Source organism: Melospiza melodia, unplaced genomic scaffold (assembly GCF_035770615.1).
Source record: "Melospiza melodia melodia isolate bMelMel2 unplaced genomic scaffold, bMelMel2.pri scaffold_18, whole genome shotgun sequence".
NCBI classification, from domain to species: domain Eukaryota; kingdom Metazoa; phylum Chordata; class Aves; order Passeriformes; family Passerellidae; genus Melospiza; species Melospiza melodia.
In genome coordinates, this window is record NW_026948525.1 from 18,574,353 (window position 1) to 18,645,667 (window position 71,315).

Consider the following 71,315-nt stretch of genomic DNA (forward strand, 5'->3'; position numbering starts at 1 on the left):
GGGTGTATTGTGTGTCCCGTTCTTCCTTCTTGATTGGCTGGAATTGTGCAACTGCACTTTCTTCCTCCTCTAGAAGTACCACGAATGGGCCAAAGCTGGCGAGTGGGCCATGCTCCTGAGGCAGTGCAGTCTGGAGCTGATGGATGGAGAATTGCCCTTCTGCACTTCCAAACCAGAGCAAAAAGCTGTAGGTGGGACTTAGTTTCTCTTTGAAATCCCTGAAAGTTTCAAAAGGAATGTGCAGCTCATTCGCAGGGTTAGGAGGAAGGTCATCTTCTAAGGGATTTGGGCTTTGACAGAGTTTCCATTCCCAGTCCTGCTTGGAGCTGGAAGGGCACAAAGCAATTTCCTCTTGCTTTGACCACAATTTCAAATACCAATGTTGGAAACAAAGCCCAGAATCTTTTAAGAGGTTGCTGAGGTCAGTAAGATGGATCCATGCCATCAGCACATTTTCAATGGAAATAACTGAGTTCTCTTTTTCAAAAGATCATTCACTTCTTAATGCAAAGAACGTAACTTTGCATTTATGTTTTGGTTTTTTCACTAACATTATGTAGTGTTTTTTCACTAAAACTTGGATTTTATTCTTATCTTTTACAATTAACCTATTTTTTTCCTTTTTCCTTTTTTTCTCCTTTCAATAGAAAACATATCCTACAGAAGGAATGTCCTTTGCTCCTGGTTCCTGTATGGAGCAGCTCCCTTCCTGCTGGCTGAGCTACTCAGGCAGAGCCCGGCAGCTCCTGGCTCTGCAGGGCTGAGGCTTTTCCCCAGCTGGGCACAGACTGATGGAGCAGCACTGCTGAACACGGGCACACAGAGGCACCAGCAGCAGCTGCCTTTGGCCACCTGAGGCTCCAAGGCCCAAACTCTGAGCAGCCAGGGCTGGAAGAGACTGGCAGGATCTGATCCCTGACTCTGGGCAGACAGGACTGCACAAATGACCCCACAGCAGCAGCAGCAGCAGCAGCAGCACATGGAGCTGACTTTGAGCACAGCCCCTGCCCCTCTTCCCTCCTGTGTGCAGCGGTGTCACAGCAGCCTGAGGCACCTGGGAGCCCCCAGTGCCAGCAGGGACTGGAGATGGCAGCCCTGGGCTCCTGGAGGCTGTGCAGGGAACGGAGCTGGGAACTCCCTGTGCATGGGGAGCTTCCAGATGGAAAAGGCTGCTGTGCCCAGGAAGCTCCAAGGGCACAGAAAGGAGGCTCTGGAGCACTGGATCTGTGCCAGTGCCACAGTCCTGGGCAGCAGCCAGCAATCTCTGGGGGAACAGAGGGCACAGCAAGAGGGACAGAACCAGGCAAGGGCAGAGACTGGAGAGAGCCAGGCCTGGGAGCAGGAGCAGCTGCTCCATTACACTCTTGGAGAAAGCTCTTGGCTGGTTCGAAGTGCTGAAAGGTGTGAAGGGCAGAGAGGAGGCCACAGCAAACAATGCTCCTGTTTGCACAGCCTCCCCTCTCCGTGTCCCAGAAGGAATTGCATGGACTATGTTCTTCTCTCCAAGTCATCTCGTTCAGCATGAGCAGCTCAGCACCAGGAGCTGAAGGAGCTGAAGCCTCAGGCCACAGGAGCTGGGCAAGAGGGAACTTTTGGAGCAAAGGAATGCTGCTAAAATAGCCCCAGCGGAATGCAGTGGATATAATCATGGAATCACAGAATCCTTTCTGTTGGAAAAGCCCTCTGAGCTCACCTAGTGCAGCCAGTCACCCAGCAGTGCCAAGCCCAGCACTAAACCACATCCCTGAAGTGCCAAGGCCTGGACACCAGCCCTGAGTGAGGCCTGGACAGCAGTCCCTGAGCCAAAGGTGGCCTCTGGATGAACCTTCCCAGCAAAGGTTATCTTTGTATCTGCTCCCTGATGAAATATGCATGGTCATTAGCCCTGTGATAGATGTAGCCACTCAGTAGTGAAACATGTCTTGACCTTTGTGTATTTAGAAGCCAGACAAGGCCATGAAATCTGACATCTGGCCTTGTCTGGGGCCTGAAGGATCAAAGTCAGCTCCCTTGGTTCCTCCTTGAGCCCTGGCCAGGCTTTGGGAGGGACCCAAGAGGAGGATGAAAGCAGATGTTGCCACACTAGCAGTGCTGTCAGTTTGTTCATTCAGCACTGTCAGAACTGGGCCCTCTCCCAGCGGGGTTGGAGCCTCACCTGGGGCTGGAGGCACCTGCAGGAATTCCCAGTGCCCAGGAGTGGCTCTGCAGCCCTTGGCTGTGACAGCTTCCCCAGCTGCTATGTGGGTCTGGGGGATGGTAAAGGCTGAGGGTAAATGCTGCTGGATCTTTCTTAATCACTGCTGCAATCTTTGGTGGGGATGGTTGGGTGCATTGCTGAGCTGCTCCTTTTGTGATTCTTTGCTGCTCTGAACTGCAGGAAATGACACTGATTCCTTCAGCTGGAGTCTGTGTCTTTGGTGCTGACTTTGCCCACTGGTAAAACAAAACTGGCACAGTCTGGCCAGATCCCAACAAAATGTCACTTGTTCAATGTCAATGTGAGGAATCAGTCCCATCAGAAATTCCCAGCTGGGAAACCCTTCCCTGGAGTTCCCTGGCTCTTGAGTGGGCTGAGGTCAGAGCCCCGTGTGAGCAGTGGGGCAGTCGGGTAAAAGAAGCTGCACCCCTGGATGGCTTCAAATGCATCCAAAAATTGCAAATGGAAAAGGAAAAGACCTTGTGGGTTTAGGCAGACAAAGATGAATTTGTTGTGAGTACATAGGAAACAGCACCTTCAGAAGGAACAATGATTGTTGGAATGCTCCCACATGGAGCAACAGAAGAAGGTTCTAATCTTGAGCTCAGATGCATTTGTGCAAGTGAAATATTAATATAATAAATAACTACATATATATTTATAGGATAATAAGACCTTAATATATACATTTATATTTTATATATGTCCATATCTATCTATATCTATATTTCTCTATCACTATCTACATATAAAATTATCATAATGTGAAGTAGTGCTGACAATGCTAATTTGGTAGCTTTGGCTGCTCAGGGATGTAACACTAAATACCCTACAGAACAGGATTGGCCAGGACCTTAATGTCAGTGGCCAACTTCGTGAGATTGTATACAATGAAAAAGGAGGAAGGGAGGAAATTGGCTATTTTTACAGGGTTTGCTGATACTGTGATGCAGAGTGCTTTGTCTGTTCCTGTGAAAAATACAGTGATTAAGCCTGCAGGGTTTTTCATGTACCAGACTATGCACAAGCTGCAGGACTGGTTGAACAGGTTTTTAAAAGAGCAGTGTAAAAAATGAGGAGATGGAACCTTTCCCCATGGAGAACCCATCTCTCAGATGTGCTCCATGCCCTTCACAATGGCCCACTGGGGAAATGGAAACCCCCTGGCTGTGCATGGCTGCCCCCAATTTGCAAATCCAACCATGGGCAGTGAGACTTGGGCTGCCTGGGAAATTGTTCTGGCTGTGATGGCCCCTGGCAGGGCCAGCCCAGAGGCTGCAGGGCTGGGCCTTCATGCATTGGAATTAATGAGGAGAAATTCAAAGCAAATGAGAGCTATCAATACCGAAACAGGAATTCAGATTCCTCCAGGACACTTTGCTTTGGTAACTGCTCCCTTGGAGCTTGGCCTTGCAAAGTGTTCCTGTCATGGCAGGAGGAATCGATGCAGAATATCCAGGAGAAATTGCAGTAATTCTGTAAACAATAGTGACCAGGATTGGATTATTCAACCCCATGACAGGGTAGCACAATTACTGATCTTGCAATTTTAAGAACGATTTTGAAAAAGGGAGATCCACCTCCAGTCACCACCATTTGTGGAGATAAAGGGTTTGGATCCAGCAGCCCTAATAATGGAGCCAGAGTGTGGGTCCAGAGGCCAAATGGCCCTCCCGAGGCAGCTGAAGGAACAGCTCCTAAGAAAGACAACTCTGAGTCCTGAAACCTGGGCAGGAACAATGGGAATGTGTCCCTGCAGCCAGGGATTCTGTGTGAGAACAAGGAGATTTGACAGGAGATTGTTTTACACATCCTGCCAGACCAAATCTCCCTGTTTGCCCCAAAGGCCCCTGTGGAAAATGCTCTGATCCATGGGGCTCCATGTGAAGGCTGCTGTGACACTGAGGGACTTGCACAGGAATTCCATCCAGGAGCCTGGGTGCCCCTCAGGGATTGGGACCCGACCCCTTCCAGCCAGAGGGGAAAGGGCCCCCCAAGCCTTGTCAGCCACAGACAGCATGGTAAAGCTGAACAGCAAAGAGCCTGGAGGCATTATTCTGGAATTAAAAAGGTGCCAGCTCCATGGACAACAGAATTCTTGTTCCTAACTCAAATGAGATTGAAAAAAAAGAATGAGGAACGGTGTCACTAAAGTACTACTGATGTCTGTAAGGTGTACCTTGATAGTCAGCCAGAATCTTTGTCTGCCACAAACACCTCTGATGTTTCACCAAGGGATTGGTCATCAAAATGTAATGATGAGTTATGATGGGTTGCTGAGCTTATCCTTTTGTAATTCTTTGCAGCTGTGCATGATATAAATTACAATTCCTTCAGTTGATGTCTGTCTCTTTGGTAGTGACCCTGCCCACTGGGGACACAAGGCCCCCTCTTGCCTAAGTGTTCCCTGGGAAGGCAAAAGCCCTCACTCCAAAATTCCCCCCTTCCTCCTTGTTTTCCCCCTTCACACCCTGAGCATGATGTGCTCTGGTCTGGGCTATGCCCGGGGTCAGTTGGGGTCCCCTGTCCTGGCTGTGTCCCCTGCCCAGCTCCCCCACAGCCCCAGCCCCTCCCCAGCGTGGCTGACGAGGGGCAGGACAGGCCTTGGCTGTGCTGCAGCTCAGCAAGAACAAAACCATCTCTGCGTGCTCAGCCCTGTGCTCAGCACCTGGCCCAGCAGTGTCTCAGTGCCAGGGGCTGTGCCCTCAGTCCCTGCCAGGGGTTTCCATGGCAACTGCCAGGCCAGGTGACCCAGGTGTCCCCCCCAGTGCCGGTTGCCATGGAAACAGTGCCCAGCCCTGCCCCTTTCTGTCAGGCTGACCTGGCCTTTGGCCCTGGCAGTGCCGGTGCCTGCTGGTTCCTGGTGCCTGAGCGGCCAGCGTGGCACAGGGCAGGTGGCCATGGCAGAGCCCCCAGCAAGGGATCCCCTCTGGCTCTGGGCACTGACACCAGCGCTGAGCAAGGGCCCAGGGCAGCTTTCCAGGGCCACCAACCATCACAACAGGTCCGGGCATTGGTTGCCATGGCACCAAACCAAGGAACGGGTCCCTGTGGCCATTGCCATGGCACCTGGTCGCACAAACGAGTGTCACCGCAATTGTACCTGGAACAGCCCTGGAACCACTTTGTCCCAGGGTTGCCATGGAGCTGAGGGCAACAACAGGCAAGGGCCCTGGGGGAGATGGGAAGGAGCAGCAGAGCAGGGGCTGATCCATCCCCAGTGCGCTGCACAGCCCAGGGCAGCGTCCCAGAGCGTCCTCATGGAGCTGCCAACAACATCCCCCCTCTGCAGCCCTGGCCTCTCCCCAGCTCACACAGGTGCCCCATCCTTGCAGGCAGAGACACGGCAGCACTGGCTCAGCACCCCCTGTTTGCATTGCACAGAGCAGGGGGAGCACCCCCATGCTGTTGGTGTGGGGACATGAACCTGAGGGAGCACAAATGCCATCAGCCCTGGGGCCAGTAAGGGCTGGGGCATGGCAGGGAAACCACCCAGGTTTGTCCTAACCTCTGCAGTCAGGCAGAAAGTTTGTTCCCATCAGCTGGGAGTGCCCTGTGAGTGCCATCCTGTGGGTGCCCTGGAATGGCACTCAAGGTGATCTGTTCCATAACCTTGCTGGGCACCCAGGTCAGGCTGCCAGGCCTGGAGTTTTCCAGCTCCTCCTTCCAGCCCTTCTTGGGGATGGGCTCACACTGGCACCTCCAGTCCTCTGGGAGCTCCCTGCTGAGCCAGCACTGATGGTAAATGATGGAGCGCAGCCTGGGGAGTTCATCTACAGCTCCCTCATTGCCCTAGGATGGATCCTGTCTGATCCCATTCACCTGTGAGCATCTGAGTGGCTCAGCAGGTCACCCACTGCTTCCTCCTGGATTCCAGGGGCTGTTCTGCTCCCTGTGCCCATCTACCAGCTCAGGAGAACACTTCTCCTGAGAATATCCTTTCCTAATATTGAAAATTGAAACAAACTAGGGGTAAAGTAGCTCAGCCTTTTCCTTATCTTTTGTTACTATATTCTCTACTGCAACCAATAAAGAGTAGAGGTTCTTCTACTCCTCCTTTTTGCTGTTATTTTTTTATAAAAACATTCTTATTCTTTTTGCAGAACCCTCCAGGTTAAGTTTTAATAGAATTTTCAACTCTCAGCTTTTCTTTCTGTATGACCCAGCAACATCCTTAAAGACTTCCTGAGTTGCTGGTCCTTTTTCCACCCCTGAGTCTCCAGAAAAGCTCCATGGGCAGCCAGGCCAGTCATTTTCCTCACTAGCTCATCTTTTGCTGCACTGGGACAGGCTGCTTTTTCCCCCTTATGATGACTTTCTTGAAATGTGTCCGTCCTTCCAGGACCCCTTTGCTTTTACGGGCTGTTTCCCTTAAAGCAATCAGTACCTGATTAGGTATTCCCCAAATCTGCAGCCTAAACAGGCCAAAGTCTGCCCTTCCTATTTCCAGTGCAGAAGTTTTGCTGCTGCCCCTCCCTCTTTCACAGAACATTGAACACTTCATTATTTCATGGTCACTGTGCCCCAGGCAGCCTCTGAGCCCCACATCTGCCACCAGCCCTTCTCTGTTTGTGAATAGCAGCAGACAGAGCTTTTTTTTGGCAGTGGGAGTGTTACCAAAAATTTAATAAAACAGAAAATTCCTTAACCCCAATGTAGCATAAAGAAGCAGCATTCTTTATTCAGCTGGATGCACATGAGAGAGCTCCTCCCAAAGCTGTGCATGCTGAGTACAGGAAAGTTTCTGTTTATATTCTGTATTTTGCATACATATTCATTGATTGTCCTGGACTAAAAATACATATAATAATCATTTCCCCAAAATAATTAATATATTTCCCCTCCCCTTTACCCGGGCATTCTCCTGTCCTGGGGGTCTCCCTGGTGGTCCCTGGTGGTCATAGACCCCAATGTTCCTGTGGGCCTGGCTGAGCTGGCAGGACACTGAGGCTGCTGAACTTCCAGTTCCCCTTCTCACACAATGGACACTGTGTGGTTTCCACAGGCCTGGGGTTGTGGAGAACAAGCTCCAGGTGTGAGCTCACCTGGTGTAGGCAATTTATCATCTGGTACCAATTGGTCACAGAGTGGGCTATGACATCACAGAGTGGGTTATGTGAGGTCATCAAGCAGCCATGGCATCATAGTCTGCCTCTGTGACATCAGAGATCCAGCTGTGACATCACAGGGCAGAGGTCTGACATCACAGTGCAGACTATGGCATCATAGACTCTGGTGTGACATCAGAGACCAGTTGTGTGACATTGGAGAATGGGCTGTGACATCCCAGCAGGCTGTGTCAGGCCACTGGGTTGGTCACTCTCCCCCAGCTCCCCCTCACAGTTTCTCCCAACAACTCCAATGCTGTTCATGCCCAGCAGGGTCCTTGTCCCCCAGGATCCCCCTGGGCCACCTAGAGCCACAGCCTCCACCAAAGGATGTCCCACAGGATCCACCCCAGAGCCTGACACGGGGACAAGGGGCCAGGGCTGTGTGACCAGGACATCAAGGACGGGGATTATCCAGATCACTGTGACCTGGGGTTGGGTTCCCCAGGGAAGGAAAGAAGTCTGGCAGCTGGAGCAGGGTCTGGGAAGGGCCTCCAAGGTGGGGCTGGAGCTCTTGCGCTTTGAACAGAGGCTGAGGGAGCTGGCCTTGTCCAGCCTGGAGCAGGGAAGGCTGAGGGGCTCCTCATCCCAGCCTGGCAGTGCGAGCAAGGAGGGGATGGAGAACACAGAGCCAGGCTCTTCACCGGGGACTGGGGGGAGACAAAAGCCAATGGGTGGAAGGGGAAAGAGGGGAGATCAGCCAGGGCATGAGCAGATGAAATGAGTCAGGCTGCTTTCAGCATTTCTTCAACACCAAGAGCAGCCTGACCCGCTTCTCCATCCACCACTGATAGATTTGCAAATCAGGAATTGTTTGAGCTGTTCTGTCCTCAGTCCAGGACAAGAGTCCTGATACAAGAACTTAATTGTGTTTATATCTATCACAGAACCACATTAGTCAAAAATTAATTTTAGTATGCAAATCAGTTGTGAACAGTGGACTCATCAGACACAGCTGGGACATTGCACATAGCTCAGCGAAGAGTTTGTAATTGTGTGATTGTTATTTTAATGGTGTAATTTTTATTAAGTTATATCCTGTTCAACTGTGGTCTGTTGGCTAGGTCCAGTGTGGGCTGGAGGGAGCTCAGATTTGCACAAGGCTGCTCTGAGTGCCAGCCTTGGGTGGGGAAAATGGTGGGGTGTATTACTGCGCCTGAGTGGGTCGCTGCTGGTGAGAGAGAGATGGTGAATTTTGTTTCTTGATCAGAAGGCTGATTTATTGAGATATCATATATAATACATTATTACTATACTGAAAAGAATAAAGAGAGAGGTTTGCAGAGCTGCTAGGCTAGGCTAGGAATCGATAGAAAAAAATCTATAACAAAGTTGTGGCCCAAGGACTCAGTCCCCGGCCTTGCACTTTGTGATTGGCACTTAATTATAAACAAGAAGCATGAGCCAATCAAGGTGCCCCTGTTACACTCCACAGCAGCTGATAATAATTGTTTACCTTGTCTTCTGAGGCCTTTGCCCTCCAGAAGACGCAGAAATCTGAAAGAAAGGATTTCTGTGAAGAAATATCTGTGACATCTCACCTTTCTAAATTGTATAAATTAAAAGAAAAATGCTGATGTGGAATGAACAGGAAATTTCTTCACCTGTAAAATATAGAATACTCACAAATCACTAAAACAATCCTACAATCTAAGAAAATTGCAAGAAACAATGCAAAGAGAATTCAAGTCCATGCAGCTGAGTTTCAGGAACAGTCCAAGTGCTGAAGTTGTTTCCTTTGGAATATCTGAGAGTCCTTTTTGGTCCTGAAAACAAACTTCTGCAAAAGAGTTCCATCAATAGTTATCAAAAAACCATTGACAGTCATAAGACAATTTAAAACAATTTCAAACAATTTGAACAATCTTGGAATGTCCTTTTCTGGCCCTTCAATGCTTCAGTGCTTCAGAGCTGCTGCCCGCTATTTTCAATCTTTTTTATTTAATTTTAAAATTTTTTTTTTTATTTTTTTTTTTTTGATCGAAAAGCAAAAGAGCAGCAGCCAAGCAGAGCAGTGCCAGAGAAGGAAAGGCCCTGGGGGCCCTGGCCCATGCTGGACCAGAAACCCCAAAACTGGCTCACAAAGGGGGACCAGGACTGGTAGGACAAACCAGAATCCCCAAAAACATAAGGAGGCCACGCAGTGGGCCCAGCCCAGGAACTATCTGAGCCCAACGACCCAGGCCAAACCGAGTAGTGACATGCTTCCTTTCCCCAAAACCACTGAGGCATGCCAGCAGCAGGGAAATAGAAGCAGCCCCAAAAATCCTCATCTTTGATCTAGGAATGTTTGTTCCCCACAGCAAGCAAGCCATGATTGCTTCCCGCTGTGCCCCCTGCCTCTGCAATGCAAATGCATCAGGTGTGTCTCCCATCTGCCTCACGGCACCACCCCCACCGGGCTGGGGACCAAAGGCAGAACTTTCGGCAGAACCCACCTGCCCCTCGCCACTAGGGCACAAGAGGGGCAGCAGAGATGGCAGCCCCCATGGGACAGCAACCGACCAAACACTCCCCAACCCGCCAAGAATGCTGACCTTGAACGCAGACAGGCAGGCTGCCCCCAGAGTCAGCTGGCAGGCAGCCCCCGCTCCACAGAAGGAGAGACCCCCTGCTGGGGCAGCTGCTAGAGTAGCCAGTCCGGGATGATCCGAGTTCGAACAAGCCGCCGGTGCCATGGCAGTTTCTGACGCCGACCCGGAGGGCAGAGCCTCCGACAACGGCAGAGCCGCTGGAGCGGCCAGTCCGAGCAGCGAGGGGGAAGCCGGAACTGGGGAGGGAATCACGCTGAGCGTGGGATCCGCCGCGGGCTGCCCCAAGGGTCCCGCGGGTTCAGCGCCGTTTCCAACACTGTCCTGAACAGGGACTGTCTCGGCTTGAGGCGATGAGGAGTCCGATGGAGGCAGCGGAGGGGCCGAAGGGGCCTCCTCCTCCCCTGAGCCAGAAGCTGGAGACGCATCCTTGTTGCCTAGCAACAGCTCAGGGACCAGAAGTGCTGTCTCTTCTGCAGTGTCAGATGCAGGCTCTGACAGGGGTGGGGAGGCTGGTGAAGCCGTAGGTGGGACCGCCTGGAGAGTCGGAGACGGGATCGCCTGGAGTGATGGCTCTGGCAGGGGCGTGGAGGAAGCCTCAGAGACCGGTGCCACCCCCATGTGTGAAGGAGGCGGAGTCTGAGAGGCCAGCTGTGGCTTGAGCGGCGCCGCCTCCTCCCATCCCCCCCGAAGAGAGAGAAGGGGGGGAAGGAGAAAGTTGCCTCTGCGCAGGCTCCGGAGAAAGAGTAAAAAAAACTTCTTCGTACGGCGAAGTTTCAGCCCCCCCCGCCACAAAGCAGTGGGGGCTGGGAAGCAGAATGTCCTCCCCCACCGGGTCTTCTCCCAGGGACGGTGGAAACGGGGTCTGTCCATAACAGTTAGAAATCCATTGAAAGATAGCTGCTCTGCGTTTCAGAACTGGGAAAAGCTTTACAAATGCTGGGTAGATAGAAGGAAGGACACGTCCCGGGCTCCAGACGAACTGGAAAATGGAGTCCATGCACTCCCAGACAAAAACATCCAAAGCGTACAGGACATCAGTAAAAAACCCAAAAAGCTTTGCCCATCTAAAGAACTCATAGAGATCTGTTTTTGACAGAAAAAACCCATCTTCTCTACACCAATGTTGCCAGAGGGCAATGAGACTCTCCTCTGAAGGAGTAAATTGAATCTCTTCTGGCAAGGCATGTGTCTGCCATATGAAAAGCCACAACCTACGACGGGCTGGTTCATCAGGGATAGAAAAATGTACAGTACCTTCTGAAAGAGTCCAGCTTGCTCTGGTCAGCTCCACAGGTCTGCTGCTCTTTTCTATCATCTTTCCTGAAGGTTTTCCAGAAGAAGGTTCTCTTTGTTGTCAGCCTTGGCTGTGAACTCTGTCCAAATCAGGATCTTCAGTTCTTCAGCTCCTGGCCTGAATCCACTTCTGTGGTTGCTTCAAAGCAACCATCAAATGCTACACATACAGGATTTTTACCCAGTGCAGCAATTTTGCTCCTCTGGTCTTATCAAATTAATTTCTGCTCTGACACGAGGGGTCACCAGATATTACTGTGCGTGAGTGGGTCACTGCTGGTGAGAGAGAGACGGTGAATCTTGTTTCTTGATCAGAAGGCTGAATTTATTGATATATTATATATAATACATTATGACTATACTAATAGGAATAAAGAGAGAGGTTTGCAGAGCTGCTAGGCTAGGCTAAGAATAGCTAGAAAAGAAATCTATAACAAAGTTGTGCCCAAGGACTCAGTCCCCGGCTCGCACTTTGTGTTTGGCCCTTAATTATAAACAAGAAGCATGAGCCAATCAAGAAACCCCTGTTGCATTCCACAGCATCTGATAATAATTGTTTACATTCTCTTCTGAGGCCTCTGGCCTCCAGAAGACGCAGAAATCTGAAAGAAAGGATTTCTGTGAAGAAATGTCTGCGACAAGGGGGGAAAAGTGTGAGCACAAACCCGAGGAAGCGAGATGCCAGGAAATATGTTCACCCTCACAAAGAGCTAATTAGCAAAGCAAGGCTCTGCTTGCCACTGCTTACTCACACCAAGACAAAATAGGGGGTTTTGGGTTGCTGTCACCTTTCCTGGTACAAAGATGTTCTCTGTGAACTGATATAAAGGCACCTACCATCAACCACGGCAGCTTTCCATGGAAGCAGAGAGAAAATAATTATTTTCTGAGCAACCACCACCCTACTTACCCAAAAATGGCAGCTAAAACCCCATTTTTTAACATTAAGGAGATAAAAAAGGAAAAAGAGATGATAAGAAAACCAGCCTGAGAACAGACAACAAATCAGGCAACCACCAGGATACTGCTGGCTCCTGGCACAAGCGATGATTAATTCCAACCTGGATATAAAACAAGCCTGCACTAGTCCTCTGCTGTCTGGTATTGTCCCAGGATTATGGTAATTAAGCAATTTGTATTACCTGATACTGATAAGAAAAATAAAGCCCCGTTTATGACACCGTATCCCCTAGATTTTACATGGTAGTTACTGAGGCATTCTTGTTACCTGGTGAACATAATATTCGAGATCATAAAGCGCCGCGACTTTCTCATCCAGCATGGAGGCAGAGCTGTTGAATTTGCTGATTAATTTAACCATAATTTCATAATCTGTTTCTATCTTCATGTTCAGCTTTTCAAACTCCTCCTTTAGTTGCTCTATGGGCCGGAACTTCTTCCTCACCTCTTTCTCTCGGGCCTTGGAAACAAAAGGAGGAAAAACCAGATGTGAGATAACAAGATAGGAGATGAAGAGAGACAAGACAGACACAGAAAGGAATGCCAGCCCCAAAATTCACAAAGGGAACCTGGTTGTCTGTGTCAATGGATTTATTGCTCTACATCAGAGGTGCAGGGGCAGGGTCCTTCTGAGAAGCCCAGGAACCCAGTTAGCTGTGATATACCCACAATATGAGTGAACAGTAGAGCTCTGTGCACCACTTCTACATCTCTACAGCATTTGTGCACTATTTCTACATGCCATTTCCATCCAATTCAACATCAACCCCACAGGCAGCAGTACTGCTGTTCTCTGCTTGCCTGCAAGTGGATCTTCTCAAAACCTGGCTGCAAAAAGCCCTGAGGCACCTCCCTGATCTTACAGCTGAACCTCTCTGGAACTGGACATGAGGCTGGAGAGCTCCAGAGGTCCCATCCAGCCCAAAGTGCCCAGTGACTCCAACGAGTTCTCAGACACAGACAAAGATGCTTTTGCCTTTCCAAGCGTTGAGCAAATTCCTGGAAGGGTCTATCTCCTAGGGAGAGGTGTGAGGATAGAAGCTGTCAGAAAGGGAGGCAGAAGGAGCAGTGATAAGCTGGGGGCAGCTGACGTGCTGTGTCATGGCGCTTGGCCAGCACACAGCCTGTCCTGAGCTCATCTCCCTCGCAGTAACAGCACCCCAAGGGCTGCCCTGAGCAGAGAGCTGACACAAAACATGTGATGAGGAGGAAAGGCTCTGTCAGAGATCTCAAAGAGCCCCAGAGGTGCAGGAACATCAGCACTGGTGGCACTGGGGACAGAGCCTGCTGCTGCAGGGGACAGAAGCAGCAGAGAGGCCATGCTGGAGCTGGGCTGCCCCAAGGACAGGAGAAAGGCAGAAAGCCCCCTTTGGAAGGCATTTGTCACAAATGCCAAGATGTGTTTGTATGCGGAGTGAGCCTCACCTGGAGGGTTTGCACTGTCCTGCTCCCCATGAGGGATCAGAGAGGGCTGGAGGAAAACCAAGTGAGCAATGGAGGTGAAAGCTGTGTCAATGGAATGATAAATTGCCAGAGGTACCACACCCAACCCATTCCTCCCCGAGCTGCCTCTGGCGGAGCACAGAGAGGCTCGGTGTAACTCCGTTTCCTCTGATACTGAGCTTTCAGGGAAGGATTTGCTCTCTGCAGGAGTGACTGCAAATGGAATACTTTAGGTCCATTAGATGTAGCTGCTTTTAGCCCAGTTGCTGGGACAAAAGCTATTTTAACAGGGGGTTTTAAAATATGGCTTATTTTCACCTAATAGAGTATCACTAATTTTTGCATTTCAATGATCCTCATTTCCAGCAGCCCTTTTCAGCAGCCCTGCAATCAATCAGCAATGCTGCTATGGAAATAATCTCCAGCAAATGAAATCATGCCGTGCTGCCACATAAGGGAAGAAAAAGCCTTTCTGTGACACCAGAACTTTAGAGCCTTGACTCCTCTTTCAGTTTTTGTTTGAGTAAGCCAAGACCAAGACAGCAGGAGGAGCGAGGGTTAAAGAAATACTGCTGAGGGGGAGAAGGGAAAGAGGCTCTGATGCACCTGATGAGTCACACATCTTCCCACCTATTTACTTCGGGTTGTGGGTTGTTTTGTAACTAAATGGACAACTTGGAGCTTGTGTAAGGAAACGTCAGCCCCTGCTTCACCATGGCCACTTGAGTTTTGCTATCCAGAGCACAAGGTTGGAAACCCAAAGCAAGGAGAGTAAAAGGAAATACCCTCTGTAAATACCGTCAGCTGCAATCCAGTTCCTTTTGGGGTCTGCAGACATTTTTGTGAATTGAGCTGCAGTGAAACAGATAAATTACATTGTTCAGAGCAGCTGTGGCTGCCCCTGGATCCCTGGAAATGTCGAAGGCCAGCTTGAATGGGGCTTGGAGCAACCTGATATAGTGGAAGGTGTCCCTGCCCATGGCAGGGGTGGGACTGGATCAGCTTTAAAGGTCCTATCCAACCCAGACCACTCACAGAATCTTTGAGTCGTACAGAAAAGTCGGGGAACAATATAACTAATAGGTTAATAAAGGTATTTCAGGTCCATATTCACCACAAAATTAGTTTGCACAGTGTTTTCCAAGCAATCATTTTAACCATTGTGTTTCAGCAGAGTGTAACAGGGTGTTTTCAGATCCCTGCAATGTGCATTGCTTTAGAAATGGGAAACTCACCTTCCTTTCTGCCTTCTCACTTTCCTTCATTTTAGCCAAGGCCTTTTTAAGCTCCTCAGATGTGAATGAATTTGCATCGAGATCAATCTTGCCCAGCCTTGCAGAAAAGACAAAACAAACAAGAACATGTAATGAGTGAAAAACGGCCTCAATTCTATTTTCACTGTGACATTCTAGCAATGGCTAATGGCAGGAGGAAAGGAATGAAAAAACCTACTATACTCAAGAAAAGATTAGTCAAAGGGCTGGATTCTGTGTCAGGCTCACAGACAACTCCCCCTGAAAATAAAGGGCTCTGCTGACCCAAATTCTCAGATTCCACCACAATAAAAACATCTGATGAATTGATACCTCAGAATTTTGTGTTGCAATTGAGGAACAACCCCAGCGCCACTATATAACTGCAGAGGGCCTACAAGCTTCAACTTGCAGATTTCAGCTTATGAACATTGTACAAAGAGTCATTGGAGACCTCAGTACCTTTCTAGTAAGGGAAGAGACTACAGAGAAGTGGGAGAGGACTCTTGGTCTGGAACTTTAGTGATGGGACAAGGAGAAATGGGATCAAAGTGCAAGAGATAGAAGAGATTTGATGATGGAAAGAAGTTCTTTACTCTCAGGGTGCTTGTCCCTGACACAGGGACCAGTGCAGAGAGGCTGTGGAGAGGCCCCATTCCCAGCAACGTCCAAGGCCAGGTGAGACAGGGGCCGCAGCAACCTGCTCTGCTGGGAGCTTGCTCAGCTTGGAACCAGAGGATATTCAGGGTCCCTTCCAAGCTAAACAATTCAAGGATTTGATCATTCTGCCATCCCCATCTCCAACTGAATAGCAGCCCCGAAACTTCAGTGACATCACAGCTCCCAGAGGGTTCCAGGTGGAACGTCCAGGACCTGGAAACGAGCACAGCAGACAGTTCACCAGCTGCCAAGGGTCAGTTGCTGCTCACCCTGCACTCTGACCCTCAGCGCTGAGCTGCTGCTGCTGCCTGGGCTTTTTCTGCCGCCTGCTCCGGAGCGCCAATCCCAGCACAATGTGCTCTTCTGTGCCAATGGGGGTACAGTGCCATTCCAGGCAGGGGGCACCCAGCTTGGGCAGGCTGCAGCCATGTGGCAATGGATGGTGTGGGACAGGAAGCCCACTGGGAGATTGTGCTGCCCCTTGCAGACTGACAGAGACACTGTGGAGGACATGGAAGTGGACCTGGGCCTGGATGAGGAAGAGATGATGGAGGTGGACTCCTCCTCTACTTCCATGTCCTCCACTGTTGAGGACATGGAAGTAGACGAGGAGGAAAACATCGAAGAGATGGAGGTGGACGAGGAGGATAACACAGAGGAGATGGAAGTTAACATAAAGGATGAGGAGGAGCCCATGGTCCTTGGATGAAGATGCAGCCCCACAGGTAAGACAGGCAGATGCTTCCCACGCCCTGCCCACACACACACTGGGTCCCCTGACGCCAGGCTGGGGCTGGGCTGGATGGCCCCGCTCAGGGACACGGTGCCCACAGGGGGCCTGGATTGTGCTGCCACAAGCACCAGCCCCGGCCTGCCCTGCCCTTGCCTGGGGCCACGCCAGCCCTGCTAGCCCCGGCCCAGCCCCTGGGGCCAACCTGCCAGCCCTGCTGGGCCCAGTGCTGCCGGCTGAGTCCAGCTCTGCTGCTTCCTTTCTTCCAGGACTGATACACATGATGGCACAGATGCCACGCCTTTGTAAATACGTTTGAAGTTTAGAAGTTCCTTGTAAATATGTTTACTACGTGCGAAGTTTTTTGTAAATACGTTTTCAAGAATGTTAGCCCATCGGATCCCTTGTAAATATGTTCTGTACATTGTTGTTGTTGCTGTTATAACAATTGTTATGACACATGTTCTGTAAATCTGAGATTTGCCGATCTTCGGCAAATAAATACTGTTTCTTTTTAAAACCTGACTTCTCTTGGCCATTCCTTTGGGCACAGGCAGCCTTTGCCTGTGGGTTCCACTTGTGGGTTCCACTTGTTCCGCGTTCCCGGGGCTGGAGGTCCCTGGGGGTGTTGGCACGGCCACACCGGGGCTGGGGGTCCCTGTGCACAGGGGCTCCCACTGACACCACTCCTGGCACTGGGCACTGCTGCTCTTCCTGGCCTGGGGCACAGCGCTGTCCCCAAGAGCTCAGCTCTCACCAACTCTCACACAGGAAGCTCTCACAGCACTGGCCCCTGCAGCCATGCCACCAAAGCAGGCAGCAAACCTTCAGCCACCCTTCCTGCTGCAGCCACAGGCACTTCTGCGCCCAGAACTGCCAGCAGGCCACAGCCATCCAAAATACACCTGCACGCTCTCAAGGCCACCACAGCCTTGAAAACTGGGCCACCTGCACCTGGGCTGCTGCAGGGGCTGATCCCTAAGCCTTGCAGCCTCCAAAGACCCTGGGCTCTGCTTCCCAGCCTGTTCTGCACTGCCCTGAGCCCGCATTGTTCCAGAGACAAAAGCCAAGCCAGGGCATCCTCATCCTGCTCGCATTCCTGCTGCTGCCAGCGGCCACTGGCCCTGGGCCCCACTCGGGTGACAGCTGCATGGACAGGGCAGCCTGTGCTGCTTTGGGCCTTTGGGCCCTGCAGCTGGTGCTGCTGCTGCTGCTGCAGCTGCTGCTGCTGCTGCTGCTGCTGCTGCTGCTGCTGCTGGGGGCCATGGGCCCAACAGGGCCCCCAGCTCAGCCCCTGCCCGGGCAGCTCCTCACAAAGCCCCACACTCCCCGAGCATCCCCAGAAAAGCTGCCAGCGGGAAACCCCACGGGCTTCAGGAAAGAAATTCCCCATAGTGACTAAACCAAGGGGTCCAAGGGGAAAGTCAGCACAAGCTGATGTTTACATCAACTTGACAAAGATGCCTGCCGAGCAGGTGAGATCTCCAGAGCCTCTGGCAGTGCTTGCTCTGCACGTGAGCCTGTGGGACACAGCACCGGGCTCAGGCCAGCCCTCAGCCCCTCACAGATGATCCCAAGGAGCAGGCTTAGAAAGCAGTTTCACACCACTTCCTGCACATATTTCAAAGGACTACATGTCATTCAAGGAAGCCACCTTGCACATTTAGTTTTGGTGTCGTGGCATGAGAAGCCATGACGTTGTCTCTGAATGTGCGCTCAGGGCACTTCCACTGCCATCCCATAGGGAACACAAATGATAGGCCTCAGCTTTCAGCACTTCTGAGCTCCTGACCCAGCAAGGAAGTCTGAGGTAAATGCAGGAACTGAGTGCACCAGGGGACCTGGCCTCTAATAAAAGGCATAAATTACTCAGGCCACTCAAACCAATGCCTTGCATGTCTGTACATTTTTTGTCCTTCTCTCATCCTTCACGTTACTTTCCCCAAAACCTACCATTGGACGAATGGTCAAGGCATGCACCATTAGGGCATCCTTACACCGTGGTGCCAGCCTATATAAGGCTAACAGTCAGGGTGTGGTAGAGGTGCTAGTAGGCTCCCAAGTTTTTCAACAACAAACTTGAAAAAGATCCGTGCATTATATGTGGAGTGATGGGGCATTTTCAACAGATTTGTTAAAATAAAGGCTATCATCAGGGACCTTCTAACTCTCACAGGCACTGTCCTCACTGCCCCCTCGTCCACACGCTTTCCAACACCAGCTAAACCACTGGCCTGCGGGAAACCCCACACAGACACAGAAAGGCCCCGCACGATGACACCAAACGCGAGGCCGTTCCGCCCCACTCTCCCCAACACCGTGGAGAACCAGCACAGTGACCTTCTCAGATCCAGCGGGACAGCTCGATCGCTGCAGAAAACTCGACAGAAGACAGCTCTGCCCTGGAACCCAAAGGCAGCTGCTAAGAGCCTTTTCAATTCCCATCCACAATATTTATGTTCACCATATTCCAACAGGCAAATACAGGCCTGAGGAACATCCCAGAGACATTTTGATTTTAACCAACACCAGGGAAGGGATGGAGACACTCACTATACTACCTGAGGTACTCGCCTTGACGTCTTTGCAGGAGATAACTGTCCAGGGTCTATGCTTACTCCCTCCCCTTTTCATTCCAAAAGGAACAGTTACAGCCAGAGCCAACCTCCTACGGGGCATGATCCCCACACCAACTGATCCAATGGTGTTGTGGGCACAGATTACAGGCCCAAATAGACCCATTCTAAAGTGTGCTTTGTTATGTAAGGGGAGAAATAGATGTCTCTTGGGACTATTAGATACAGGAGCTGACATCATCATAATTTCCCGCTCTGATTGGCTAAAGAATCGCCCCTGGTTCCAGCTGCTGGGGTAATTTTAACCATCAGGAGAGCCACTACCAGCTTCTGGAGTCAAGGTACCATCTGCAGGGAAGGTCCTGAGGGCACAGTTGCTACAGTAAAATCATTCGTCTCCTGGGCACCAATAACACTTTGGAGAAGGGACCTCTTGTCCCAATGGAGGAGAAGGCTAGAGATCTGTCATGGTTTGATGCTCGCACAATGCCAGTGCCCCCATGAAAATACACTCTCCCTTGTTTCTGCTGTTAGATGTGATCAGTAATAAGTAAAGGAGGGTCCCACTTAGAAATAAAGAAAACTTTATTAACTAAACTACAACTATAAGTAAAAAGAAACACACAGGGAAAATGAAGACCTGCCAAAAACTTTTCCTCCTCCTCCCACCAAATCTCCAGTACATCTATCCCCAAATCACCAACTCTTGGTCCAGCACCCCTGTTGAGATAATCAATACTCAGTTCATCAAGAGGAGTGGAGTCCTTCTTGTGCCATAGGCTTCCCCAGCAAACACCATTGAAACCTCGTGTGTTCCCACATCACTCGTGGCACCGCCCAGAGAACATCTGCCATCGTGACCTCTTCCTTCCATCTCCAGTGCTCTCACCACTGCACATGGACCAGAGCTGCTTCTAGGGTCATCTTTTCAGGATGATTTGTCCCGTTCCAAAAAGAGCACAGTCTCACTTTTGGGACACCTGTCTCCCCCAAATTCCACCTCCTGGGGCCGAGGGGTACCAACAATGTACCCTCTTGGCTCTTAGCCATTGTCTCCCCCTGGATGCAGTCTCTTTGTCACAGGAAACATGTTTCTGTCCAGGGCTATAACAAGAAGAGCCCAGCTAAGGCCACTTCATCATCTCTTCCCACCTAAGATTCTTCTCTCCCAACGTCTTTCACTTGCCCAGACCTTCATCACACTTGCCCATTTCCTTCTTAATCTTCCACTCTATCCCTCTTCTAGGGAAGGTTACTTTTCTGTAAAGGTTTTATTGTACCAAAAGGGGTTAAAAACTCAGGCTCTGCCTGCCTGGAGACTCCCACAAGCGGCCGGACACCTTCTCGCTGCACCCCCTTTTGTCCGCAAGCCGGGCTGTTCTGCCAGGACATGATATTAAATTTCAAGGCAGTCCAGGCTCTCTCTCTCTCTGTCTCCTGGGGGGGTCTGCCCGATGCCTCCTGGTGCTTCTCTCTCTTTAACCCCTCCACACTCAGGGCCAGGCCTACCTCTCCCGGCCGCATGGCTTTTACCCTCCCCCGGCCCAGCCAGCAGCTGGGACAGGGGAGAGATCCAAACTCTTTCCCACCAGAAACCCAAAAGAGTTTCCCCCGGGGCGTGCTCTGCTTTTGAACCCCTGTGTTCTCAGAAGCGTGACAATGTCCCCAGCAGCCAAACCAGGTGCCAATATTAAAATCTGAAAACCTATTGGTGTGACGACAGCATCCCAGAAAACTTACTTCCTCTCAAACCACGGAAAGATCCTATCAACTCCTCAGGATTTCTAGACGGTGCAACTGAGCAGCACGCCACACTTTAGTCAACCTGGAAGATCAAAGACCCCATATGGGTGGATCAGTGGCCCCTCCCAGGCAGAAAGTAAAAGGCCCTGAAGACCCTCATGCAGCAGCAGCTCTCTGTGGGCCACGTTGTACCATCTACTAGCCCCTGCAATGCACCTGTGTTTGACATACAAAAGCCTGGCAAAGACAAGAAGCGGCTCCTGCAGGACCTCAGGAAAATCAATGAGGTCATTGAGGACATGGGCGCCCTCCAGTCCAGCCTGCCCTCAGCCTCCATGTTACCTCGAGTTTGGCAGATGGTTGTTACAGATCTAAATGACTGCTTTTTTGAATTCTCCTTGCACCCAATGAAAGCCCCTTGTTTGCCTTTTCTGTCCCCAAATCGACAGCACCTTTACAGAGGTACCAGTGGACTGTAATGCAGTAAAGAATGAAGCAGAGCCCAACTATTTGTCAACGGCTTGGAGCCCAAATTCCCTCACCCTTGCGGAAAAAACATACTAACATTATTATTTTTATTACATGGGTGATACATTAGTTTGTGCAGAAGCTCAAATCATTTTGGATGTTGCAGTACAAGATGTCATCACAGCAGTAGAGCAGAAAGGTTTTGAGATTGCAGTAAATAAAGTCCCAAAGACAGCCCACTGGAAGCAACTCGGCCTAAAAAGCACAGAGAGAACCATCACACCCCAAACACTGCACATCAAGGACATCCCAAAGACTCTGCCAGAACCCCAAATGCTCTGTGGAAGCATCAGTTGGGTACATTCACTGCTGGGAATCACCACAGAAGATCTCATGCCGCTGTTCCTGCTCCTTAAAGGCAGTGAAGGACTCGATTCCCGTGATCACTGACACCACAGGCAGAAGCAGCTGTACAAAAGGTATCCTGGGTGATTCAAACCAAACAGGCACACAGATACCACACTACTTTTCTCCCTGGCAATCCTTGGTGTAAGTCCAAAATTCCATATATTTTTGTTTCAGTGGGACTCAACTATCTCAGATCCCCTGATAATAATTGATTGGGTTTTCAGAGCACACTAACCTACTAAAATGATAACAACCCCACAGAAAATTATTGCACAACTAATCAGGAAAGGTAGGAAACATCAGTGCTCCCTATCAGGAACAGACCTTGTGAATATATACTTACTTCTCACTCAAGAGCACCTCAATTGCCTACTTCAAAAATCTGAACCACTGCAATATGGCTTAGATAGTTTTTGAACAGGCTGGGATCAGCCACCAATTCTACCATCAAAACATTCCTGCGCTGCTCAGGATGTTCAAAATTACCTGAGACCCAGCAAGATCCATTTTAGCCACCTGCCCAAATTGTCAGAACATGGCCCTGCTTCTGTCAGAGCTGAAGTCAATCCAAGAGGACTAGAGAGTCTCCACATCTGGCAATCAGACATCACACACTAAGCCCCTTTCGGCAGATTAAGTACATCCACGTCTCAATCGATGTCTTTTCCAGTGAGATTTTTGCCTCTGCCGATGATGGTGAAAAATCAAAGACGCTATAAAACATTAATTTTTAAGTTTTTCCACCTTAGCATATCCACAGAAAATTAAAACTGATGATGCTCTTGCTTATGCCTCACACTGATTCCAACAAGTTTCTGACCATTGCGGTATAAAACATATCACAGGCATACCACACTCCACCACAGGACAGTCCATAGCCGAGAGGGCCAACTGATCCATCAAAAGGATCCTTGATCAACTGAGAGGGGGAGTCCAGATATTATCTCCCATTGAGACATTGGCCAAGGCCTTTTACGTACTCAACTTTTTGAACAACTCATTTATGGAGAAAACTCCCTTAGTCATAAGGCATCCTACTAATTCAGCTGCAGCCAAATTAAAAGAACAGCCACCTGTGTTGACCAAAGAACCTGAATCTAAACAATTTATGGGCCCTTTCCCATTGATTACTTGAGAAAGAGAAGATGCCCTTGTCTCTACAGCAACACTCCTAAGATGGATCCCAGCAAAATACATTAAAACTGTTTCTGCGAACCGCGAGGCAAATACCAGAGCCACCATCAGAAGAACAGAATGGAAGCCTAAGAGAGACAGCAGCATCCCGAGAAAGAACAAGGAGAAGGACAGAAGAAGATCTCCTAAGCAGCGTTGAACACACACACCAAGACCAAGATAGCTCAGACACCACTAACCAGGTTCTATGTCTTAACATTTGTAAAAATTATATTTAAGCATTGACATATGGTTCTTCTAATAAGCTGTGTTCACACCCTTGCCTTATAGAAGAGAAAGTTTAGTGGGACCACAAATTAAGTTCCACCTTCTAATCTCTTCATCTGTCTACTTTTAGTACACCCAAACCTCCAGATATTAAATTACCAAAGTCAGAGGATGCTGCCGTTGGTTGCTGCTGCAGCAGGAATCTGGATGCTCCTCACTGAGCCACATGCCTTCAGCTGGGCGCTTCCACAGACGAGCCACAAATTCTTGTCTATGTACAAGCCTGTCAGGCATTTGAGGGCATGTGTTTTTTCTACCTGCTGTCACATAGGGAGTCAGCATACCAGGGCATCCAGCTGCTGAAAGATCAAGGAAACAAGATGCAGATAGAAGGCAACAACGACTGGTTCAGTGGACTTTGCAACCACTGGGGGATGAAAGGCTGGCTTTCATCTTTGCTTAAGACTGTTGTGTGGGTGTTGTTTTTCTTATTCATTGTGTTGGTTATTTTATCCTTTTTTGCTAAAGGCCTGCAAAACTCTATGGCAGAAGACTTCTTTATAGACAACAAAAAGGGGGGAGTAGTGAGGGCCCAGGGGCCTACCACTGGAACTCTAATACCTCAGGGCAAAGTGACCAAGGAAAAAGAGAGACACTGCTCTGAATGCAACGGTCTCACCCATGGGCATTTTCAGGTTCATGGCGTTTTATTGGTAACACCCGGTTCAACTGCTGTATTTTCCTTATATGTATTCCCCCTAGAATGTCCTCACCTCTGCTGTAAAGTTTTAGTCCTGGCTTTTTCCACTGTCCCCTGCTTTTTCCCCCAATTTTCCCTCTGAGTGCCAAGCCCCATTTTGTCTCCGTTCCTGGACGCTCTTCAGTGCAATCCACTCAGGTGTTTCCAGTTCCACACAAAGATCCCTCTCTCGCCTCGTTCACCAGCAGTTTAAGCAAGCACGCTCCCAGCTCTACGTGTGCAGGTCACACACAGAGGTTGCTGTGGGCAGGCTGCAATGCAGGAAGTGAGTGCAACAGAGAACCTGGCCTCTAATAAAAGGCACGAATCCGGCAACCCACCAAAAAAAAGACTTGCAAGTCTCTACTTTTTCCTTATCCTCTCAGTCCTCATGCCACTTTCCCCATCATTTCTGACTGGGAACATGGCTTCTCTCTCTCCTGTCTGCAGGTCCAGCCACACATACGACCCTGCAGGAACAGCCTGACCCACAGGGAAGTGGAAGACCACACTATGTGAGGAAATTTAGTGACAGGACAAGGAGGAATGGGATCAAACTGCAAGAGGTAGAGGAGATTTGATGATGGGAAGAAGTTCTTTACTCTCAGGGTGCTTGTCTCTGACACAGGGGCCAGTGCAGAGAGGCTGTGGATGCCCCATCCCCAGCAACGTCCAAGCCCAGGTGGGACAGGGGCCGCAGCAACCTGCTCTGCTGGGAGCTTGATCAGCTTGGAACCAGATCATCTTGAGGGTCCCTTCCAGGCCAAACCATTCAAGGATTTGATCATTCTGCAGTCCCCATCTCCCTCTGCACAGCACCCCTGAAACTTCAGTGACATCACAGCTCCCAGAGGGTTCCAGGTGGAACGTCCAGGACCTGGAAACGAGCACAGCAGACAGTTCACCGGCTGCCAAGGGTCAGTTGCTGCTCACCCTGCACTCTGACCCTCAGCGCTGAGCTGCTGCTGCTGCCTGGGCTTTTTCTGCCGCCTGCTCCGGAGCGTCAATCCCAGCACAATGTGCTCTTCTGTGCCAATGGAGGTACAGTGCCATGCCAGGCAGGGGGCACCCGGCTTGGGCAGGCTGCAGCCATGTGGGAATGGATGGTGTGGAACAGGAAGCCCACTGGGAGATTGTGCTGCCCCTTGCAGACTGACAGAGACACTGTGGAGGACATGGAAGTGGACCTGGGCCTGGATGAGGAAGAGATGATGGAGGTGGACTCCTCCTCTACTTCCATGTCCTCCCCTGTTGAGGACATGGAAGTAGACGAGGAGGACAACATCGAAGAGATGGAGGTGGATGAGGAGGATAACACAGAGGAGATGGAAGTTGACATAAAGGATGAGGAGGAGCCCATGGTCCTTGGATGAAGATGCAGCCCCACAGGTAACACAGGCAGATGCTTCCCACGCCCTGCCCACACACACACTGGGTCCCCTGACGCCAGGTTGGGGCTGGGCTGGATGGCCCCGCTCAGGGACACAATGCCCGCAGGGGGCCTGGATTGTGCTGCCACAAGCACCAGCCCACGGCCTGCCCTGTGCTTGCCTGGGGCCACGCCAGCCCTGCCAGCCCCGGCCCAGCCCCTGGGGCCCCGCTGCCAGCCCTGCTGGGCCCAGTGCTGCCGGCTGAGTCCAGCTCTGCTGCTTCCTTTTTTCCAGGACTGATACACATGATGGCACAGATGCCACACCTTTGTAAATACGTTTGAAACTTTTGAAGATTTCTGTAAATACGTTTGAAAGTTTAGAAGATTTCTGCAAATACGTTCCTTCCATTTGAAGTTCTCTGTAAATACGTTTTGAAGATTGTTAACCCATCGGATCCCATGTAAATATGTTCTGTACATTGTTGGTGTTGTTGTTGTTATAACAATTGTTACAATGACACATGTTGTGTAAATCCGAGATTTGCCGATCTTTGGCAAATAAATACTGTTTCTTTTTAAAACCTGACTTCTCTTGGCCATTCCTTTGGGCACAGGCAGCCTTTGCACACTTGTGGGTTCCACGTGTTCCGCGTTCCCAGGGCTGGAGGTCCCTGGGGGTGTTGGCACGGCCACACCGGGGCTGGGGGTCCCTGTGCACAGGGGCTCCCACTGACACCACTCCTGGCACTGGGCACTGCTGCTCCTCCTGGCCTGGGGCACAGCGCTGTCCCCAAGAGCTCAGCTCTCACCAGCTCTCACACAGGGAGCTCTCACAGCACTGGCCCCTGCAGCCATGCCACCAAAGCAGGCAGCAAACCTTCAGCCACCCTTCCTGCTGCAGCCACAGGCACTCCTGGGCCAAGAGCTGACAGCAGGCCACAGCCATGCAAAATCCACCTGCACGCTCTCAAGGCCACCACAGCTTTGAAAACTGGGCCACCTGCACCTGGGCTGCTGCAGGGGCTGATCTTTAAGCCTTGCAGCCTTCAAAGGCCCTGGGCTCTGCTTCCCAGCCTGCTCTGCACTGCCCTGAGCCCGCATTGTTCCAGAGACAAAAGCCAAGCCAGGGCATCCTCACCCTGCCCGCATTCCTGCTGCTGCCAGCGGCCACTGGCCCTGGTCCCCACTCGGGTGACAGCTGCAAGGACAGGGCAGCCTGTGCTGCTTTGGGCCTTTGGGCCCTGCAGCTGGTGCTGCTGCTGCTGCTGCTGCTGCCGCCGCTGCTGCTGCTGCTGGGGGCCATGGGCCCAACAGGTCCCCAAGATCAGCCCCTGCCCGGGCAGCTGCCCCCAAAGCCCCACACTCCCCGAGCATCCCCAGCACAGCTGTCAGCGGGAAACCCCACGGGCTTCAGGAAAGAAATTCCCCATAGTGACTAAACCAAGGGGTCCAAGGGGAAAGTCAGCAGCAGCTGATGTTTACAGCACCTTGACAATGGTGGCTGCAGAGCAGGTGAGATCTCCAGGGCCTCTGGCAGTGCCTGCTCTGCACGTGAGCCTGTGCGGCTGCTCCCAGTGGGACACAGCACCAGGCTCAGGCCAGCCCTCAGCCCCTCACAGATGATCCCATGGAGCAGGCTCAGAAAGTAGTTTCAGACCACTGCCTGCAGATATTTCAAAGGACTACATGTCATTCAAGGAAGCCACCTTGCACATTTAGTATTGGTGTCGTGGCATGTGAAGCCATCAAGGTGCTTCTCAATCTGCACTCAGGGCACTTCCACTGCCATCCCAAGGGGAGCACAAAGGACAGGCCTCAGCTTTCAGCACTTCTGAGCTCCTTACTAGCAATGATATCTCAGGAGGACGCAGGGTTTGCAGGCCCAGGGGCCTGTTACTGGAACTATAATACCTCACGACAAAAATGACAAATTAAAGTGAAGTGAGACAGCCCTCAAAATACAATGTTTTATCAGTTTTATCAAGGCTTGCTGAATGCACCGTTGGCACCCTCCAGCAGCATGAGGGATGAGGGCTGGCTCAGCTGCTGAAGCTCAGGGGACATTTTGAAACCTCTGCATCCAGAGCCACCAGAGCAATCAATGGGGAGACAGCCGCCTGCAGTGCAGCATCCTTGGGTGATTTTTTAGTCCTCTGGGTGGGCCACCCTTTACATCATGGGCAGCTCTGGGTAACAAATTATCCAAAGATGAGAGGGATACATAATTTCGAGTTAGGGAGGTTCTCCTTTTAGAGGGGAAGACTGTTGCTAAGGGAAGTTGGAAGTTGTTTGTTCATTGGCTCTTTAAAGAGTTCCCAGTCATTTTCGTGTGTTCTGTTCATCTTATAGCATTCTGGGACTGAGTTAGGGAAAGTCTCTATTTTTAGAAAACTCAGGGTGTTAGAAGAGTTGCAAAATTTTCCCCACTTTTTCATATGATTTATAGAGTTTTCTGAAAGGTTCAAAGTTCTAATATTCAACCCAGACTCTTTTCTGCCCCTGGAATTCCTGACCCCACTGATACCAAGATAAGGATGAGAGACGGAAACTGCTGTAAAGCACATACAAGCCACCTGCTGTCTGACATCTTCCCTCCTTCTCTACCCCCTGCCCAGGTCTGTACTGATCACACAGGCCTGGATTCTACCCTAACCCATTCTCCAGTACCTCTCCTCCCTGGATCCCCCTCAGATAGCTCACAAAATGGAGTCCCTCCTTTGGAAGGGGTTGTCAATGTCAAACTCCCTCCCACCCCCAGCTCTCTCATCGGGTCTTCCCCCTGTTTGGGTCCTACCCCTGCATCAGGAACCACCCCTGCATTGGGATCCAGCGCTTCCTCGCCTACTCCCGCTGCCCTATCCCCTCCAACTCAGCCCCGTTGCGGATCCCACACTGTCAGAGCCGGAAGTGTGAGGGGCGGTAACCGGAAGGCCGCCATCTTGGCTACCAAAGGCCCACAAAACCGGGCCTGGCCAGGCACCCCAAGGCCCCGCTCCTCTGCCAGAGACCAAGTTCCCTCTTCTGGAGAGGAGAGGGAAGGTTCATCTCACCTTCAGCATGAGCCTGAGGATTCTTGGCAGAGGATGGAGAAGCTGGCAGCTGAAGAGGGGGACTGGGAATTGGTAGCTAAAATACAAGCAGCACCGGTGCAGTACCAGAGGGGGGCTAACCCCCAATGGGAAGCTGTCACACACGGGAGATGAAAGACCGTTATAAAGCAGCGAAAGACCATGGGACGGGCTCACTGTATTTTAATAATTTCTTAAATGGAGTCATTGCTTCACATGTAATGGGGCTCACAATCTGCACCATTTTATGCACATCCTACTTTCTCCACTGAATTTGTTCTGTGAGAAGGAATGGGGAAAAATCTAATACAACAACTATTAAAACACTATGCTAGGGAAGACAGGCGGGCACACCTAACACTAGTCCATCTAGCCAGGGAGGAATATTTCATTAAACCTGCGAATCACGCAAGACACCTTCCTGAGCTGTGTTAGAAGAGATAAAAGTGCTGCAAACACAGCTCTCATGCAGACACCCAATGGAGCAACACCTACTCTAGATTTCACAGACAATCTGCAGGGACCTGGGAATACTTTATAAATTTTAGTGACCGCCTTACACAAGCAATAGAGAAGCAAGTTGAACATCTAAAATTCAGGAAGGTACTACTTCCTACCCTTGCTGAAACAAATCTTAACAACACCTGAAAAGACATATTACCCTCTCTACCCCTCACCCCAAAACCTACCATCGCACAAATGGTCGAGGCATGCACACTTAGGGCATCCTTACACTGTGATGCCAGCCTACATAAGGCTACCAGTGAGGGTAGAGGGTAGAGGGTAGTAGAGGTGCTAGTAGCCTCCCAAGCTATACCCTGACATACACATGAAAAAGGACCTTGCTTTAAATCTGGGGAGATGGGGAGATGAGGCATTTTTGACAGAATCGTAAAAATACAGGGTGTTAGCAGGGACCTTCTAGCTGTCACAGCCACTGTCCTCACTGCCCCCCTCGTCCACACGCTTTCCAACACCAGCTAAACCACTGGCCTGCAGGAAACCCCACACAGATGCAGAAAGGCCCTGCGCAATGACACCAAATGCGAGGCTGTTCTGCCCTACTCTACCCATTATCGTGGAGAACCAGCACAGGGCCCTTCTCAGATCCAGCAGGACAGCTCGATCGCTGCAGAAAACTCGACAGAAGACAGCTCTGCCCTGGAACCCAAAGGCAGCTGCTAAGAGCCTTTTCAATTCCAATCCACGATATTTATGCTCACCATATTCCCATAAGCAAATACAGGCCTGAAGAACGGCCCAGAGACATTTTGATTTAAACCAACACCGGGGAAGGGATGGAGACACTCACTGTACTACCTGAGATACTCGCCTTGACGTCTTTGCAGGAGATAACTGTCCAGGCTTTATGCTTATTACCCGCACTTTTCATTCCAAAAGGAACAGTTATAGCCAGAGCCTACCTCCCACGGGACATGAACACCACACCAGCTGATCCAATGGTGATGTGGGCACAGATTATGGGCAGAAATAGATCCATTCTAAAGTGTGCTTTGTCATGTAAAGGGAGAAAGAGATGTCTTTCAGGACTATTAGATACAGGAGCTGGCATCACCATAATTTCCCTCTCTGATTGGCAAAAAGAATGGCCACTGGTTCCAGCTTCTGAATTGATTATTGGCATTGGGAGAGCCACTACCAGCTTCTGGAGTCAAGGTACCATGTGCATGGAAGGTCCTGACGGCACAGTGGTACAGTAAGATCATTCGTCACCTGGGCACCAATAACAATTAGAGAAAAGACCTCTTGTCTCAAAGGGGGACAAGGCTAGAGATCATATCAACACCTCAAGATTTCTAGATGGGGCAATCGAGCAGCACGCCACACTTCAGTTAACCTGGAAGACCAACGACCCCATATGGGTGGATCAGAGGGTACTCCCAGGCAGAAAGTTAAAGGCCCTGCAGTCCCTTGTGCAGCAGCAGCTGTCTGTGGGCCACGTTGTACCATCTACTAGCCCCTGCAATGCGCCTGTGTTTGACATAAAAAAGCCTGGCAAAGACAAGAGGCGGCTCCTGCAGGACCTCAGGAAAATCAATGAGGTCATTGAGGACATGGGTGCCCTCCAGTCCAGCCTGCCCTCAGCCTCCAAGTTACATCAATTTTGGCAGATGGTTGTTATACATCTAAATGACTGCTCATTTGACTTCTGCTTGCACCCCAATGAAAGCCCCTTGTTTGCCTTTTCCGTCCCCAAATCGACAAGCACCTTAACAGAGGAACCCACGGACTGCGTTGCCTCAAAGAAATGGAAAAGAGCCCAACTACTTGTCAATGCCTTGCAGCTTAAATTCCCTCGCCCAGGTGGAAAAGATGTCCTAATGCTATCATTTTTCATTATATGGACCATAAATTAGTTTGTGCAGAAGCTCAAATAATTTTGGACATTGCAGTACAAGATGTCATCACGGCAGTAGAGCAGAAAGGTTTTGAGATTGCAGTAAATAAAGTCCAAAAGACAGCCCACTGGAAGCAACTCGGCCTAAAAAGCACAGAGAGAACCATCACACCCCAAACACTGCACATCAAGGACATCCCAAAGACTCTGCAAGAACTCCACCAACTCTGTGGAAGCATCAGTTGGGTCAGTTCACTGCTGGGAATCACCACAGAAGAACTCATGCCACTGTTCCTGCTCCTTAAAGGCAGTGAAGGATTCGATTCCCGTGATCACTGACACCACAGGCAGAAGCAGCTGTACAAAAGTATCCAGGGTGATTCAAACTAAACAGGCACACAGATACCACACTACATTTCCTTTCTCCCTGGCAATCCTTGGTGTAAGTCCAAAATTCCATATATTTTTGTTTCAGTGGGACTCAACTATCTCAGATCCTCTGATAATAATTGAATGTGTTTTCAGATCTCACCAACCTACTAAAATGATAACAACCCCACAGAAAATTATTGCACAACTAATCAGGAAAGGTAGAAAACATCAGTGCTCCCTTGCAGGAAGAGACCTTGTGAATATATACTTACTTCTCACTCAGGAGCACCTCAATTGCCTACTTCAAACATCTGAACCACTGCAATACGCCTTAGACAGTCTTTAAACAGGCAAAGATGAGCCACCAATTCTACCATCAAAACATTTCTGTGCTGCACAGGATGTTCAAAATTACCCGAGACCTGGCAAGATCCATTGTAGCCACCTGCCCAAATTGTCAGAACATGGCCTTGCTTCTGTCAGAGCTGAAGTCAATCCAAGAGGACTAGAGAGTCTCCACATCTGGCAATCAGACATCACACACTCAGCCTCTTTTGCCAGATGAAAATACATCCATGTCTCAATCAAAACCTTTTCCAGTGGGATTTTTGCCTCTGCCAATGCTGGTGAAAAATCAAAAGATGATGCTATAAAACTTTACTTTTTTGTTTTTTCCACCTTAGCAGTTCCACAGGAAATTAAAACTGATAATGCTCCTGCTTATACCTCACACTGATTCCAACAAGTTTCTCACCACTGGGGTATAAAACATGTCACAGGCATGCCACACTCCACCACAGGACAGTCCATAGCTGAGAGGGCCAACTGATCCATCAAAAGGATCCTTGATCAACTGATCTGGGGAGTGCAGATATTATCTTCCATTGAGAGACTGGCCAAGGCCTTTTACATATTCAACTTTTTGAACAACTCATTTATGGAGCCAACTCCCCCCATCATCATGCATTTTACTAATTCAACTGCAGCCCAATTAAAAGAACAGCCACCTGTGTTGATCAAAGACCCTGAATCTAAACAATTTATGGGCCCTTTTCCATTATTTACTTGGGGAAGAGAAGTTGCCCTTGTCTCTACAGCAACATTCCTGAGTTGGAATCCCAGCAAAATACATAAAAACTCTTTCTGGAAACGGTGAGGCAAACACCAGAGCCACCATCAGAAGTACAGAATGAAAGCCTAAGAGAGACAGTGGCTGCCTGGAAAAGAAGAAGGAGAAGGACAGAAGAAGATCTTCTAAGCAGCGTTGACCACACACACCAAAACCAAGATAGCTCAGACACCACTAACCAGGATATATGAATTAACCTTTGTAAAAATTATATTTAAGCATTGATATATGATTCTTCTAATAAGCTGTGTTCATACCCTTGGCTTACAGAAGAGAAAGTTTAGTGGGAACACAACTTAAGTTTCATCTTCTAATCTATTTATCTGTTTACTTTTAGGCAATCCAAGCCTCCAGAAAATAAATCAGCTAAAGTCAGAGGATGCAGCCGTTTGTAGTCGCTGCAGCAGGAATCTGGATGCTCCTTACTGAGCCACATGCCTTCAACTGGGCGCTTCCACAGACAAGCCACAATGGCCATGGCTGTCAGGCATTTGAAGGCAGGTGTTTTTTCTACCTGCTGTCACATAGGGAGTCAGTACACCAAGGCATCCAGCTGCTAAAAGATCAAGGAAACAAGATCCAGATAGAAGGCAACAACGACTGGTTCACTGGATTTTGCAAACACAGGGGGGTGCAAGGCTGGCTTTCACCTTTAGTTAAGACTGTTGTGTGGGCTTTGTTTCTTGTATTCATTGGGTTGGTTATTTTATCCTTTTTTGCTTAATACCTCCAAAAGCCTATGGCAGAAGCCTTCTTTATAGACAACAAAAAGGGGGAGATGTGAGGGCCCAGGGGCTTACCACTGAAACTGTAATACCTAAGGGCAAAGTGACCAAGGTAAAAAAAGTCGCCGCTCTGAATGCAATGGTGTCGCCCATGGGCATTTGCAGGCTCATGGTGATGCAGCATGTTTTGCTGGCATCACCCAGTTCAACTGCTGCATTTTCCTTATATGTTCTCCCTCAGAACGTTCCAACTCTCTTGTATCAATTTGGTCCTGGCTTACTGTAATGATCCTGCGCTGTTCACCCCCACATTGTGTGCCCAGCCCCATTTTGTCTCCATTCCAGGACCCTCTTCAGCACAATCCAGACTATGTCAATTTCCACACAACGATCCCTCTCTTGCCTCATCCATCACCCATCCAAGCAAGCCGACTCCCACCACTGCGAGTGCAGGTCCCTCACAGACGTTGCTGTGGGCAGGCTGATACACAGGAACTGAGTGCAACAGGGACCAGGCCTCTAATAAAGGGCATGAATCCCACAGCCCATGCAACCCAAATCCCTGCATGTCTTTTCTTTTACCTTATTCTCTCAGTTCTCAAGCCACATTCTGCATTTTTTCTGACTGAGAACTTGGCTTCTCTCTCTCCTGTCTGCAGGTTAGGCCAAACGTGTGACCCTGCAGGAACAGCCTGACCCACAGGGAAGTGGGAGAGGACTCTTGGTCAGGAAATGTAGTGACAGGACAAGGGGGAATGGGATCAAACTCCAAGAGGTAGAAGAGATTTGATGATGGGAAGAAGTTCTTTACTCTCAGGGTGCTTGTCTCTGACACAGGGGCCAGTGCAGAGAGGCTGTGGATGCCCCATCCCCAGCAACGTCCAAGCCCAGGTGGGACAGAGGCCGCAGCAACCTGCTCTGCTGGGAGCTTGCTCAGCTTGGAACCACATCACCTTAAGGGTCCCTTCCAAGCCAAACCATTCAAGGATTTGATCATTCTGCAGTCCCCATCTCCCTCTGCACAGCACCCCTGAAACTTCAGTGACATCACAGCCCCCAGAGGGTTCCAGGTGGAACGTCCAGGACCTGGAAACGAGCACAGCAGACACTGCAACGGCTGCCAAGGGTCAGTTGCTGCTCACCCTGCACTCTGACCCTCAGCGCTGAGCTGCTGCTGCTGCCTGGGCTTTCCCTGCCGCCTGCTCCGGAGCGCCCATCCCAGCACAATGTGCTCTGCTGTGCCAATGGAGGTACAGTGCCATTCCAGGCAGGGAGCACCCAGCTTGGGCAGGCTGCAGCCATGTGGCAATGGATGGTGTGGGACAGGAAGCCCACTGGGAGATTGTGCTGCCCCTTGCAGACTGACAGAGACACTGTGGAGGACATGGAAGTGGACCTGGGCCTGGATGAGGAAGAGATGATGGAGGTGGACTCCTCCTCTACTTCCATGTCCTCCACTGTTGAGGACATGGAAGTAGACGAGGAGGACAACATCGAAGAGATGGAGGTGGATGAGGAGGATAACACAGAGGAGATGGAAGTTGACATAAAGGATGAGGAGGAGCCCATGGTCCTTGGATGAAGATGCAGCCCCCCAGGTAAGACAGGCAGATGCTTCCCACGCCCTTCCCACACACACACTGGGTCCCCTGACGCCAGGCTGGGGCTGGGCTGGATGGCCCCGCTCAGGAACACGGTGCCCGCAGGGGGCCTGGATTGTGCTGCCACAAGCACCAGCCCACGGCCTGCCCTGCCCTTGCCTGGGGCCACGCCAGCCCTGCTAGGCCCGGCCCAGCGCCTGGGGCCCAGTTGCCAGCCCTGCTGGGCCCAGTGCTGCCGGCTGAGTCCAGCTCTGCTGCTTCCTTTCTTCCAGGACTGATACACATGATGGCACAGATGCCACGCCTTTGTAAATACGTTTGAAACTTTTGAAGATTTCTGTAAATACGTTTGAAAGTTTAGAAGATTTCTGCAAATACGTTCCTTCCGTTTGAAGTTCTCTGTAAATACGTTTTGAAGATTGTTAGCCCATCGGATCCCGTGTAAATATGTTCTGTACATTGTTGGTGTTGTTGTTGTTATAACAATGGTTATAATGACACATGTTGTGTAAATCCGAGATTTGCCGATCTTTGGCAAATAAATACTGTTTCTTTTTAAAACCTGACTTCTCTTGGCCATTCCTTTGGGCACAGGCAGCCTTTGCACACTTGTGGGTTCCACTTGTTCCGCGTTCCCGGGGCTGGAGGTCCCTGGGGGTGTTGGCACGGCCACACCGGGGCTGGGGGTCCCTGTGCACAGGGGCTCCCACTGACACCACTCCTACCACTGGGCACTGCTGCTCTTCCTGGCCTGGGGCACAGCGCTGTCCCCAAGAGCTCAGCTCTCACCAACTCTCACACAGGGAGCTCTCACAGCACTGGCCCCTGCAGCCATGCCACCAAAGCAGGCAGCAAACCTTCAGCCACCCTTCCTGCTGCAGACACAGGCATTCCTGGGTCCAGAACCTCCATCAGGCCACAGCCATGCAAAATCCACCTGCACGCTCTCAAGCCCTTGGCAACTGGGCCACCTGCACCTGGGCTGCTGCAGGGGCTGATCTTTAAGCCTTGCAGCCTCCAAAGGCCCTGGGCTCTGCTTCCCAGCCTGCTCTGCACTGCCCTGAGCCCGCATTGTTCCAGAGACAAAAGCCAGGCCAGGGCATCCTCACCCTGCCCGCATTCCTGCTGCTGCCAGCGGCCACTGGCCCCTGGGCCCCACTCGGGTGACAGCTGCAGGGACAGGGCAGCCTTTGCTGGCCAGGGGGCACGGGGCTTTGGGCCCTGCGCCTGCTGCTGCTGCTGCTGCTGCTGGGGGCCATGGGCCCAACAGGGCCCCCAGCTCAGCCCCTGCCCGGGCAGCTGCCCCCAAAGCCCCACACTCCCCGAGCATCCCCAGCACAGCTGTCAGCGGGAAACCCCACGGGCTTCAGGAAAGAAATTCCCCATAGTGACTAAACCAAGGGGTCCAAGGGGAAAGTCAGCAGCAGCTGATGTTTACAGCACCTTGACAATGGTGGCTGCAGAGCAGGTGAGATCTCCAGGGCCTCTGGCAGTGCCTGCTCTGCACGTGAGCCTGTGCGGCTGCTCCCAGTGGGACACAGCACCAGGCTCAGGCCAGCCCTCAGCCCCTCACAGATGACACCAAGGAGCAGGCTCAGAAAGCAGTTTCAGACCACTGCCTGCAGATATTTCAAAGGACTACATGTCATTCAAGGAAGCCACCTTGCACATTTAGTATTGGTGTCGTGGCATGAGAAGTCATGAAGGTGCCTCTGATTGTGCACTCAGGGCACTTCCACTGCCATCCCAAAGGGATCACAAAAGACAGGCCTCAGCTTTCAGCACTGCTGGGCTCCTCACCCAGCAATGAAATCTCAGGAAGAGGAGGAATTATGTGCTCCAGAGATTCTGGACTGCAATAAATGGCATAAATTTCACAGGCTATCTAACCCAATGACTTGCATGTCTCTTTTTCCTCTTTCTCTCATCCCTCATGTCACTTTCCCCAAACCGTACCATTGCACATATGGCCGAGGCATCAACCATTAGGATATTCTTACACCTTTATGCCAGCCTAGCTAAGGCAACATTAGTTTGAGCAGAAGCTCAAATCATTTTGCATGTTGCAGTACAAGATGTCATCACCGCAGTACGGGAGAAAGGTTTTTAGATTGCAGCAGATAAATTCCAAAAGACAGTGTCCTGGAAGTAGCCTGGCCTAAAAAGCGCAAAGAGAACCATCACACTCCAAACACAGCCAATCAAGGACAACCCAAAGACTTTGCAGAACTCCACAGGCTGTGTGGAAGCTGTTTTGATGTCGTGGCATGAGAAGCCATGAAGTGCTCTGAAAGTGCACTCAGGGTGCTTCCACTGCCATCCCAAATGGAACACAAAGGACAGGCCTCTGCTTTCAGCACTGCTGAGCTCCTCATCCAGCAATGAAGCCTCTGGAAGATGCAGGAATTGAGTGTACCAGGGAACCTGGCCTCTAATAAAAGGCATGAATACCACAGCCCACCCAACCCAAAGCCTTGTATAACTGTACCTTTTTCTTCTTCTCTCTTCTCTCGTGTCACCTTCCCCATATTCTCTGTCCGGGAGTTTGGCTTCTCTCTCTCCTGTCTGCAGGTTCAGCTGCACATGTGACCCTGCAGGAACAGCCTGACCTGCAAGCAAAGGTCACGTTATTTCAGAGCACTTCACTGCTCCAGCTTGGGGAGGAACTGGGAACTGAAGACATGTGCTCCTCCTTGGGAGCAGCTCCTCCCCATCCTGCACAGTGAGGAGTGGGATATCTACCACTGACCTCCTCCCATGCAGCAGCAGCCCTGAAGTGCTGCTTTTCCCTCCCAGAATTGCCACCCTGAGCCACCCAAGGTGTCCCTCCACTGCCGGGCTGGCTCTGATCCACAGTGGAGGTGGAACCCTGAGCCCAGCAGACACTGATTCCCTCCCTTCTAGCCCAGGTCCTAGCAGAGCACTAAAACTCCACACTAGGAGTGGATTTGGAGGCTACATGGAGAAAAGTGAATTGTGTCTGATTAGGGCAGACAGAATAAAATGCAGCTGCCAAAGGGAAATCAAAGCATCCCGCAGAGTACAGCCAGGTATGCTGCACATCAAGGCTGTGCTGGTGTAGAAATACTGTATTAAAAGGAATTTATGATCACTACTATCTGCCAACAAAAATACACAGAATACATTAACCTTCAGTTTTAAATGCAGAAAAGTTAGGAAATTCAGAGTGGTTTTCACCAAACACATCTCAATGGCCAGCCCAGCACTGGGATCAAAGGGAGGCAATATTTTGTTGCTACCTCTTGATGGCATTTCTTTTTCTCCTAATGCAGGAATTCTGCCTGCCCAGGACAGCAAGGATGCAGGTGAACAGCCACAGAGCTGCTCACAGATGGACAGACAGACCAAAGCTGCTCATCTTCCCCCTTCTGAGGAGGATTTCTTATTCAACCTTTACTTTCTCTCTTCCTTTTACCTAAAAAGATACTTGGGATAGAGTAACAGCTTGCAGGAGACAGGGAGCATCTCCTACCAAAGGGAAGTGAAGGCAAGGGTAATTATTTTGTAGAATAAGTACATGTACTCACAGATAAAATCTCTGATCTTGGGAACAAATGGATCGATCCCTCGCTGTTCAAGACCAAAGAGACATTTCCCTGATCAAAGGACCTGGTCCCTCCTGTGTAAGACTGGGATGTTTGTCACAATTCACACACAAACATTTCAAAGCCTGTAGTCATCCAATAGGTATAAATGCTTTTAGAAAATGCAGGAAAATCCATCTTGGAGGATTTCCTATTAAAACAAGGTTTGTATTTCTGGTAGACTCTCTTTCTCTCCATCAGTCCTGTCCACTGGAAGCTGCATTGGTTGCATATGTGAGAGGACAGGTGTGATTATCTCCCCATTTTAGGGGAGGATAGGCTACATGTTCCTCCTCCACACTTGGAATGCTTTCCATGGACAGATCCCAACCTTCTCCTGCTCCTTAAATTTGTGATACACAGGACCTTTAATCTCTGTCTATCTATGGGAGCATCCTCCCACGCTGAGAGATCGGGCTCTGCAGGAATTTGGTGCCCTCACCAATGTGTGCCCCTTGCTGGCGGTGGAGTGCTGGTCAGAAAGGAGTTTGTAGGATCTCCATGAAAAGGCCAACATCACATCTCCTGTGCCTGGCTCGGGCAACACCAGGACAGGGCTCTGCCAGCAACGAAAACACAGCCAATGCTAACCTGCTCTAGTGGGAGACGTCCCTGCCCACAGCAGGGAGGTGGAACAAGGTGAGCTGTGAGGTCCCTTCCAGGCCAGGCTCTGAAGGATGAAATGCCATCGCGGGCTGAACGGGAGGTGGGAGGACGATCCCCTCCTCTGCAGACACAGCCAGGGCCCGGCTGCCTCCCCCCAAACCCAAAGCGTTCCTGACCGTGCCACCAGCGCTGGGCAGGCCAGGTCACAGCCCCAGCAGTGGCTGTGGCAGCTCTGGGCTGTCACACAGCCGGGAATGGCCCCTGACAGGGAGCACAGCACAGCTCCAGCTGCATCCAGCCACAGCAGCCTGCCAGGGAGGGGAAGGAGGTGGATGGAATCCCATCGAGGGAATCACCCAAAGGGAAAGCACAGGAGCAGGCTCCAGAAGGGTGGGGGACTGGGGGGCCCAGCCCTCCTGTTTCTGTTCTCAGTGTGAGAAATGCTACTCACTTCCAAAAAATTTAAAAGGTTTATTAAAACCTTATCAGAAATACAACAGCAGTTGGAATAGAGAAAAGATTACAGCGCTGGGAGCAGAGGATTTTCCCACCATGTGCTCACCCACACCAGGGAGGTTTCACCTTTTAACCCTTTAGTCCCCCCAAAGTTCTGTCCATCAACTCCTCCTTCCCTGCCCAGGGGTGGAAATCCCTTCCGGACACCGTGAGTGGGGCTCAGGTGCTGCCACAGGAATGAGTGACCCTCCTGAATGTCCCAAACCCAGGGCATCCCTGATAACAACACAAGGGGGTAAAACACAACTATAAAACTTCTGTTAACATTTGCCTTTTAAATGTGAGAGTCAACCATGGCATTACTCATCTGTCTAATCAGCAAGCAGAAAACAAAACCAAACCCAGGCCTGGTGCTCATGAGTTGCACCCCCAGCACAGTCAAATCCCCGAGGCTGCATCAGCCCAGGCACAAACCCTTCCTGCTCCTCCTTTGCACACTAAATGGGATTTAACCAGGAGCATCCGAACCCCAGAGCAAAACTCACAGCCCTGATGTGTTTAAGCAGCTCTTGGTGCTCCAGAGATTTCCCCTCCCCACCCAGCACAGCAGCCCAGGTTCATGGCACAGCAGGACAAATGCGCTGCTTTAATAAATAAACCATGAAAAACATCTCTGTTTTCAACAAAAAGATTGACACTGACACATAAAAATGTTACAGCTGCTCAAGGAAGGTCTTCTGTCTTATTTAGTTTGGGGTATTTTGAAGTCAAAAGTGTGTTTGAGGGTGGGTTGGCTTGAATAATGTGATTAAAATTGCTGATTTAGACAAGTAAGCTGGAAATACTGAATTTTAATCATGTTTCAGTATGTAGCTTCTAGACATTTCCCTTAAAAATAGTTGATTCTCTTTGATTCCTATAATTTGATACTATTCAACAACTGGGAGCACACACTGGAGCAATACATGTGTAAGCAATTACACAGCTTCACATGCTGCTAAAACAGAACCATTCTGTTAATACCTTTTTCCCGAGAGAAATTAATTTTTTACTTATTGTTTGCATTAAGTTGCATTTGAGAAATGAAACTCAATTGAAAAAATACAAAACCACGCTTTCATTTAAGCCATTTCGTAACATTTTTTCTCCTTGACACCTCAGACAAATAAAATATGTGTATCCACAGGTAGGCACTTCACAGATGTGTTACTGAATAGTCCCTCTTCCCTGAGAGCTGCAAATCCTACAGCTGCCAGACCTCATCCCTTGCTCCTCATAAAGGGAAAGAAGAGTTTCCATTCAAGTGATTTTCAGCTCTAAATCAACTACCGAGTGAGTAGAAATAGCTGTGAAATCCCCTCCACAAACCTGCCAGAAGGGTTCCAGCTGTGGAGAGGGAAGCAGCAAATTCCTGCTCCCACAATTGGTTTGGAACCCTTACCAATTAAAAAATATCCCACTCTTGGGATTTTTTTAACCACAACTAAAATAAATTAAAATCAATTAAAAATAAGATCACAGACTCACAGAATGGCTTGGGTGGAAAGGAACCTTAAAGCTCATCCAGTGCCACCCCCTGCCATGGCAGGGACACCTCCCACTGTCCCAATGTCCAGCCTGGCCTTGGGCACTGCCAGGGATCCAGGGGCAGCCACAGCTGCTCTGGGCACCCTGTGCCAGGGCCTGCCCACCCTCACAGGGAACAATTCCTCCCCAGTATCCAATCTGAACCTGCTCTCAGTTGGAATAGGTGTTATTGCATTGCCTTGGGATGATGGATCAGGAGAAAGCCCCAGGGTGTGAGCAGAGCTCCCAATGCCGCTGCTGGGGACGTGCCTCCCACCTGCTCCTCAGTCACTCAGCTGCCTCACACCCAAAAAGACAGTGTCCAACAGGAAAAGTACTCCCAAATGATAAAATCCTTGCCACTGCACAAATGACAAGGTCTTTATTGGGAATAAATGTCAAAGCAGAGCAACAGCATTTACTTTCCAAACAGGAGACACTGATCCTTTGGCGACGCTGCAGGGATGGTGTTATTCCTGCTCCTGATTTAATCCCTTTATCAGCTGCAGAAGCACCAGGACAGGCTTTGGTCTCCCATGCTCTGACGGACACTGCTGTCCCCACAAGCTGTCCCACCCCTGGGTGCTGCCTCTGCAGCCCAAAGAACCTGGAGGTCCCTCTGAGCACTGGCACTCCTCCATTTGGATGCGCACTGTCCATAAAGATGCTTAAAGAGACGCTGAGGAAGACTTTAATTTATAGCCCCATTCTTTTCATCTTGGTCAGCCAGATTTTTTCAAACATCTGTTTATATCTCCTTATAATATATTGGCTGGAGCAGCAGCACCAGGCAGCAGCTCCCTCACAGGGGCTCTGATGACATTTATAAACCAAAGCGATTTGTCTCGTGTGCTTTATGTTATCAGCTAAACCTGTCCACTTAAATTATTGCCTTGTAACCAAATCACAACTATCTGTTACTCTGCTCTGTGCACGTTTCCCAGGCTCTCTACCAATATCAAGCTTTGCAGAGGCTAAAAACAAGATGATAAATTAATAAACAAATGGAAAACAGGACATGCTTCCACCAGGCTCACAACTGAGGGAGGATCAGGCACGTTGTGCACCGCATTAGTAAAAGCAGAGGGCTGCTGGTGGAATATGCAGCACACAGTGATAACCAAAGAACCCCATCTCTCTTCTTCTAGAGCAACCAAATGACCAGCTGTGTTTTCCTCACTAAAGGAGAAAGGTCTCATCCTGGACTCCTTTCCAGCACATCATTCCACATTCCACAAGTGGGTTTGTGTTCCAGCATGGGGACAGGGCTGAGCCCCAACTCACTGCACAGCTACAGGCTGGCAAGTTGTACATCACACACTCACCTGCAAACCTCCCACCAAGGTTGTGCAGTAACTCACTGCACTCCTGAGAGTGGCTTCCCCATCCCATCCCATCCCATCCCATCCCATCCCATCCCATCCCATCCCATCCCATCCCATCCCATCCCATCCCATCCCATCCCATCCCATCCCATCCCATCCCCACCCCTTGGACAAAGCTGACAGCCACTGACTGCCCATCAAGAGGAGCCCAAGAGGGACAGGAGACTCTCCCCCTGCAGCACCACCCTGCCCCCCTGGCACAGGAATGTCCCCTGGGAAGGCTGGAGGAAGCAGAACAAAGGTGATCCAGCTCACTGAGGCAGATTCCTGGCTTGTCCCCAAGTGAGCATCCTTGTTTGCCATTGTAAGAGAATTCAAAATCTATCAAGGGTTTGAAAACAAGCCCCAGTTATGAGTCAGTAAGTGGCTCTGCAGCTCTCAAAAATTACCTTGGTGTGTGAGCAAGCCTCAGATAGCATCTACCTTCCTTTACTCTTTGTTTCTCTCCACGCAGGGAGTGAGGGAAAAGGGACTTTCTTTCTAGTACAGGCAACAAAGGAATCTGGAATCAATATGTGAATGTTCCAGCAAAACACACCGGCAGTGCTGCAGTACTGAAATAATCACACTGCCAGAGCATCCATAATAAGTTATCTGAGGGCACCACACCTTCTCCCTTAATAAAATAATGATTAAAAACCACCAGGAGACAAATCCCAGCGAGCAGCAGAGCTCCCCAGAGCTGCGTCCCCAGCTCCAGGAGCCACCAGTGCCAGGGCTGGGGACCCAGCTGAGGCTCTCCAGATTGTTTGTTACTTCAAAACAGAACATTTGTACACACAAAAGGAAGACATGTAACAGACACAGGTAAGGATGAGATGGATTACTAATGGGAAGAAGAGGCCCAGAGCCTGAATCTCATTTCTTTCTTTCTTTCTTTCTTTCTTTCTTTCTTTCTTTCTTTCTTTCTTTCTTTCTTTCTTTCTTTCTTTCTTTCTTTCTTTCTTTCTTTCTTTCTTTCTTTCTTTCTTTCTTTCTTTCTTTCTTTCTTTCTTTCTTTCTTTCTTTCTTTCTTTCTTTCTTTCTTTCTTTCTTTCTTTCTTTCTTTCTTTCTTTCTTTCTTTCTTTCTTTCTCTCTTTCTCTCTTTCTTTCTTTCTTTCTTTCTTTCTTTCTTTCTTTCTCTCTCTCTCTTTCTCTCTCTCTCTCTTTCTCTCTTTCTTTCTCTCTTTCTCTCTCTTTCTCTCTCTCTTTCTCTCTCTCTCTTTCTCTCTTTCTTCCTTTCTTCCCTTTCTTTCCTATCTTTTCTTTCTTTCCTTTCTTTTTCTTTCCCTTCTTCACTCAGCTATAGCCTTTTGCATTAGTTCACTGTCTGATACTCACTGCTCCTCCCAATTAAGTGCCACTGGAAAATGTCATTAATATGCTCTGTGTCACCTCCTCCTGATAGCTGGTGGGGAGGTTTCACAGCACCAGGCCTGGAAGCTCTCCCAGCAGCTGCCCCAGCACCCCCAGCATTCCCCACCTCAGGCAGGGAGGAAGCTCAGACACCTGTGTGCACATCCCAAGTACAAACTCCTGTGACAAACTCATCTTCCTGGGGAAGAAATGCTTTACAAATGCACTCCCTGGGCAGCTCCTCCTCCCACGGTACTGCTGGGGAGCCAGAGCTGCCTGCTGAGTGCAGCATCTCCTCAGAGCAGCACCAGCCTGGGCACTGCCTCTCCACTGCTCAGGTAACCAGGGACAGCAGGGGCTCTGCAGGGGATGGGATGCAGGAGGAACCCCTGGGGTGATGCACCATGCCCAGTGCCACGGTGCCACCTCTCCCAGGCGCTGCCCAGCTCGGGCTGGAGGAGCTGGGCTGCCTCTGCCTGCGAGTGACCAGCCCTGGTGCTGCCAGCCTGGTTTCAGCACTGTTCTGTCTGATCATTGCCCAGAGGGCTGACAAGGAACAGAAGTGTCCTTCTCTTCCTGGGCTTGCAGAGGAAACCCTCAGAGAGGAGTTCTGTCCTTACAGCATGAGCAAACAATTGGCACTGCTGCTTCCTTCTGCCTCCCAGGGCACCCAGATGGAGCAACACAGGGGTTTGGATGGTGGATGCTGCTGCCTATTTCCCAATAAGCATCTCCTTGGAAAAGCTGCTTGGGTGAACATTCAGGGAGAGCAGCCAAGTCCACACACCACACTCACCATGGCTAGTTCAGCCACGAGAGGCAGAAGGGCCTTTTGTATGACAAATTCCAGCAAAGGTTTATTCCAGCACGCCAAAGGGGAATCAGAGACAAAAGAGCTGGCCATGTGGTGTGCACAGGGTTAATTAGGGGTCAGTGGCCAATGGTCCAAAGGCACTGGGGTGGCACAAAGGGCAGGGCAAAGGGCACTGCCCTACAGGGAAGACACAGAGCCAGGCACCAGGGATACCACAGCCAATGAGGGAACAGGGAAAGGAGAAACTACCAGAGTTTGGGACATATGGGAAAGGAACTGGGGTGGTTCATAGTGTTGTGCAAGGCTCCATGGGGAAATTTTCCCTTTCAGCCTAGGTGGAGACTCTATAGCATATTCTTCCAGGGCACAGCCCTGGGGATTGCCCTGAGGGATTCAAAGGATTCCACACCCAGACACACAGGGAGCAGGCAGGGCCTGATCCCCCAGCCACAGACCTTGCAGAGGCTCTTCCAGAAAGGCCTGAAGGGAATGAATTGTTGAGAGATTGAATGAAGAGTTCAAAGCATCTCAACAAAACCAAGGAAGTCTCATGTAAGAACTTCAGTTGGCTAGTTTATCTGACAAACCTTTCTGTGACATTCCAAGCTATGTTAATAAACATCCTGGTAATTGACCTGTCAGAATGGTGATGTCTAAGTATGACATCTTCTCCAACATCTGATTTTGTTCTGTGCTGCACTGGAGCAGGGACAGAAGCCATCTGAAATGCTTTCAAGCTTGCCAAGGGTGAATCTGTCCCCTGTTCAACATCCAGCACAGCTGCTGGCAGCAAAGGCATTCCTGGGAAAGCTCCAAAGCCACCCTGTTCTGGTACATCCCAACAGCAGGTGTGCTCCTGCCCAGGCTCCTCACAGGTCCCAAAGCAGCAGCTCTGCTTTCTGCTTGAACCCCACTTGGACAGGGACAGGGAAAGAATTGTGGAACAGTTTGGTTGGAAGGGACCTTAAAGATCATCCAGTTCCAGCCCTCCTGCCACAGTGATGCCACCCCAAAAGGGCTGATCCCATTGCAGTTTCTCATTTAGCAAGAGACAAGTGACCCACTGGTGCTTGCTGTGCTGCTGCTCTCCCATGGCTGATGCCACAGAGCTCACTGGTGGACTCAGGGTGTTAAGGGCTGCTCACACCATGATTACAGGGAGACAACCTCCACAGTAACCTTGGGAGAACTTTCTTGCACCCAGGGATTTTTAATGCCAACCTTGCTGCAGTAACCACATCTTTAAGCACCATCCATCAGCCTTCAACTCAAACACTTGTTTGGCTGAAAAGGGTTTTAGAGCCACTCTTTTGTCACAGTGCTGAGAGGTCTTCTCTGAGGTCCCCTCAGCAAATAGAATGAAAACGTTTTTAAAATGATGCCAGAATCCAATCCCTCCTCCTGTGATTCAATCCACAGCTAGCAGAGAACAAAGCCTCACAAGAAAGGGGCTCTCCACTAAGTAACCCTTGATAAGAGATGTGAAAGCACCATTCCATTTGGACACTGGGCTGGACAGCACTCACAACTGGCCCTTTTCCCTGAGCCAGGGCTCTCCTGTGGCACTGGGATTTATGTTCTCCCAGCTGATCAGTGGGTGCTGAGTGCTCTGAACGCTGCTATTCAAACAGAGGCACCCTGTGGGGGAGGCTGGGCTGGGCTCTCTCCTCACACCGCCTGCCAAATCCACTTGGCTTCTCCTGCAGCTCCTGCAGCAAGGGGGAAGGAGGGGCAGGCGAGCCCCTGGGACAGGCAGGGATGTGGGGACAGGCAGGGCCTGGCTGGCAGTGCCAGAGCAGACCCTGTGACTGCCACCCACCCTCCATGGCAGCCAAGGTGACGATGATGATGGTGGTGGCACACCAGGGGGCCCAGCCTCATGCCCAGAGCTGAGCCTGCTGAACACACACCAAACCTCATCCCTCACGTGCAGGGGAGCCACAAGGGCAGGAGGGGTGTCTGTCACACACAGGGCAGAGCGTGGCCCTCCCATGAGGTGCCTGGGCCCCCTGGGAAGTCTGGAAGTGATGGAATTGAAGGTGGAAGCCAGCGAGGAGCCTGGGGAGGAGGGATCTCAGGGAAGGAGGGATGACAGGAGGGCTCCAGGGGGAAATACAGGGCCTCTGATGGAGGCACTGCTGCAGCATCTGCTGATGTACCTGCTGCTGCTGCTGCTGCTGCTGCTGCAGGAGGGAAATGCTTCCTGTGGCAAAGAGCTCCTCCAACAAGTGCTCCATTCTCCACCTCCCTGCTGGGAGGGCTGCTCTGCCTTGCAGTGCAACAGCAGCAAACACACCAGGAAAAAATAACCACAGGGCAGGAAAAAGAAGGGGTGTCCTTTTGTAGAGTGGGCACAACGTGTTTTCACTTTGCCAGCAAAGCCTTCTCCCCAGCTTCAAGGCAGGCACTGCAGTGAGTTACCACAGCCCTGGGTGCAGCAGGAGCCATGTGCTCAGGATTTAATACAAGGCACTTGATTTATTTTTTCTTCTGATACTGGGTTTGAAGTCTGTGAACTGCAGCAGTTTAGAGAGTTTAATCCCACAAAGGTCCAAGCAGAAGAAACAGAGAGACCAAACATATCCAGCCACATTGATATTTCATCTCTCAAATGGCACACCAGGCTGCAGAGACACTGCAGTGACCTTTGTCTCACCATGTCCCCAAGTCAACATCCATGAGAAGCTTACTTACAAATGCCAGTCTTAATCCCTTTCCAACTCTCTACAATATTTATCCCCAAGCCAATGCTACAATCCATTCAATAATTGTCATTCCTCACGTCTATTTGTTACTCCAGAAAGCCCATCTGGGATGCTGAAGGCTTGGCTACGTTCAGAGAAGATCAATGCAGGATGTAGGCAGAGAAGAACAAGGCAGCTGACCAGGAGAATTGAGAACCTGACAAAAGGAACTGAGGATGATATTAATTTTGTGGGATTTTAGGCATTTAATACCTTTTGAGAGAGGCTTCTTTACTATGATGGAGGTTAGCACCTCCAGAACATCATCAACCATCGTGTCTCCCACATGTGTCACTCTCAGCCTTTCCTCCTCTCTCAGCGACTCAGGAGAGGGCCACCAAAGAACCTGGCAATGTGGAGGCACAGAAAGGACACAATAGGGAGGGATAATCCATCAGGACCGACACCAGTGTGAGAATCAGGAGGTTTAAAACAGCCCTGGTTAATCTGTTGTTGGAAACAAGGAGTTAAAGGCTAAAAGGGCTCAACTTGAGGAGGGTAAAGGAGCATAAAAGGAAACTATTTTCCAGGGGAAGGCTGGGAAGCTCAAGAAGGGGATTCATGACCAGGCCTCAGCACTCCCTATTCCTGTCCTCAGCTTCTGAGTCTGTAACTCAGCGCTGAAATTGCAAGGATGAGACACGCACAACACAAACTCCCTTCTCCCAGCTCCAGCTCGCAGTGGGACCGTTTCAGGACACGCTGTGCCACTGTCAGGGCGTGCAGCTGACTGCCTTGGATCCCCTCTGTGCTCGATGGGTGTCAGCTGCCTCCCCTCACCCAGGCCCCAGCCCCGTCCCAGCAGTGGTGCCCCCCAAGCCGGAGCATCCCGGGGCCGAGGGCTCCGCGGTGCTTGGCCAGCACTGCCCGGGCCAGCCTGGAGGTGCTGCTCCCACCCCTGGCTGCCAGACCAGCAGGATGGATGGGCAGAGCTGCCTGCCAGCCCTGCTGCCAAGGCAGAGTGAGAACAATTTTGGATAATAAAAGCTGGAATAAGGAGATGCCTTGGAGAGGGCGCTGGAATAGCGCTTTGCCAAGCTTCAATTTAAAGCCTTGTTTCTATAGCTAACGCAGTCGTAAGGGACATTAGCCTAATTTCTGTCAAGAGAACTTGCCAACACTGCAGTATTTAAGATAGACACTAAAGATGTGTTTTATCTCACAGATAGATCACTGGGAAAGGAAGGAGCTGTGCCACACTTGGTTCACAGGAAAATAAATTGATGTTCTCCCTGGGCCTAATTGGTGGATGCTGTTTTATAACACCACATGCACGAGCAGCCTCCCATTTTATCAGTATGCAGCTGAGATTGGTGCCAAATCCACTAGATAGTGGGATTAGATACAGGAACCCACAGGGACATGCTTCAAATGGGCACCCAAGGACACAGAGCTGGGCATTTTCCAGCCACAGAATATCTGAAACATTGAGCCATGTCCTGAAGGGTCAGGTCCTTCTACTGATGGTGCTCACCAGCTGAGCCATAGTTGGTGGGGGGGCTTTCAGGGCCAAGGGGAGAAAACTGGGGATAGAAGAAAAGAACTGTCTTGGCTTCCTCAGGACCAGCAGCAGGAACTCACCTGGCCTGGTTTTTAGAGATGCTCCATTGTGAGTCAATAGAAAGCAAAGAAAAGAGAGGCTGTACCCTGAAGCTTTAGGAGAAAAGTGTTGCAAGCTCCTGCTCCCATCATACCCCACTCTGAGGAACTAAAACATTCCCAGGAGTGCAAGTGTATTAAGGCTGGCATGACTCCACAAGTCCCACGTGCCAGCCTTGGAGCTGGGTTTGAGACATGTGCAAGATAATGCTGGTGCCATGGCACAAAGGCTTGTCCCAGACTTGCAGCTTCTGCAGTGGAAAGTTGAAAATGCCCTTTTATTTGCAGTTGTTACACTGAAATAACAGCCATGTAACCTTGTCCCAGCCTTGGAACAGAAATCAGCTTGCAGAGGAAGCCTGAGGGAGCGCGACCCTGAGCTGCAGGCTCGAGGGCAGGAGGGTGGCTCTGCTCTGCCACGGATTCTGCCCTTGCAGGAGAACTAAATCACTACAGCAGCCAGAAATGTCCCTCGGGAAGGAAATCCTCTCAAAGATAAATCAATAACTCAGTGTAATTTTAGTATGCAGCCAAGAGAATTTACGTTGCCACGAAGGCTGAGAGCTCTGCCACAGAGACAGAAGCACAGCATCATCAAACAGCCCTGCAGCAGACCCTGCACAGAGCACGGGCTCTGGGTGTTCACTGCCAAGCCACAAGGCTGGGCTCTGCATTTTGGGACCCCACAGACCCAAATCACAGGGACAGCAGCAGGGATGTGGTCCAGCCAAACTCCCTTGGGACAAACTCACCTTTCCCTTTTCTCCTCTGCAGCAGCAAGGCTGCAATCATGGCAGTGCTGGCAAACACTCCAGATCCTGCAGGGTGAGACACACAAAGCTCAGCTAAACCAGGCTCAGGAGCAGAGGGGGAGTGCTCCAGCCACAGCCTCCACCCCTGGCCAGGGGTTCCCACCAGCCAAGTCACCCACAAAACAGCACAACAAGGATGTGCTCCAGCCCCCAGTGATTAATGAGACTGCAATTTATGTAATAACATTAATGCTAAGTACACTCGGAGCAGTAAGTTCAAGGGAAGTGATGACACTGTAGAGGACAGTTCAACACTGAGCAGTAACTCCAGCAAAAAGGGGGGAGAAAAAAAAAGCCCCTAATTATTCAGTAGCTCTTCTCCCAGATTCTCAGGGTCAGCTTGGAGGAGAAGGTGGCCTGAATTATATTTTCGTTTCCAGAACATCAACAGAATTGCTAAGTGAGTTCCAACAGCAGTGTCAGAGCCTGCCCATTGTTATGGGTGCCAGCCCTGTCCCCTCCCTGGCTCTGCCGTGTCTCCTGCCAGTGCTGCCACCACCGAGCCCTGCCACCCCGGGGACACAGGACCAGCTCCTGTGGCAGTGCTTGTCCTGGTCCCCAGCACGGACAGACAAACTGCAACAACCAGTTCCTCAGAAGCCAGGTGTAGCCTCCATGTGTGAAGGTGCAGGAGCCTGTCCAGGATAAGCCTGAGGAGCAAACAGCCCAGTCCAGCCAGCAGAGGTTTGTGCACAGCCAGCCCTCTGCAGAGTGCCTGTTGGCACAGCCACAGCCCCTGGCAGATGTGGAGCCTGTGCCAGGGCATGCAGAGCTGGGAAGGACTGTGCCCACACACACACAGAGCTCTTCCCCTGTACACTCACCTGGAGCCACGGAAGCATTTTGGAGCACCCGTGCTGGCCACAGTCCTGTCACTCCTCACAGGTTCCTCTGGTGCCAACAAGCTCTCACACAGATTGTGCCATCAGTGCTGATGTGCTCCAAGAGCCTCAGTCTGCAAATCCAGCTTTACAGCAGTTACCAATGCACACTGGGCTTCTGCATTGCTTCATTGAGACTTGAACCTTTACAGGGGCCTGGAGTGCCAGGACACAGGGAATGGCTTCCACTGCCAGAGGGCAGGGATGGATGGGATATTGGGAATCAGGAATTGTTCCCTGGGAGGGTGGCCAGGCCCTGGCACAGGGTGCCCAGAGCAACTGGGGCTGCCCCTGGATCCCTGGCAGTGCCCAGGGCCAGGGTGGACACTGGGGCTTGGAGCAGCCTGGGATGGTGGAAGGTGTCCCTGCCATGGCAGGGGATTGGAATTGGATGAGTTCAAGGCTCCCTTCCAACCCAAACCATTCTGGGATCCAATGACTCTGCACCTCTGAAATGCTGAGATCTGCCTGCAGAGCTGCCCCAAGGGCCAAGGTCAGTGCTGGAAGCTAAAGGTGCATTATGACCACCCCACACAAAGCCAGGACAATGACTTGTTTTGCTCCTACAACACAGAACATGAAGCTGCCTGAAAAGCCAGGGCAGAAGAACTCTGCAAAGATTACACAAAAGAGGAGACCCCACAAGCCTCATGTGACCCCTGTGTCTGATTGAAAACCAAACTGAATTAAATGAGAAGTCACAAGATTGGTGTCTCAGGATTGCACTCAGAGCTCTCCTGGTGCCTTCCATGCTCAGCAGCCGCATCCAGCAACAGGGAACATGCAGAAGGCAACTCAGTGATGATTAGGAAGACACATATGAAGTTATCCACCACAGAACAACCTGTGTGCACCTACATGTCCTGCAGTACAATCAGAAATCAATAACAAGATGCAGAAACCCTCAACCACTCAGTAAAATATGAAGAACAATTGTAATATTGATTTTAAAGCACCACTGTAAAGACAGTTGAGAAGAAGCCTGAGAAAGCAAAGCAAAATGCCTGAATTGAAACTTTTTTTTTCCCTCAGAAAGACATTAATAATGGATTTTAAATGCAAGAAGAAAAACTGAAACCCACACCAGACTGTCCTGGTAATAACAGCTTTCTGCAAAGCACAGCTATTAATGTAACAGGGATATCCATCAATCAAGCACACAGAAAGTACTTTGAGAGCTAAAAAATGAGCATGCAAACATCTGCATTTGGCAACTTAAATTTTGCCTTTAAGCATAAGGAACATAATAAATTATCAGGAGGTTGGGCTTGAACTTGTTTTCCTCCATCCTGGACCTAAATGCTGAGGATAAGGATGAGGGTACACAAACATGCTGCTGCTGAGATTTGTCATGACAAAAAGTGGGCGAAAGGAGCACAATTTCATTTGTGTTTTCATTTGAGAACACTGGTGCAAGAGGACACCAAGCAGGGGTGTAGCATCTCCCTGTGTGCAGTTCAGGGAGCTCCTGTGAACCCTTTTCCACCTCTAGCATCCTCAGCACATCCAAGACTGCTGGGGTGGCCCCACAGTGGAGTGACAAATGTGCCAGTGTGCTCCAACATGCCCATGGCTCCCCCCTCACCCAGCTCCTTCCCTGCTCCCCGTGGAGCTGTGGTGATTTTGGCAACTCCTCAGTCCCTCAGTGTTCTCTTCAACCACCACATCACACCTGGGGTCCATCCACGCAGCCAAGCACTGCCTGGGGTGTCCCAGCAATCCCAGAAAAGCTGGATTGGCACCAGGGGAATGGCTGCAGAAAGCAGCTGGGGTGTCCCCACGCCTCCAGTGTCTCCCCCCTTGTAAAATACAGCAGGTCAGAGCAAGTGCTGGAGATAATGAACACAATTTATGGATTCCAGCACAGGAGGCTGCAGGCATGGCTGCAACTAAGTCTTAATAAATTCTGAAGAATGACACCATAAAATGGCATTTTGGAAGGCTGTATTTATTGTCTCCCCATGCTTCCGTCTCCAAGGTGCCACGTTACACTTAATAACAGTTTTCTCCCCAGCTGCCAGTGCTGCAAACCCTGACAGGCTAATGGCCGGGCCAGCCCTCCCCAAACACACACATCTCACCCAGTACACAGCTTCCATGGCAGGAACAGGCAAAAAGGATTAAACCAGTGCTGCCCAGCTGCTGCCCAGCCTGTCCCCTCCGTGCTGGCTCTGCAGGGCTCCCTGCCACGCAGCAGGACAGGAGTTCTGTCCCTGGAAGTGATGCAGAGGAGGAGCAGCTGCTGTAGGGTGGTACCTGCATGCCCAGTGTCCTGCTGGGACAGGAGCATCCCTGCCCTGCCCTGCTGGGAACACCAAGGCCCTGCCAGCAGAGCAGCCCTACCTGAAACTGCTGCCTGCTGACACAGCAAGCTCTGGGCAAGGCACCAGCACAGCCCTGGGGGGAACCATGGGGAACCAGGGATCCTTATGGAGAACCAGAGATCCTCATGGAAGACCATGGAGAGCCAGAGATCCTCGTGGAAAACCATGGAGAACCAGAGATCCTCAAGGAAGACCATGGAGAACGAGAGATCCTCAAGGAGAACCATAGAGAACCAGAGATCCTCAAGGAGAACCATAGAGAACCAGAGGACCCCTGGTTCCTGGTGTCAGAAGGGCAGGAAACCTCCCCATTCAGCATTCCCACCTCCCCTACCACTGCAGTGTGCACTTCCATGGTTCCATATTTAGCTTTTGGGCCACGCATACAGTTTTTCTGGAGCATAATCTCCACTGAGTTTCTTGCTCTCCCTGCTGGTGTAGAGCTCTAAGCCTGCAAGAAAATCACTTTGAGCTTCAGGCAGTACCGTAGGTGTGGATGAAGACTTGACAAGTATAAAGATGCTGCTGTTCCATCCCTGCCTGTATCACCTGCACTGCAGAAGGCACAAAAAAAAATCATGTGAACCATCTTTAGTTCTCTTCAGAATACAAAAAGGTAACAAAAACCCCCAAACTCACATATATCAGTTTATCAAGTACAGCAAGCCGTACAAACAGGAGTGCAGGTGTGTTTGGCACTCGCAGCGGATGGAGATGAGTGTGAACATCTCCTCACCCAGTGTCCCCCTCTCTGGCCTCCATGTCCCTCCCCTCTTGCCAGCTGACAGCCACCAGCTCTCCTCAGCAGCCTGGCTCTGCTCCTCCTCCAGGACAAGTCCTTTCCCCTTCAGAAAGCAAACCAAAGGTTTAGAGAGCATCTGAAGAGATCAGTGTGTGGAAGGATGATGAAACAGAAGTCAAGTGAAAGCCCCTTGGCTTCTCTTCCAGCAAAGGCTTTGCCCTCATGGACCCCCTTCCCTGCAGCCTCTGGCTCCCGGCTCCAGCCCTCTGGACCCACAGCTCCCCAGCAGCTCAGACATTTCCTGCTGCCTCTTTTCAGAGGAGCCCTTTCTGTGCTTGCCCTGCTCAGACTGCAGCTGATGTTAGTGGGGCAGCAGTCAGCACCACCACCAGGGCTTGCAGCCCTCTGTGAAGCCCCCGTGAGATTTTCTGTCTCAAAAAAGGCACTGCCAGACAGTCCCTGATAGCTGAGCCCAGAAACACCTCTGGGATCAACCTCTGCTCCAGCAGTGTCCCCTCCAGCCCTAGGGCTGTGCTCAGGTGGGTCTGGGATGTCCCAGGACTCCATCACCTCTCTTGTGGAGATGGCCTGCTCCAGCCACCCTGCAGTAACCATTTTTCTGTGTTTAAGCAGTGTTTTCTGTATGTTTTGCTGCTGGGATGGCAGCACAGCCAGTGGGGCAGCAGCCACTCATCCAGCATTTCCTCAGACAGTTTATAAATACCTGCACTCCACCTGTAAAACCCATCACCATGTGCACCCCCCTTACAGCTCCAGCTAATCCAGATACAGCCAGGGATAACAATTTTTTTGTGTATTATCTGGTGAAGAACAGACAGATAACTGTAATTAGTAGCACCCTGGTTAGGTGAAATGATAGTGTAATTAATGAAGATCAGGTAGGCTTTGTTTCAGATAAGGAAAGCAGCAGATTCTATCAAAATGTAAATGCAGCTCAAAATCCAGCCTCAGTGATCACTTAGAGGTGCTTTTAGAAACACCACCAGCCTGAGATGCAGAGGTTTTGCTTGGGCTGAATGACACATCCGGAAAATAAACCCTGGTCCAGGGCTAACATGTAAATTGTTGATTAGATCTATTTATTCACACCCCGCAGTGATGGGGGAGACTTGCAGCTCCCTGCTCCTCCTCTGGCTTTGCAGGATCACTGGCACATTCCTGTTATTGCTGCTTGCAAGGACTCTGCAACCACGGGAGCTCTCCAGCAGCGGAACAGCAGCAATTCCAAGTGACAGGCTGCACACATCACTTCTGTATTCACATAACATCCTGTTGCAAGTGAATGACCCAAGCAAAACTTCCTGCAGTCTGAAGGACCAGGCAGAAAAATCAGGAGAGAGGAGCCTGAGTCTTTTCAATCAGAAATGTTGTCCCTCATTAGAATTTCCAACACCACCACCCTTACTCCTTCCAAAATGTAAACACATAATAAAAAATTAAACGTTAATCTGGCATGGAAGAGTTCTTTCAATAAATGGGAATTAGCTGTACAAAAAATCAGGACAGACCCAAGGAGATTACATTTCCTTCCCCAGCTTTTGCTGGTAAAGCAGGGCTGGAAAAACAGAGCCATATTTATTTTTTAGCTAGGAAGCTTCCTCAGGATGCCAAAGGAAGCAGCTTCAGTAAAGCAGAGCCATTTATCTCAGTGTGCATTCAAGTAAAAACAAATGCAAAACCAGCTTCTAGACCTCAAGGAGCATCAAATACCTTTTTAATTTATGTCCCAAATTCCCTGCAGATTCTGAAATGAACAGAGGGCAGGGTTCAGAGAAAATGCCTCGCTCAGTCAAGACAGCTGGAGGGATATTCTGAGTTTTCCTCAGAGGAGAAGGTGCTTTTGCACCAGAATGGAGCAGGCACAGCACGTGGCTCTGGAAGGATCTGTGGAAAAAGCAGACCTGTTGCATGTGTGACCCTATAAATAAATGTGTGGAAAACTGAATAACTTAGGAAAGAAAAAGGAGAAAAAAAAAAGAAACTGGAGCCCCATCTGAGCAAGAGGACAATTTGCAGGCAAGAGCTGTGAAGGAGCAAGTGAAATATTCCTCACAGGAGCCATCTGACTGTGCTGACTGCTGAAAACCCTCTGGCCTTGTCCCTGCCCGCCCAGAATCAGCTCTGTGGAAGTTTCAGTAAGTCAGGCCTTAACCCACAGGGGAAACTGCAGGGAGGAAGGGCCTGAGCAAGACCATGGAAAACACTCCCTAAATATGGAAAAAGATAATGCTGCAAAACTGTGGGTAAGGGATGTATATGATGCAGACTGAACAGCAAGGAAAAACCAGGGATTAGCCCCTAGAGCCAAGTTCTTTTGTAACAACTGCCACACACATCCCAAGGCCCAAATCCAGCATCTCCTGGAGCATATGGCCACAAGTATCCTGGGAAAAGGGCTCAGAAATGGTCATCCTGGCCACAGGCTCAGACACCTGTGCTCCAGCAAACCTTCAGTCAGGGCAGGGTCTGGGTACAGAGACAGCAATGCCAAAGGGACAGATGTGGAAGGAGGTGGAAAGATGGTGCAACCCCTCAGGGCTGGGGCTGCCTCCTTCACCACCAGCAAATGACAGCAAACACAGGAGAGTGGGCTGAACACACAATGTCTGCAAGATATCTATAGGTCAGGGCCGAATTTATGACATTACAGAATAAAGTTGACAAATTTAGGACAAAAAAATCTCTGCAGGAATGCCTGACCCCAGAGCTGCCAGTCTCTCCCAGAGCGTGTGGTCAGTCACATCCTGCAGCAAAAACCAAACACTGCAGTGCCTGCAGTGCCTGTCCCACACAAGATCACACATTTGAAGCGTGAGGCAGTTGCTGTGATTGTTTGATCAAACCTTCAGAACTGTTTCAGTGACCCTGGGACCCAAGTCCCATGTTTTGAAAACATATTCCCCCAGGAATTTCCCATTTCCCAAGGAAAATGTTGGAGCTTTGGGCCTGCTGTGGCTTGCTGGCTTTGGAAGGAGGAGAGATGCTAGCCAGACTGGAAATTCAAGATAACCAAGGCTGGAGGCACTGCCAAAACATTTCAGAGGAGGGAAAACATTTTTTTTCCAAAGCACTGTTACAAGCTTGAAATAAATGTGCAGACTGTTAGATAAAGAGAGAGATAAAAATAGGCCTGTTATTAAATACCTCTTCTTTAATGAGGTTCATCCTTCTAAACAGCCACTCGAAGGTTATTGGAGCTATTGCAGCAAATCCAGCCTACTTGCACATAAAAACCAGAGCAAGATATTCCTCATCACCCAGCACACATTTGAGCACCTCTCAGCAGCTCACAGGCTCACGGCATTCCCAGCTTGGCAGGGAGGAGATAAAAGCAAGGAATGAGAGATGTCTTCCCTGGGAAACAGTCTCTCTTCCTTCAAAGCACTTTTCCCCCACCAAACAATGTACATTTAACCACGGGGATGGATCCCACTGCTGATGTCTGCTGCTATTACACCACCAGCAGCCTGAGCATCATTAAAGTGAAGTTTGAAATTATTCTGAAAGCTGCAACTTAACCTCCTCCTGTTGCACTAAAACCACTGCTTGACTCTCAGCACCTCATCCCCTGGTTTATGGCCACTCCTGACCACCTGGAATACCCTGCAGGGTCAGAATTCCACAAACCACTAGCAGGAGTCATGGCTTGGCTCATGGAAACACAGCCCTGCACCCTTGTTTTGGCAGTGCCCACAGCCTAGCCCATGGCTCTGTGTTACAGAAGCTCAGATTTTATTCTGGCTGCTCAGAAGCACAGTTAGTTTTTGGCAGAAGGAGCATCCCTGCCAAAGTCTTTTGTAACCAGTTTGAAACCAGAACATCATGGCCAGCAAGGGACAGGACTGACCTGACACACCAAAAACCCATCCCAAGCCCACTCTGCTCCTAAACCTGAGCAAGCATTGTAGGGCTTTTCCTCACCACACCAGTGCTGCCAGGACACTGCCACTTCTGCACATGACAGAAGAGAAGTTTTACCTGCATTTGGGGAGCAAAAGCTGGCTCCCAATTCATGGAATTGGGGGTCCCAATTCTGTACAGAAATGCTGAAACCAAGCTGCAGGGCAGGACATTTGTGCTGTGATTCCCTGCCCAGAGCTGGCATCCTTCAAACACATCCTCCTGCTGGAGCAGGGGGCTGGGAACCCCTGTCTGCTCACTGTCCCAGCATCTCCTGAGCCCCAGTCCTGTCTCTCACCAACAGCTGGAGGGAAACATCACCATCCCTCTTACCCAGACCAGGACCAGGGCATGGAGGGTGTGCTTGGTGAGCCCGACCTGCCTGGCACTGCCCCACACGCCGGGCAGGAGCAGCACCTGGAGCTTCAGCCCTGGCACTTCTGCCAAGGACTTGGAATTAGGCACAAGTGTTAGGGACACTGTGCTGCCTGTGATGTGAGGATGAGGGGCAAAGGGAAGCTCACAAGGGTAGGAAGCTGAGAGAGGAGCCCATGAAGGCAGCTGGCAATAAAAAGGACAGGCAGGAGATAAATTAAGGAGATGGAAAGCCTCCTATGCTAGAAGTCAGATTGAAAACAAGTAGAGGGAGAACTACCAGGGACCATAACTCAGCTTCCAAGCACTGAACATTTGCTCTCAAGTCAGCCTGGCCTTTCCTACCTGCTGGAATCATCCTCCAGCTCTCCTGTTGCTGGCCAGACAAGATTCTAACAACTCCAGAGTCGAGATTCCTCCCATCTGCACATCACTAACAAGTTGTTTTATAAAGAAACGTGGAGAAGAAGCATTTCATCTAGTATAGATGAGGTTTTTAAAATTCCATTTGCCTTCCCTCTGTAAGCAAAACCGTGCTGATCTGATGAGGCTCCTATTTCCTGGATTAGACATGTCAAACTTTGCAAAAACGAGCATACCCTGGTGGTTTCACTCTGTATTTCACAGCCCTCTCTTGACTGTGCTGCCATAAATATTTCAGAGACCTGCCCACCACTGTCTCAGTTAGGTCTGGGTCAGTGAGAAGCCAATGGTTTGGACAGTGATGAATTCAGCAGAGCAATTAGCAAGAGTTGTTGCAGTTCAGGACATCCCAGCGAGCAGCAGGAGCAGACAAGGTGTGAGGGGACCCTCAGCAGAGCCAGGTCACCCCCACAGGCTGTGGCACAGGCCTGGCACAGATCATGCTGCCTCCTGCCTCCCCTGCCTCAGGAACCTCCTGTCAGCCAAATCAGTGCTGCCTCATTTGGCCACTGGAATCCCCTGGAGGACAGACTGGCAGTGAAACTGGGCCGAGGTACTGCCCATCCTCAGCCCTGTCCTTGCACAACAAGCCCTTCAAAGCAGCCCTGAAAACGCCTCCCTGCCGTGGCTGCCTGCAGAACTGGGCTCCCACAGGTGTAAAACCTTGTTTGAGCAGCAAATGAGACGGGAGAAGACCTGTGACAAGCAGGAGCAGCAAAGGTAGCCTGAGGATCCTTGGGAGCTGCAGCCATGGATATTTAAATGCCAAGCAATGTATCACTGGCTCCCTGCTGAACATGAGATGGTTTCATCTTTGCAGAAGCAGCACTAACAGCATGCTCACATCAGCTTCATTCTGGCAGCCTGACCAGCAGCAGCAGCTGTGGCTCCTTGGTTTTTAACTGGGAAATCATTGGGCACTGCAGAAAATTACTCTGGGCAGCACAAACAGTGGGGAGTCACTGCAGGTTCAGCTCTGCAAGGCAGAGCTTTAACCACAGCTGAAGGTGCAGGCCAGCTGAGCTCCCTGCTCTGCCCTGAGACATCCATCCAAAGCCCAGAGAGATCCACACTGCACCGTGCCAGTCACAGTGCCAGGCTCTACTCCATCCCTCCAGTCTGCAGGGAGCTGCTCTGCAGCAAAGGCAGCCTCTGTGCCCCACGGCCACCTCTCTGCAGAGCAATCTGTAAATATTTTGATATCTGGGCAGTGGAGGTTCTCACTTGTCCATCTGAATTGGAAACTGGACTCATTAACTCCCAACTGTCAGCTGGAAAAGCTGCCAGAGGGTTTCTGCCACATTAGGGAGCAGCAAAGGACTGCTGCCACGGGGATGGGCAGAGCAGAGCCCTGTGCAGCCCCAGCTCTCCACTCATCACTGCTGGGGGGTGATTAATGCCCTTTTCCTTTCCCAATTAAACCCCTGCCTCTAATATCCTTGCTCTGAATCTTCACAGCAAACTCCCCCCAGAGGCGCCACTGCTGCGTGGAAAATTTCCCACCACTGCTGGGTGGAAAATCTGCTGCTCAGTGATACAACTAGATGGCCAGAGAAATCCAACTTCCAATCATCATCAGGAATGCTGAACAAAATATTGGGAAATTTGGTGCCCAAATAACAAAAGTAAAATATGTTCCAGCTCCCAAGGGTACTGTCACATGGAGAAAGTGTATTCTGAAAGAAAAAAGACTGCAGAGGAAGCACAACTTCAAACAAACTCTGTTACCTGACCATGAGGAGTCAGAGCAGGGGTGTGAACCTTCATTCAGAGGAAACAGCAATCCCACTCACTAAACCCCAAAAAACCTCCAGGTTCCTGTGGACTCCAAACATGGACAGAAGGAAAAGCCCCACAGATGATGCCCAAAAGTCTAAGAGCAGAGGTGCTGGAAGCCTCTCTGGGGCACACATCTCCCTTCAGTCTGAGCCTGCACCTGGTGCATTATTTAGTGCCAAGTGAGAAAGAAGCAATGCCTAACGAAGTGTTAAAGGGCTTTGGGAAGTTTCACCAACCTTTCCAGAGCCGTCAGCTCCGGCTGCCTGGCTGAAGAGACAACTGATCTTGCTTCCAGATCACAGGCAGCACAGCTCTTAGGGCAACTGTCTCTCTGTGTTTGCATCCAGCCACCTCCAGCAGCTTGAAGTGTGCTCATAGCGCAAGGAAGCACTTGATCAAAATCCAGCTCACACTGTAGACAGCGAGGAACAAGCGCCCAAAGCATTACAGACACAACAACAATCGAATTTGGGGAGGGATTTGACAGGTTACAGGTTGATGACACTGCTGCAGTCCCGGTGGAAATGTGGGTTGATGCAATTAGCAACAGGGAACTGGAAACTCAGCAGAGGAAAACTGGGAACACATCTATAAAAGATGAGCTGCTGCACCATTGTAGAGAAGCACAAAATCCTGCGTGAGCTCAGAACAGGAACAAGTTGAAAGAGGAGTGAGATGGGGCAAACGCAGCTCCAAGCTCCCTCCCAGTGCTCAGAACTGTAGATCCAAATTCTAAATTCAAACACTTGAATTTGCTTCCCCCAGAGAGACTGGCCTAGTTTGCCACAGGGATACAACGGGAGAGGGAGTGGCGGTGTTCTGGAGACATGGGCAGCAGCAGGCAAACCCTGAGCCCAGCCAGGCTCTGCTCACCTGCCAGTGAGTGCAGCCACATGGAAAACATGGTAACATGCAGAACCAGTGGGATGGACACGCTGCCAAGCTGCGTGGCTCTGCTGCAGCACCAAAAGGTGAATCCCTGTGCAGCCACAGCAGCAGCTGTGCCAGGTCAGCTCCCTGCCAGCCAGAGCTGAGCTCACACTGGGAAAGTGTGGCCAGAGGCTGCAGGGATGGGCTCATGCTGGCAGCAGGGCCCCAGCCTTGGCTAACACGTGCTGAAAGTGTCAGTGCCAGTCCTCACAGGGATTTCACTGCAGAAGAACCCCAGGAGACAGAAACCCAGGCTGGCAGCAGGAGACCAAGGCCGGCTCCTCTTTGTGCCACGTCCCCAGTGCTGGGGTCTGTAGTCAGAACATGAGGCAGGACACCATTTAAGTCTTTACAAGAGTAACCAAAATTACTCTCCTCTGTGAATACTGACAAGCTCTCCACTTCCACAAGCCCTTCACTGCATGTGCCCAACATGGAATAACTACAAAAATGAAGCGGAATAAGGCACCCGAGCAGTGGAGAAGGTGCTTGTGAACAAACCCTGCAATGAGGTTTCTAATGATTGTTCTGCTCCAACAAAGCTGGTGGGGATCTGCCAGGCTGAATAATGAGCAGGGACACCACACGCCTTCCATACATAATGGTACAGAAATGGAATATAAGTATATACTGCAGCTCTGTGGAACGCAGGGGCTTTTGTAGCCATTTATGTTATACAAAGATTTACATTTGGAAAAGTCATTCTGCTATATCTGGCAGAAATTTCAAGACAAATGGAACCCATACTTATTCTTTCAATGATAATACTGAGCACAGGATAAAGCTCTTAAATTCAGAGCACATTATAAAAATTAATTACTACTTAGTTCACCCTTGTGAGGTGGGAAAGTATTACACCTGCATATACATGAGGACACCAAAGCACAAGTGGATTAAACAGCTCGTTCAGGATCCCAGAGACAGGCTAATTGTTGAAATATGTATGCACATGTGCATCTGTGTGTGTTTGAATGGGTTTGGCCCCTCCAGAGCCTTCTCAGCACACAGAGGCCAAGCTGCTCTGCTGGGCTCCTCTCACCACAGAGTCCCAGGCATGTCTAATGAAAGACACCAACCCAAAGAAAGGGAAGAGAGTTTTTGTGGTTTGCACAGATGGAAATAAAAGCTAGCTTTCAAACAGGCGAGGAACAGAAAAGCCATTATTAAAAAGCTGTGCAGTGCTCCAGTGACAGCTCCTAATCAGCTTGCCACTGAGCAGCGCCACACCGGAGCACAGCAGACCTGGGAATCCACATGCCAACAAACGTTATAAAACCTGGCCCTTGACAAATGAAGAGAGAAAGGGCTGTGGAGCCAGTGACAGAGACAGCCCCCCACCCACAGGGGGCTGGCAGCCCACTCCTCCTGCTCCAGTGACCTGAAAGCCCTGGAGCAACCTCTCCCCTCCTTGGACGCTTTGCTCACCACCTCCAGTCCCTGCACTGGGTCACGAGTCCTCCTCTCTGTGTGAGCACCAGCAAAAGCACACATTGTCATGGGAACAAACAGCTCTTGGAGCGTCTGCAAGGCTCCTGTCAGTGCTGGCAGGTGGGTTCCAGAGGCATGCTATAATTAGCAGTTACCTGGATGCAGGGTTTGCCACTGACCCGTGGGGTAAAACACTTCCAGGTCTTCAGGATCAGCGTCATCCTCTGTCCCCAGCACCTTCCCACTGCCATCTTTTATGTCGCTCTCTTCTATTTTTGTAAGGGCAAACTCCTTTTGGAGAGAAGAGATTCAGCTCATTAGCAATTGCATCTGGGTAATTTAGTGCTGGCTGAGAATACAAAATTTTTTCCCTCGCCAGCAGATATTTTTTTTTTTGACATCTGAGATTCTTTCCACATGGTTAAATTTAGATTTAAAGTATATTAAAGGTTAAACATGCATAACTAGCATGACATTTATGCTGAACAAAGCAACGCAGCTTATTTCCTATTCCAGAGCAGGTTGCAGGTTTCAAACCAGCTCTCACAGAGCCTTACCTGTATTTCCTCCTGTCAGAGGCAGGAGCCCGGGCTATTATTAGGGTTGTATAACATTGTAAGACCCCATTTTCCCTTGCCTAAAAATATGTCAAACTTTTAACTTTTTCAGCTGAAATTTTCCACACGAGTGGAATGCCTCAAGGCTTGTTGGTTGGTTTGGGGTTTGGTGGGTTTTTTTCGGTTTTGTTGGGTTGTTTTTATTTTTTCTTTTTCTTAAATGCACTTATTTCAGGCTTGGAGAAGATTTCACCTAAAATAGTTCAACTGTTTCCAAAATAGGACACAAGAAAAAACACACTGAGCTGCCCACATGATACAAATGTGAGGATCCTCTTCTCCACCCTCTTCCAGTGTTCTCCAAGGCTTTTAAAACAATGAGGCAGGGATTAAATCACCACCTCCATGGCAAGTGCAGCACGAGGCTGGCAGAGGTGTGGGAGAGCAGCCAGCACGAGCGGCTCGATGTTACACCAAGGGAAGAACAGCAGGGAAAAAAATCCTTGCTGTGAGGGAAACCTTGGTGTTCAATGGAAAGCCTCCCTAGGGAGCTGGTGGGAGTCACAAAAAACTCTGGAGAGTGCACAGAAATGACCTGTACTCTCACACCAGGCACTGACTCTGGGTCTGGGCTGTTCTGGTTCCAGCAGGAACAGATGAACTGGTCCAGGCTCATCATCCCCACAGCTCAGTGCCTGCTGAAGGGAATATTTTCAGCTTCTGAGATCACCAATTCAGTCACCACTGAGGAATTTGAGTTAACCACTCTACAGGGAATGATTAGTCCTAATTGTTGGCAATTAAGATGGAGTTACAGCTCACTTCATGAAGTGTTTGGTTCTTAATCCTTAGGATGTTTTCACAGGGAAAAATGTAAGTAAATTCAGAGGTTAACTGGGAAATTCTGGGACACATTCTGCCTTCAGTTCTTCCACTCTTTGGGAAAAAATGCATGCACATTTTCTGTCAGAATTTGGATGCTCTGCATATAAATATCCATTTCCAGCCTAGAAGAGTCTTTCTGAGCAACAGAAATGTCAACCTGAGCAAAACACGCAGAGTAGCAACAACAGTGTGGATGTGGCACTTGGGGACGTGGGCTGGTGGTGGCCTTGGCAGCACTGGGTTAAAGGTTGTACTCAATGATCACAAAGGTCTCTCCCAACCTACACAATTGCACAATTCCATGATTGTGGTAACACACAAGGAAGGCTGACAAACCTATAGAATGTTTTTATTTCAGCTGTGGAAAGCGACTGCGATTTCAGAAATGCACGAGGAACCAGATCTTAACTCCTGCTTTTGCTGAGTGCATCAGGGGCTTGGAATTGTTTAAATTATAACAAATGGTTAAAGCTCAGGAACAATCACAGCCATAAAAGCCCAGGTTCTGCAGATGAAAATCAATGTTAACATTTTCTGAGCCAAGACTCAACAGGACTAAAAAAGAGTGAGTGGAGCAGTTATTACTTAGCTGATTTCCACAGCTCTGTGATTATCCAAGAGGGAGTTAGTGATACAGGCTATTGTAAATTTACCACCAGGCCTCCCAGTGCTGGATCTGTTCAAACACATAATGGAGACAGCTGATGTTTACCAGCTCTGCTCAGGAAAAGTGTGGGGTTTAAACGCTCAGTAAGGATAAAAGGATGTGACTTGGTTCATTTAAGTGCTGCTGTCACTGCCTGGCCACAGCTGCTTTGCAATACCCCATTTTCATTAGCATTTCTAGCAAAAATGGGCAGCACCACACAAGCGATTCTTCATTTACACAGAAATCAGCAGAACCCTTTCTGCTTTGTTTTCATAATTCAAGCAGGAGAAAGACATTTCCTAAAGAATAATGGGCATTTCCTTAAAGGCAAAAAGCATCTGTGTTTTATCAGTCTGAAGTCAAGTGGAGCAGCCAAAACTTACAGGCACTCTCTGTCCCAGGCTGGAGCAGGAGAGGAGCACAGAGCCCAGCAGCAGCAGCAGGCTGACCCTGGAGGTGCTGGAGAGGAGCCTGGCCCAAGGAGACATTGCCACCAGCCTGAAATGCAAAGTAAAACAAACCCAACTGTATTTTTTTTCCATTTTTTGCAGGTTTCAGGACTCTTTACACAACACTTTGCCACACAGCGTGGGATCAGGGGTGTGACACGGCAGGAGGCACAACACCTCGAGGTGTGAGCACAGGGACTCGTGGGGCTCACTGCTAATGGGGTTTGTGACAGGAAATGCCAAGAACTCATACTGACCCCACAGGGGATGATATCTCTCCTGGAAAACATGAGGAGACCTGCAAGACTTGTTTAAAATCTCTGTGTCAGTGCCATGGATGACAACTGGAGGGAAAAATAAAAAGCCGTGCAATCCCGTGAAGGCTTTTTATGCCTGTGCCTCATTTTAAGCACTGAAGTAGCTGCGTTAATTCAAATTAAACAAAACGACCAGCTGTCCAAGGAGCAGGGGTTCATCTAATCCATATGTAGGTTTTTCTTGAGGAAAACAACATTTTGCAGAGGTCAGCAAGGTTTACTCAGTGGTTCCTACAGCACAAGGCTTTCCCTGCTGCTCAGAGCAGAGGCTCAGCCCAGCCATGGGGCCAGGAGCTGGCTCTGACCATGCTCAGGTGTTCCAGGGAGCAGAGCCATGGCACAGACCCACTCTGATGGGGCACAGAGCCACCCTAATGGGGTACAGAGCCACCCTGATGGGGCACAGAGCCACCCTAATGGGGTACAGAGCCACCCTGATGGGGCACAGAGCCACCCTGATGGGGCACAGAGCCACCCTGATGGGTACAGAGCCACCCTGATGGGGCACAGAGCCATCCTGATGGGTACAGAGCCATCCTGATGGGGTACAGAGCCACCCTGATGGAGCACAGAACCACCCTGATGGGTACAGAGCCACCCTGATGGGGTACAGAGCCACCCTGATGGGTACAGAGTCACCCTGAAGGGGCACAGAGCCATCCTGATGGGTACAGAGCCACCCTGATGGGGTACAGAGTCACCCTGATGGGTACAGAGCCACCCTGAAGGGGCACAGAGCCACCCTGATGGGTACAGAGTCACCCTGATGGAGCACAGAGCCACCCTGATGGGGCACAGAGCCACCCTGATGGGTACAGAGCCACCCTGATGGGGCACAGAGCACATCACAGGGAAATGAAGGCTGCTGCTGCTGCTGTGGGTGCCAGTGCCCGGGCACAGAGCAGTTGTGCCCACCCTGCGTGTGAGCACACACACGTGAGCCCCCAGAGCCTCACACGAGGCTCGGGATCCACCTGCAGCCTTCAGCTCTCTGCTGGGCTAGGGAGTGCAGCAGCCTGCCAGCACACAGGCTGCACAAGTATTTCCTGTGATTGGCTCTAAATTTACACGCTGCTAAATTAAACTAAATGAGGTCTTTTGAAAGAAGATAGGACTGATTAGTTCTGTTCAAACACTCCTTCATTACCCATCCCTCCATCAAGTCTGCTCCTGCTCCTATCCAGGTTTTAAAGAAGTTCCTCCCCTACACACAGTCTGAAATATCTTGCTTTGCTGTCCATCAGGGTGGCACATCAGATAGCAGAGCTCTCCCTCACTGAAGCAATCACTTTGTGTCCCACAAAGCAGAAAACCTGCTCACAGCAGCACCCACCACCAGCTCCTGGCACCAAAGAGCCTCTGCCCCCAGAAGCCTTCAGGGACGAGGAGGGAAGCCTCCTCTCCTTCCACCCTTTCACTGGTACCTTGTCCCTACACTCCACTTTGTTATTTCTTCCTCTCCCTGCTTGGTTTTTGCCAGAAAAGGAAGAGGAAACCAGGAGAGGGACAGAGCAGAGGTAACAGTGCACCTGATGTGCTTCTGCAGCCTCCAAAAACTCCTGAGCCAGGGTCTTCCTGAGCAGCAGCCTCTTCCTTTGAGCCACCTCAACCACATAAACTGGATTTTTCTCATTAATTGGTTTTGGAACAGATCTGGATTTCTGACACCCACAGCATGCCTGAGCAATGAGCATCCCCCTGCTTAACTCACACAGTTCAGGAAAGCATCACCTCCCAGTTCCTACTTCAGTGTCTCCTCTTTCCTAAAGGGTCAAAGAACCACCTCAAGGGCCCACAAGCCCTTATTAAACCACAGCTGGAGTAAAAGAAAAGCTCCCTGTTTTCATAAGCCAACCTGTGGCCAGAGCCTCCAGCTCTCTCCTGGGACATGGCCAAGCAAATCCAGGCTACAACCAACACCCAGTCTCCTGAGCTGGCACACCCAGAGCACAATGCACAGCCTCAGACTCCCTCTGATCCCAGATCTTGATCCTTGTGCCCTTCTGGACAGTCCCACGGTCCTGACCTCAGTCCAGTGTGACCACAACACACAATTAATTCCCTCTCACCTCAGAACAAACTAAAGCTTTTTACACAGGAACAGGTTTCTTGGTTTGATTGAGGTTTTTTCAGTTATAAAACAAGCAGCAAAACCGGAATAATGAAAAATAGATGTATCCCTCAAACTTTATCTGCAAGCCTGGAAATAAAAAGAGAAAAAAAAAAAAAAAAAAAAAAAAAAAAAAAAAAAAAGAAAGAGAAATTCAACAAAGCAGTGGCTGAAAGCAAAGGCACACTCCCAATAAAAATAGAGCTCACGTGTACCGAGGAGGCCGCTAGCAAATGACAGCACAGCCTCTTCCAAGCCTCCAGCCTCCTGCCTGCCTGGCAGATGACATCTGCACAACAATTAGCACTTTGCTTCAGTCCCAGGTAGGCAGGAGGAGCCGACGTGCAACAGGGGCTCTGGAGCTCCTGGAGAGGAGCTCCTGCACAGGCTGACATCTCCTTACAGACAGACACACACAGAGAGCAGGAGAGGATTTCCACACAGAATGTTCTGTGGATACAATGAGAGCAGGAGAGGATTTCCACACAGAATGTTCTGTGGATACAGTGAATTTCCAGAAACAACTCTCACAGCCTGTGAAGCAGAAAGGGTGGTCGTGGTGACCCCACCTGCACACGGAATGTTTGCTTGGATTTGAGGGCATCTTTGGGGATCCAGCACGTACAGCAGCCAGGCAGCAGCAAAACTGGACTAGGAAGGTCACAAATTCCCCTTGTGCAGAGTGGAGGGGCTGGTTTTTTCTCAATAATCGTTTTTGTCAAACAAAATCAGGCACTATGGAAAGAGCAAAGGGTCAGACTCCGAGAAGTCTCCTCTGCTGGCAGTAACCCTCCTGTCAGAGATGGGGATGTTGCTGGCTGGGAGGTTCTGCTCCACAGCTCCAGAAATCCTGGTCTGCACCAACAGCAGCAGAAACAGCCCAGAGCTGTGCTCCCCATTAGCAGGGACATTCCAGTGAGGGCAGAGCTGTGCACAGGGGGCTGCACAGCCCCGGGAATGCAGCTCCCACAGCCACAGGTGACAGCCCCAAGGCAGCCAGTGAGAGGAGCACATGTCATTGATGCCTCCTGCTGCTGGCAGCACTGCCCTCACAGCCCAGCACAGAGCCCACACTGCCCGTCCTGTGCCAGTCCAACAAATCCTCCAGGAGCCTCATCTGAGCCCTGACATGCTGCTCCAGGAGAGCACACAGACACCCCAGAGCCCCTCAGCCCAAACATCAGCCTCTGGCTTTGCAGCCAGCTGGAAGCAGAATTCCAGAATCACTGAGCTTGGAAGAGACTGCCAGGACCATTGAGTCCAAGCTGTGCCTGATCCCCACCTCGTCCCCTGCCCAGAGCACTCAGTGCCACCTCCAGCCCTTCCTGGGCACCTCCAGGGATGGGAACTCCAAAACGCCTGGGCAGCCCCTCCCAATCCCTGAGCCCCCTTTCCATGGGGAAATTCCTGCTGTGCCCACACTGAGCCTGTAGGCAATTTCCTCTTGTCTTGTCCCTCATTCCCTGGGAGCAGAGCCTGACTCCAACCTGGCTCCTCCCTCCTGGAGAAGGTTCCCCTGAGCCTCCTTTTCTCCAGGCTGAGCCCCTTTCCCAGCTGCTCCTCACCGTTCCATACACTGCTGGGACTCTCCAGCCCCTTCCCAGCTCTGTTCCCTTCCCTGGACATGCTCCAGCCCCTCCAGGTTTTTCTTGCCATGAGAGCTCAGAACTGGTCACAAGACTGGAGGTCCCTCAGCAGTGCCAGCACAGGGGACAGGCACTGTCCTGCTCCTGCTGCCACCCCAGTGCTGATACAAAAACACCAATTATCTCCAAGAATATGCAATACCAATAAGCTAATCCTTGTTTTCACCTAGGGATGACCTGAGGGAGCAGGACTGGTATTACAGCCTTACAAACTGTCTGCAGGTTAACTCAGGGCAGGTTTCTGTCCAGCCAGCCTCACTGAGATGGCAAGGGGAGCACCAGCAGCACACTGTGCCATCCAGCACAAAGCACCAACAGAGCTCCCTCAGTGAGAGCAGGGCAGGGACGGGAACCCCCAGGCACCTCCAGCTGAAGCAGGGCACAGAGCCTGGCGGCACTCACAGCCTCTGAGGCTGAAGGAGAAGTTCCCTGGGCAACAGCAGCTCAGGGAATGAGCTCCAGCCAGCCGTGCACGGGGGCTGTGGGACTGGAGAGGCTCTCAGGACACAGAGTGCACTCACAGCGAGCTGAGATCCCCTTCACACACAATGTCCTTCCAATGGTGGCATCCAGGGCCGAGCCCCTGTGACAGGCTGAGTGATGTGCAGTGCCACAGACAAAGAGAAGGAAATGCAGCTGACCTGACCTGCAATTTCCCTCCTCTGAGCAAGAGGGTCCCCAGGTCTGTGAGGAGCACTCATGTTTGCTGGTGTGCTACAGACACCTGGGGAGCACCCTGTGGCCAGCTGTCCCTCCTGCTTGCCAACCGCACAGCTACACCAGCAGGAGAAAGAGGAGGCTTGGAGCTGAAATTCAGCCTATGCCTAGGACAAGAAACAGCTGGACAGCAAAGAGAGGATTATTGGGAGGCCACAGAGGATTACTGGGAGGCCACACTCTAATGCCCTTCCCCAGCCACTAGCTGGGTGTGCACAACCCTGTGCTTTCACACAGGACAACCTGCACACACCATCACCCGAGGCCAATGCCCAGGATGATCCCAGCAGCTCTGCTCCTCCAGGCATCCTGTCCTCAGGAAAGCACCCCTGTGCCTCCAGTGGGTGTCCCAGCCCCACTGCAGTGAGAGCCCCCAGCCCTGCCAGAGGGTCCCACCTGGGCACAAAGCCCCAGCCAGGCAGGGCAGCCCAGGGAGCCGCAGTTGTTTGCCAGCCCCCTCACACCTCCAGGATCCCAGTGGAGAGGGTGTAGCTGCCACACAGACCATTCCATTCATGTCGCCTATGAAATGGCTTAAAAAACCATTTATTCTTCTTGCCTGCTCCTCATCATTTACTCCTACTAGGACTCTGCTCTGGCATGTTAAAAACACTCCTACACAAAGGGAAAAGTTGTGGGAACACCTTCTTGCTGCCTACAGAGAACCCACACAGCAAGGAAGCCACACTTTGAGGCTGGTAGGAATAAACTGGGCTGGCTGGGCCCAGCCTGAGCAGGGGCAGCAGGTCCTGCTCCAAACTTGAACCAGCCCACAGGAGGGAATTGTAACACGGGCACAGGGTGGCAGGGGCAGGATAACCATGGCACAAACACATGTTTACAGAGCTTGGCATCTACTGAGCACTGATGCAACCTTTGCAACCGCTGCTAACAAATAATAACAATAAATATTAATAACCCCTCCAGGCTACTTGCGCAGCCATCAGCTCACATCAGCCCCTCGAGCAGCAGCTTGGCCATGGCACCACCCAACACAGCTCCGACAGCCCTGCCAGGTGCCAGGAGCAGGACAGGGATGTGTCCAGCAGCAGGAGACAGCCCAGCAGTGCCTGGGCACGGTGGGGGCAGCTCCTGGCACCAGCAGCTTCACCAGCACTGCCACAGCTCCCCCAAGAGCAAGGGAGGCGTTGTTGTGTGTTGGATAAAGCCAGAACCGCCCCTTCTACCCGGCCATAGCAACCCTGACCCTGCTGTTTATACAGCTCGCACAGTTTAACACTAAGCATCGTTTAGTCTATCATTTAAATTGACTTCATTCATTCATTCAGCAAGCTGCATTCACACAAAACGCTGCTCTCCAGAGGGCAGGAGCACAGCTTTGAGCTGGGGTGGTGTGAAGGCTGAGCAAGGCTGCCCTCACCCTCGTTAGCGGCCGTGGCACAGGGGCCACGCTCATTAGTGCTGCCGGCAGAAGGGGCCACGCTCCACCGGGGCTCAGCACGACCCCAATTCCATGAGCTGCCTCCCCCAGACCCTCCACGCCAGAGACAGACTGCTCAGTCCAGCACGAGGAATCTTCTCTGCCAGCATGGAGCGTGCAGAAGCAGAGCGTGCCTCGGAGATCAGAGGCTGAATTTATCATTTATTATTTATAAGCAGCGCATCTCTCTGAATTTCTGGCAGCTGCTCTCGCAGGGCTCTGCTCTGCCTGCACACCACATGACACTGACTCCTCAGAGCTCTGGGGTTGGCAGGGACCTCTGGGCCCACACCACAGCACTGGTGCTGATTTGCTCCAATTTAGGACTTCAGGACTTGCCTGGAGATGAGAGTGCACAGGGACCTTCAGGACAAACATCTTTCTGAAAGCTGTCACACTGCCTGACCTCCACCACATGAAACAGCTTTTCCCTTCCTCTTCACCTCCCCACCACCCCGAATCCCAGCCAAAACACCTCTCATCCTACCCATACCTATTCCCTTCTCCCACTCCTTGCTGCAATTTCCCATGCACAGCACAGACAATATAAGTGATGTTTTCTCCCCCCCTCAGATCTATCCTTTCCACCAGTTCCTATTTGCAAGGTGACACGTTGCCTCACACTATCCCAGGAGTCTCCCAGCATTCCGTGTGTTTTTATCCCCTCTGCTTTCCCAAG

The 71,315-nt window shown here is 50.5% G+C and overlaps 1 protein-coding gene and 1 long non-coding RNA gene across 2 annotated transcripts in view; both read right to left on the bottom strand.

Moving 5' to 3' along the window:
• Nucleotides 1–12,339: 12,339 nt before the first annotated feature.
• Nucleotides 12,340–36,723, bottom strand: LOC134433319 (nucleotide exchange factor SIL1-like). Its single transcript, XM_063182184.1, has 3 exons — nucleotides 36,628–36,723; nucleotides 14,771–14,867; nucleotides 12,340–12,552 (listed from the first exon to the last, which is right to left on the bottom strand). The coding sequence occupies exons 2-3, from the start codon at nucleotides 14,798–14,800 to the stop codon at nucleotides 12,340–12,342; spliced, it is 243 nt and encodes an 80-aa protein (XP_063038254.1). The 5' UTR covers nucleotides 14,801–14,867; nucleotides 36,628–36,723.
• A 25,303-nt stretch (nucleotides 36,724–62,026) lies between these two features.
• The window catches only part of LOC134433324 (uncharacterized), a 26,144-nt gene continuing 16,855 nt past the window's right edge, over nucleotides 62,027–71,315 (bottom strand). The window contains exons 2-3 of the long non-coding RNA XR_010031548.1: nucleotides 64,340–64,454; nucleotides 62,027–62,156 (exon numbers count right to left, since the gene is read on the bottom strand). This is a non-coding gene — a long non-coding RNA (uncharacterized LOC134433324). The remainder of the gene's footprint in view (nucleotides 62,157–64,339; nucleotides 64,455–71,315) is intronic.

Coding starts and splice junctions, on each gene's coding strand:
- LOC134433319 (XM_063182184.1), bottom strand. CDS start 14,800: ATGAAGGAAAGTGAGAAGGCAGAAAGGAAG. Junction 12,553..14,770: donor GTGAGAAGGCAGAAAGGAAG/GTGAGTTTCCCA, acceptor TTTGTTTCCAAG/GCCCGAGAGAAAGAGGTGAG.